The sequence below is a fragment of the Lytechinus variegatus genome, chromosome 11, assembly GCF_018143015.1.
Source record: "Lytechinus variegatus isolate NC3 chromosome 11, Lvar_3.0, whole genome shotgun sequence".
Taxonomy (NCBI): Eukaryota; Metazoa; Echinodermata; class Echinoidea; order Temnopleuroida; family Toxopneustidae; genus Lytechinus; species Lytechinus variegatus.
Window position 1 is genome coordinate 14,429,732 of NC_054750.1, and position 66,749 is coordinate 14,496,480.

At 36.2% G+C, this 66,749-nt stretch overlaps 1 protein-coding gene across 1 annotated transcript; it reads right to left on the bottom strand.

Annotated features, from left to right (window-relative positions):
- Window positions 1-9,839: 9,839 nt before the first annotated feature.
- Window positions 9,840-57,025, bottom strand: LOC121424226 (A disintegrin and metalloproteinase with thrombospondin motifs 6-like). The gene is made up of 21 exons (XM_041619834.1): window positions 56,959-57,025; window positions 55,296-55,525; window positions 51,022-51,105; window positions 50,405-50,556; window positions 32,620-32,663; window positions 30,583-30,688; window positions 29,929-30,063; window positions 23,569-23,710; window positions 20,430-20,540; window positions 19,774-19,919; window positions 19,119-19,182; window positions 18,423-18,671; window positions 17,390-17,594; window positions 16,515-16,678; window positions 15,567-15,705; window positions 14,894-15,020; window positions 14,256-14,460; window positions 13,537-13,713; window positions 12,613-12,718; window positions 12,377-12,430; window positions 9,840-11,220 (listed from the first exon to the last, which is right to left on the bottom strand). The coding sequence occupies exons 1-21, from the start codon at window positions 57,023-57,025 to the stop codon at window positions 11,114-11,116; spliced, it is 2,814 nt and encodes a 937-aa protein (XP_041475768.1). The 3' UTR covers window positions 9,840-11,113.
- Window positions 57,026-66,749: the final 9,724 nt, after the last annotated feature.

Here is a 66,749-nt window from a genome sequence, read left to right on the forward strand (position 1 = left end):
TTTCCAAAAATGTTGATAACAATTCGAAGAATTCGAAAACAATGATGATAATAATAATGACGAAAATAACAATAATGATAATAATATTTATAATAACAATTATCATATTAACGATAAAAATAACAATAAATAGTAATAATACTTGTATTATAATAATAATGATTAAAAAAATAAAAAATATTAATGAAAATAATTATAACATTCAAAGAATTCATTAATAGATGAAAAAATAAGCTGGCCTACACCAGCTGGTATCAAGGGTAGGCCTTCTTTTTTCCGCTCGATCGCTTTGTCGTTCTGCTATATCGATTAACCCCAATTACGAATAAAATTCATTAACCGTTATGCTCTACTCGCATGTCGGTAGTATAATTGACCTTTGACCTCGTCCCAATACTTGTAAAAATCCCTGACTTACGGACATCTGTCCCTCTTTGTGAACATTGTCATAAAACAAATCGATTTGATTTCCATACTACCTACACAGGGTTGGATGAAATGCAAATAAAATCAATAAGTACAACAGCCCATAAACGCGAAAACATTTGCACCAATCGATTTAAGATCAAAATAAAAAATGTGAGCGTGCCTGTGGGGTCGAATTTGGTGTGTTTGTGTTGGGGGATGTAACGTGGTTGTATTGTCACGCCCCATTGACACGTGCAAGAAAATATAATTACAAGTGGGATTACACGATTATTACATCGAAAGTTTGTATCTTGTATTTTATTTGACAGAGAACATCAGCTGAATGCTTGGATAGCAAGAAATGCAAGACAGACATACCACATCTATTAATCATAATCTCAGCAATTGTGATCAGTAAAAATATTCATTTGAATTATTAGATTACGATCATTATAAACGTTTTCCATGAGTGCATTATGTAAACAAATAATTCCAGTCGTCTGGAATTAGAAAGGTGTTTTTTCTAGGGTTCACAATAAAAATTGATGTAAAACTAAATAAATTGCTATTTTGGCGCCTTTTCAATCAGGAGAAATGTACGCTTCGGCCTAAAAATTCCAGCCCTTCTTTTTGCAATTACTTCACTTATGGAATACTTCTCCTACTAATACTCCTCCTCCGCCTCCTCCTTCTACTACTACTACTACTACTACTACTACTACTACTACTACTACTACTACTACTACTACTACTACTACTACTACTACTACTACTGCTGCTGTTACTACTACTATACTACCACTACTACTACTACTACTACTACTACTACTACTACTACTACTACTACTACTACTACTACTACTACTACTACTACTACTACTACTACTACTACTTCTACTACTACTACTACTACTTCTACTACTACTACTACTACTACTACTACTACTACTACTACTACTACTACTACTACTACTACTACTACTGCTGCTGCTGCTGCTGCTGCTACTACTACTACTACTACCACTACCACTACTACACTACTGCATATGTGGCAGCTTTGAAAAGAATATGTTGTTACAATCGTTCTTATCTACAGATCAAGGTTAATAAGAGTGATCCTAAATATGTTAATTTGTAATTAGAGATGGATTCCACGAAAATTAATTGATTATGTGCATCTATAAAATGTCTCCGGCTGATATTGTGTGTACACGGTAAAACGACTGTAGAGGTAGTCATTTCATCAGAGAATTCCATATTAGTATTCAAGGCCATTAGTCATCAGTATAATGGCCTGATGCATTAATTAGTGTGCCGAAGTTCACCCCACATCGTATCATCTTATTCCCAGTCACCTCAGTGATGTGTTTCGGAAGTAACATAAAACAGGTCCCCTCCCCCATGCAGCAGAGTGAGGAAAGAGTAAGCGCCGACGTGAACTATTTTACATTTGAGTGCCCTATGTGCGAGGGAGCGAAGAGACTGACCACTAGCTTTCAAGGAAAATGAACGAAGTACTACATATCCCCCCCTCCTTTTTACTTTGGGTGAAAACATGTAAGAGATTAAATTGAGGGAGAAAATGCTGAGGAGAGGGGGCCAGAGAGAGAGAGAGAGAGAGAAGGGGGAGGGCAGAGAAAGAGAAATATGAAGAGAAATGGGGAGGGGTTAATGTAATGTGTAGCGATTTTAAGGACCTCGAGATTATGTACAGTAAAATATCACGCATGTATTTTTTTTATCCACTTCTATGACGCATTACATTAACATTCAATTTATAAGTTCCTTAAAATCTAAATAAAAATGTAATATTATAAACGCCTATGAGTATGACATTCCCTGCATATACAATAAATTATGAATAAGCACAGAACCATGATTATCGAATAACAAAGAAATTAGCATCTGACATCTAATTAAGTCACTGCAATTGGATGTTCCGTATAACGTGGTACATAGAAACCTTTCGTTCAATGCCCCTTTTTCTGGTTTTGTTTTTATCGATATCGTTTAGATGTTTTACTCTCGGTCAGTGACACGATATTTCGATATCGATCGAAGGAGTAACCGTTTTGTACAAGTATAATTGTTTACAAAACAAATGCAGTTGTTGGGATATTGCCAAATAATTAGCAAGTAACTTCGTTAATTAGTGGTGGTCTGATTGGATAGATTTCAATTACAATGAAGTACTTAACATAGTGCCAAACTTTATGTACGCTACTAACAATTTTATATTTTGTGATGATTATTATTGCAATTGTTATTATTCTTATAACAGTTCAGTATTTAGGCCAATTATTGATTCCCTTTTTTTATCATGATAATTAGTATTTCCCTAACGTATGTTGATATGGTTGTTACGATCGTTCATTACTAAAACACGTTTAGTAACTTCTCTACATCCTGGCAAACACCATATTGTAATCCAGGGGAATCAAGCATGAAATTCGTAACACTCCATTATTGTGTTCGAGATTCAGGGAACGTGATCCTCACCACCTTTTAATATTAATTACAGATAGGCCTACAGATCGAAAGATCATGTTGGCCACTGTTATTTCACAAGAAACGGGGCAGGCCTTCATCGCCTGGAATTTTCCCTGTCCATTGTCCATCTGATCAGAACAAAAGAACCAACTTTCTTTTATCTCATGAATATAACGGTCAAGCGTCTTTTGTTCCTCCGTCTCGACTTGGAATGCAAGTTACCTCTTACGACTGGAAGGAACTTCCGAGTTTCGTTTTGATCGATATTTAGTGCTATCGACTACAAGAGCGTCGTCTGGCACGATGCCATCGGAATTGCGCACAAAGAACTCCCGCCAAAATTTTTGTGGTTTTTCCCCCACACCGAATATGCTCCCCGTCTGTTCTGTGGCTGAAGACCACACGGCGAGATAGCTGACAAAAATATCAACAATAAAGATGAAACTAAACTTGACATATTGCACTATATTTATGCATGATCATGTCCCAAGAAAATAATTATGATTTATTCATTAATTACTTGATATTAGAAAAAATACATTGGGGAAAACATACTTTTATTTTCCAATGCTAATGTCATTGGGGGGTAATCAAGCCATGTTAAGGGAAATTCAGTGCATTGGAGAATTACTTGCTTGAAATATTTTTCAAAATTTTGGAGGAAGTGTCTTATTAGCTAACAACTGACAATGCCTACCTGCTTGGTGTATTCATGCCGTAGTCTTGGGAAAATGCGAGTCAGCAGATGATTACAAACCAATCTATATTTAGGTACTTTTAATACTACATCTACCTGGCTGTCTGTGTACAAGAATCAAGTGTTTACATTCGTAATATGAATGAGGCACTACTGACGTCAATGCATGGAGAAATCCTGTCGTGAGCTGGCGCTAGATAACTAAATAAAGAGTCCGGCCAAACGCCAAACTCGATTGGAGAACTTACAAGACCGGGACAAGATTTAAAGCGAAGATTTAAAAATGTTTGATCGTTAGCAGTAAATATAACAGATAGAGATATACCTGGGGAATCAACATTTAAACAAAGGGGGTTGTGTCCATTCATAAAACAAAACATGTGATTAGAGAACTTTGAACCGACAAGGTTCATGACTGTATGGACCTACTGGAGCAAACATTGGTACCATGAACATCACGATCTTGACATTCCAGAGGATGATGATCCAGGGAGCCGTATTCATCTTCTTCTTCTTCTTCTTTTGATTCTTCTTTCTCCTTCTTCTTCTCCTTCTTCTTCTTCTTCTCCTCCTCCTCCTCCTTCTTCGTCTTCTTCTTCTTCGCTGATAAATTAACACAGTGTCACAGTGGCTATCTGTATAGTAAAACCACAACTTCAGAACAAAGTTTATTATTAAACCTGACTTCATAATACGAGTCATGAAGGTTTATGTACATTATGGAGCCTGTCTAGGACTATAGGGCCTATGTTATATTGTTAATATAGTTTTTTTCAGAATAATATATCTTGATGAACATGGAAAAGGGTGCAATATGTTAATCAAAATAAATTAAAAATATCTTCATGATGTATATTCCTCAGATTGTGATTACACAACCTATCACTATTTACACTTACCGACCATTGACGATGCCAATGGTTGACCAAAAAAATGGAGTGTTTAACTGTAAATATTTAAACACCCGAAGTTCTTTCCTCTTTTTGAGATAGCGACGTAAGGAGTAGGACAAACATGATCTTTTACCCCATAGGCCCTATTATTTGGTGACACACGGTGATAGCGTTTTCTTCTCTTTAAAAAAGGTCCTTAGTTTGCTTATTCATTTTTGTCTCTTTGTCCCTTTGTCTTCTATCTTTCTGCCCCTCTTTCTCTCTCCTTCCCTATTTTCGTCTTCCTGTCTGTGTTTCTCGCTCTCCCGCTCTTCCCATTTTTCATTCTCTTCTCCACTTATTAAAAGTAAGAACTACATAGAATTAGACTTCAGAGGGCGACCTTCTTCTTTTTTGGGAGTGGTATAATTGTGTGGTAGGGAGTGTGGGGTGCGTGAAAGATTTTATATATGTAATCTTCCTCCTCAAGGCTTGAAGAGTTTCATGAAAAAAAGTAGTTTATTTGATTTGACATAATTTTGATTTTAACATAGTATAAATATTGAAGTAATTTTATTCTATATTATGTACTTTTTTGGGAAAAGTTTTTTTTCACATAAAAAAAATGTTTCATTGTTATAGAAGAGAAATTTGGCTGTTTAATTTCATTTTCAATCATTTTGAAAATATGTGTAATCTCATTGATATTGATATATTTATTTGTTTGATTGTTTATTCATTGTATACATGCAAAGAATCTTTATTTTTATATGGATTATGATTGTCAACTTATTGATTTGAACATGTTGAAAGAGGAAGAAAATAAAATATTCAAAACAAAAAAGTTATGTTTACAACTGGTTCAGAATGTTACCATCACTATCATTATAGTCAACACCGTCGTTGTCATCACAATCAACTCTACATTAGGTTTGTTTACAACTAGGGTATGACAGATCCTCATTATGTCAATATTGCAATCATCATCATCACCATCATCATCATTGCTACCACCCGCATTATCATCATCATTATCACCACCACCATCGTAGTCATCATCATCACCATCATCATCACCACCATCGTCATCATCATCATCATCATCATCATTGCTACCACCCACATTATCATCATGATCAGAACCACCACCGTCATCATCATCATCATCGTCATCATCACCATCATCATCATCGCTACCACCATCGTCATCACCATCATCATCATCATCATCGCTACCACCCACATTATCATCATGATCATAACCACCACCAAAAAAAAATGCACTAGCTATTACGATGCAAATGAAAAAATTATCATGTGGCACAAGAAAGTCACTTACAAGATCTGTTTGATGCTCATTATATATCAGCCATAATCTGTAATGTGACAATCTCCATAATAAATAAACTTTATGATCATGATAATGATTGTCTTTGAATATTATGGTATTGACAATCATCCTCATCACTAATATTATGATTAAAAAACGTTGTAATGATCACCAATATTAAACATTATGATCATCATCATCATCATCATCATCATCACTACCACCACAATATCATCATCACCATCATCATCATCATCATCGCTACCATCACAATATCATCATCATCATCATCATCACTATCATCACTACCACCACAATATCATAATCATCATCATCGCTACCACGACAATATCATCATCATCATCATCATCACTACCACCACAATATCATCATCATCATCACCATCATCATCAAGATCATCACCATCATCACAACTACCATCACCAACCTTCATCATCAATATCATCCCTCATATCATGAACACTGTATCCCCACCATCATCATCACATTCATCTTTGTAACAGACATCTCCACCATCCCCATCATATTGTCCTCCATCTATTACATAACTTCCGATAAAGAATTCACTTAATCGTGTCTTGATGGTTGTACATACTATGTGAGTGACATTTAATTTTGATGCAAAACAAAAATAGTAGAAAAAAATTGACATGAAGAGAACAAACAAAAAAGAGAAATTTCACAAAACATTGCAGGGTGAAAAGTTTGCATAGAAAATACATAATGCGATAGAACACATCATTAGTAGATCCTCTCACCCCAATAAGGCCACAATAGGAGGAACATAACGCAGCACGAGACGTACAAAATGAAAAGACGATGTATACAAAACATTATCATCATTGACTTAGTGAACCTACATACCTTCCATAATATATAGCATCTACAAAATGCAGGTTACTTCACCTACAGCATATTGAAAAACTTACTTCACCACATAAAGTGAAGTGAAACTTTTTTTTTAGAATACAAGATCATTCAGCCGGAAAACTGATGAGAATTTAACAGATACGCCAGTAATGAAACCGATTGACTACACTGCTGATCAAACAATACACTGAAGACCCTAAACATGAATATATAGTAAGATTGAAGAATACAAGGCCAGATTTAAAAAAAAAATCATCATGTTGAGACATGACAAGAATACTGTTCAGAATTGTAACAGAAAACAAATAGAATATGAAATTCTCTGCAGCATTTTTAAAAAGAAGGCTGTTTTGATGAATAAAAAAGATATTACAAAAATTAATACGACGTTCTCAACTCTAAGAACTTGAAAATTTTGAAACTTGAAAATTTTGAAATAGCCCTACAGCAGTGAATACATTCCATGGGTATTTCAATATCAATATTTTTGAAATGATGTTGTGGATGTGTGCAACATAGGCACCAAAAAACAAAATAGTTGCAATCGGATGCAACCTGAAAAACCAATTGCAACTTGATTTTAAACCAACCACACGTGCAATTTTGAGACTTGCCCTTTACTTTTCAAGTTTCATTGAACAGTCTCTGTCTGCGGCGGGGCCTGGGCACTTATTTTCCTAATTTGTCAAATAATAAGACATACAATTTTTTTTAATCATTTCTACCTATTTTTTCTATGGGAAATTCCATAAAATAATCAACACTTTCCTATGCCGCCCCCCCCCCATTTCCTCTATTTTACTTCATTTCATAAACTGCTGTAGCCATGATAATTTGATGGCATTACAACTTCTCATATGAAATAGAAAACAGAAACAAACCATTTTAGAAAGATTACACAAATTATGGCTGTGTGAGGGTGTGTGTGTGTATAAGTACTTCAGAATCTTTAAATTCCCCAAACTCCCTTCATATTACGCGACGATATCTTAAACATGGAGAAACACACTGGCCCATATTCTGAAGTCCGCTTTGCCATGGTCTATAACGTCTGCGCTAAAATTATGGGAAGCCAAAAAATGTTAACACTGTGTTTACATTGTTCATATCTTATGTCTGTCGAGTTGATTCCTTGTACTACATTGATAAAGAAAACCATTTCATTCCCAGGCAGTCATTAATAGCTTGAGTGCCAAGTGAGCTGATGATTTGAATTTCTACTGTTTGATATTTGTGTCCCTATTGGCTATCCATAGTTACACCACAGCTTTCAGACCATAATATGAATCAAACCTGAGTTCAGAGTACAGGCAACTTATTTGTGATATTCCACAAAACTGTACAATGCAAAAAAAAGACCAAAGAACAAAAATATGCTTGGCATTTAAGCAGTACGAGATATAATACCTCAGATTGAAGATTCAGTGCAAAATACATGACAGGCTTAGACATTGTATCATTTAAAAATTCTTTTACTACTGACACAGTGAATGAATTGGCTCCTAATGCCCGAGCTGGGTCTCGATACAGTTTCTTAATAAAATGCTGAAATTATATTTTCCACAACAAGTATTGTAATGAGAGAGTATTTGGATAAAAGGACTATTTGTTTTCATTCTTGTTTAGAATCAGGTTTAAATTTTCCAAAAAGAGACCATGAGAAAAAAAAAAGGAAAGAAAAAAAAGGTGGGGAGAAAATAAACCATAAAATCAAAGCCATAACTTAGTATAACGACTGAATAGGTAACTACAGAATTCTTTTTTTTTTAAGATAATGGTTTGGCATCAAGATTTTGATCAAAGAGTTGAGATTAATTAGCTAAGAAAAAATGAAGGTACAAGATGAGGTGTTGAAAGTGATACAAATAAAACTCCTCTATTTCGCTGAACAAGGGATAAAACTTATAAACATAAAAACATATGACATACCTGGTAGTAATTAAACAAGATATACAACAGTCGAAAACATTTTAGCTTTACCACTCAGCAGCCATTATAGCACAAAATATTATCATCATCATGAAAAGCAAATTCTTTCTCATGTTTTGCATATTATCAATAAATAACATATAAAAACAGTTACTTCTTTTTCCCCCAGCATTAATCTGCGTTGAATGGAGGCCGCCTCCATCCACATTACCAATAGCTATATCACATATTATATATAGATAATTTTTTGTTATATATTTATATATTCATATATTTTTTTGTTTATTTGGATGTGTGTACAGATTGATGAAATATGCTGTTTTATACAAATATTATATACAAATTATATGTACAGCTTAGGTTGATAGTTGTCTGCTCACCACATACTCTCACTTCCAATAAATGGCTAATAAATTGATCTTAAAATGTAACTTTTATGAAATAAATCATCGAAGCAAAATATAAAATGTTTATTTTTCAGCAAGTATCCTATCACAATTTCGGCTGGTTGCTTCCTTAGTTTTATGATAGCTTAAGAATACTGAAGAATGATAATTTCAGACAACATTTGAACAAGTGATTCTCCGGAATTGTACTCCCTTACTGTAAAACAAGAAAAACAATTTAAAGACATAATGAAATCTTGAAATAAAGTATATTAGTGGTAGTAGAATACAATTAAAAATACCAAGTAGTACTCAAATTCAACATATATGTATGATTTCATGTAAGTTATACATTCAATATTGTGTGACATTGTCACTAAAATTCGAAGCAATATCTAGTTCTTAAGATGCTGGTAGCAAAGATTTTGGCGAGATGTCCTTTTCTTACTTAAATTTAAAACTAGAAAGCATTATTTTCAAGTATCCTCTTCAATTCACTGCTGAACATAACTATAACATTAATCTGTATACCATTCCTAAAACATTATAATGCAGTGCTCTAAAAGAATGATTTTTGAGCACCAAATTTAATACAATACTGAATAAAGAATTTCCTCAAGCCCTCACACACACCTTTCGGTATTTGAACAAGTAAATATAAAATGCAATCACTATCCCTATAGTAATCACTTATGTCCTCTCGGGGCCAGGGGAGTACATCTATGATAAGCTACCCAAATCCTTGCATTTCATTCGCTAAAATAAAAGCATATTCGCTAGAGGGTACCCTCTAGCGATTATTTCAATCCGCAATAATGAACCTATTTAGTATAAAAGCATATTTTTCAGTGAAAATCACTGACAAAATGTGTCATGAAACACTCCCCTGACATGTAAGTTAACATAAACATTAATGGACCTAAAGCAGTGCACTGTGGTACTCCCATATCATAATCTCCATTACTGAAGATGTGATGATCTCAAATCCAAGCAATATACCTGCTATAAAACATTTTAATCTTAATTTGAAAGGGTTTTCATTACTCGTAACAGATTCAACGAATAATAAATTTACACAGGAGTTATAACTATTACATCGTAAATTGAAATAATACACAAATGCTTATTCTTCTGCAAACCAAATCCATTCTGCTCTAGTAGAGTTGATATGAGTGACTTAAATTTCTAACAAAACTGTTTCTCTAATCTAGATCACACACAGCACAAACTTTCACATTAAGTACTTTTAAATAGTTTAATCTTCTTAAATTCAATATACAAACAAAGAAGTAAAAATAATCCATTTTACAAACGAAAATTATCTTTGTTACAATTAAAATAACATTTAAAAAAATTAGATGCTGTACACATGAAATTCATTTTGATGCTATCTGCACAGTAAGAGAAATATTTTCAAAAAAATATATATGTAAAATATTCTTAACATCATCTCTAGTGCGCAGCAAACAATTGGTAAAAATAAGCACCATGTTGAAGGAGAAATCAAAATGCACTGATTAATATCAATATCAAGAATATTTTTTTTTAAGGCTGACTCTCTTTTGGCAAAGGTGGGGTAATTCTTAAAGGCACCATCAATCCATATAGCTGGTAATTGCCCATAAATAAATTAAACCTCAATTAAATCATAAACAAGTTAATATTATTGAAGTATTGTATTGAGGATAATTCCCTTTATTTGCATTGTTTACAAAATGACAAAATATAAAAAAATACATATATAACAGTTGTGAGGTTGGTATCTGTAAGACAAGTTTGTCTTTTCTCAATGCAAAGAAACAGGTAGCATATTACACTGTATAGTTAAAATCACATTGAAACAATCTGTGGCACACTAATCATGTGACACTTGATCACATGACAAATAAAGAATCAGGTGACCATGATATATTATTACATATATAAAACAAAATGAAAGCCTAGTTGGTTACATACCTCCCCTCATACAAAACACATTTGACAATTAAAAAAAAAACAAGAATGCTGCATAGTGCTGGATGGAAGACAGTTGCATATAATTCATGGCAGTTCTTGCTGCATCCTATCACATGATCAGTCACATGACCTAACCACCTGACAGGACACCCTATCAGCTGGAGCAGGTTCTGCAGCACATTTTGCGGAAGTATTCGTTGTTGCAAAATCTGAATTTCTTGACAAGAGGGCAGTATGTGACAGAGCTGGCATCTTGACAACCTGGGCAATGAATGAAAGAAATTGAATTGAATTGAATTATTACCAAATAAAATTGTCAGGTACAATTACAAGGAATAGTACATCACATATAAACAAAACATTTGGTAATTGGAGCTAACATAATAGCAAGATGCTAATCGAGGTTAGCCCCAAATAATGTCATTATCATAGTTTAAACAATGAATTTAACTAAATCTCAATATTATATTGTACATCAAATTCAGTACTAATTCTACTTATTACTGTTGCAGAAAATTTCGATCTTTTTTACACTATTAACAAGAAAAAAATATCTTAATTATTCACAAAATCTTTACATAGAATTAATTGTTTCAGGCAGTATTTTACCATACCTAATTAATCATAATCTTCCAGTAGCACTAATTTTAACGATTTGCTAAATATCTTATGACTAGTGGTGTTTCTAATATCACTTGGTAGATGATTCCATAAAGTAGGACCAGAAAATTAAATTGATTGTTTTCCCAAATTGGTATTATTTTTGTCAAGATTAACATTTCGCTTTTCTCTGTTTCTTGTATTGGAAGGATGGTCTATAAATGAAAAATAATCAATAAAACTATGTATTATTCTGAGGAATGAAATGAATCTACATGTATGTGACAGGTAACTTAATGAGGGCCTTGGTTCAGTAAACTCTGTATCAATAAATAATGCTAAGATTCCGTCTGAAATTCATTCACAGCCAATCAATGGAACCACTTTGGTAGATCATACAAGCAGCTTGTGATTTACCAATGATGAAACAAGGAAATTATCTAAAATAAGTAAGCTGAGCTTCTTCAAGCTTTCTTGTGCTTATTATATAAAAAAAAAATTGATGATGAAGGATGCGCTGTATGATATTGAGTTTAAAACAACCCTTGCTATTCTCCTTTTAAGGTCATCTAGCCCCCCCCCCCGATCTTTTGAGAACTTATGGTCTAATGGAGCTGGTTTTGACATCTCATGCTTTACCAAATTAAGACTATATGTTAGAAAACTACTATGCAATGATCTCTTGATATTCATGGAATACACAACAAAAAAGTAAAGAATTAACATATGCATTAAAATCATATAAGTAGAGGGTAAAACTGTCATTCTACAGTAACCATTTCCCAGCCCCCCCCCTCCTGATCTATCAAGTACTTACTCTCTGGTGGTGCAGGTATTGCACCACATGGACTCTCACACTGTCTTTGTCTACTTGGTCTCTCTGAAGAAGAGCATTTGAATCTTGGCTTGAAAATAAACCTAAAGACCCTTGCAGTTCACCTGTTAAACCATGTAGCCCCCTCCTATACCCCTCCAGATCTGCATGTATCAAGTACTTACTCTCTGGTGGTGCAGGTATTGTACCACACGGACTCTCACACTGTCTTTGTCTACTTGGTCTCTCTGAAGCATGGCAGTTCTGATCTCGGAGTATGAGACCGTTCTGAGCCATACAGCTGACTGGCCGGTTCTGCTGACCCATACCACACCGAGTATTGCACTGGAGAAGGGATGGGAAAACCAAAAATGCATAAGCTATTATGATGCAAATGAAAAAATCATGTGGCACAAGAAAGTCACTTAACAGATCTGTTTGATGCTCATTACAATATCAGCCATAATCTTTAATAAATAAACTTTATGATCATGATAATGATTCTCTTTATTAATATTGACAATCATCCTCATCACTAATATTATGATTCAAAAACATTATAATGAACACCAATGATAAACATCATCATCATCATCATCATCATCATATCATCATCATCACTACCACCACAATATCATCATCATCATCATCATCACTATCATCACTGCCACCACAATATCATCATCATCATCATCATCACTACCACCACAATATCATCATCATCATCACTATCATCACTACCACCACAATATCATCATCATCAACATCATGATCATCATCATCACTACCACAACATCATCATTATCATCATCATCATCAACATCATCATCATCACTATCATCACTGCCACCACAATATCATCATCATCATCATCATCATCACTATCATCACTACCACCACAATATCATCATCATCATCATCATCACTATCATCACTACCACCACAATATCATCATCATCATCATCATCATCATCATCACTATCATCACTACCACCACAATATCGTCGTCATCATCATCATTATCATCATCATCATCATCACCATCATCATCATCATCATCACTACCACCACAATATCATCATCATCATCACCATCACCATCATCATCATCATCACTCCCATCACCACGACGACCATCAACGATCATCCAGGGAATTCCCTTACCTCACTCCAATCACCAGCAATCCACCTAGGTGGAGGGCAATCCCCTAGGTTGCACGGCATTCTGTAGACCGGCATGTCTGCTTTGTTACACATGATATGTGAATAGGTCTGCCTCCGGTCACTGCTCATGCACTGGACGTGACGCTGTTTGTGACCGGGTCCACACGATGGATAACACTGCAAAACAACAAACAATCAGAGTGAATATCGATTACCTATATTTCATATTAGTTATGCTATACTTGTTCCATGAAATTATTTAAACATGTAAGGAGTATCAATTTGATTAGATTGAATAAAACAATCATGAATATATGATGCAATGCTATCAAGAGTAGGAATGACCCACCAGATCACTCCCCCGGTACAATAGGCATACTGCTCGAGAGAGTCTGAGAAAGCAATATCTGTATACACAAAATCATATATTAGCTCACTAATGTCTGAAGTTTTTCTTCCTCCTTTATTTTTTCAATTTCCTCATTTTCCCCTCTTTCTCCCCTCCCCTCTACTCTTTCTCCTTTTCCTTTGGCTCCATCCTCCTTTCTCAACTCTTCCACTCTTCTCCGACTCCTCCCCTCCCTTTTCATCCTCCTTCTTTTCCTAATCATTTCCATTATTAATCCCTAAAACTTTTAGCTTTGTTTTCATCATATTAGGCAAATCACCACCACCGCTATCACCACGAATAGGAGCTACCTAGCGAGAATCCCACTCACCTGTGCCCAAGGTCCAGTGATCCATACAGGTGGACATTCCCTGTGACCGCACGTCATGATCTCCGCTGGTTTATGTTCCTCACATAACGCCTCGTCCACCACCTCATCTTCGTGTTGGGTCACCTTGGTTGTACATAGAACTGTCCTGGTCTTCTCTCCGTTACCACACGTCCTCGTACACTCAGACCATGCAGATATCTGCCATCTACAAGTCCAATACAAAAAGATCATCGATGCATATACCACCATATCCTTTGATAGCAGAAATTCTAGCTCAGATACATATTATTTGATTTATGATTTTGAAATCCTGATTTGTGATTGGTATTTCAATTTGGAAACTGTAATTCATCTATTTGTTGATTTTTATTTTAATCTTGCCAGGTATCAATTTCATGGAATGGAAACATGAGGGAGCAATGAAACAATGAGAAATAGAATGATGAGGGGATGAGAGTGAGAAAGATGGAGAGTAAAAGAGGAGGGGGGGACAAAGAATGAATATGAAGACAAAACCAAAGAACAGAGCAAAGAAGAACAAGAAAAGGAGAGATTGATAGACAGATAGTGTGAGGGAGTGAGTGAACAGGCAGGAACAAGAGAGCAAGAGAGAGAGCAAGCGAGAATATAATACTCACTCAGGTGGGCAAGCCTGTGTATTGCATGATACGGTCCTCCTCTCAGGTTTAGGATGATCACAGAATGTATCGCTAACAACGGTCTCATCATCTACTCTTACACACTGCATCTCAGATACCGATACACCTGCAAAAAACAACAATGTTTATTGATAAATATATCAAAAACCTATCAATCTTAATATCTATCTATCAATCTATCTAGGGGATAACCTAGATAAGTAATTTTACTTTTGTTATCCCCTCCACTGCATTATAATATGCTTACTTTGCACACTTTTATTTTGATTGTAGATATTCAATAAATTCAATTCAATTCAATCCTATCTATCTCCTCAATTAATCATTAATCTATGATTATGAAAATCACTGAATCCACTATCCATCTATTTATCAATCCACCCATCTATATATCAATCCATCCATCTGTCCGTCCATCCATTCAATCATTATTCAACATGTAAATTTTACCACATATTTCCTTTATGGCATTTTCTTTGTCAAAGTTCACCTATTCATTTTCTCTTTCTTTCTTCAACCGTACACTATTGTCTTTGTCACAATTCTATCCTTTTATTTTCTGTCTTGCAGTGTTTGAACATACTTGTAAATTACTGTTATGTCTTTGTAGTGTAGAAGGTGAATAAATCAATTCAAATCAAGTCATTCTCACCTCCTGCACAGGTAACAGAGCACTGTGACCATTCCCGTCTCTCCCATGTAAACGCCATCTGTCTATCGCCTTGGTTTGTTCTCGTTACCGGACGATTGAAAGAATATCTGATCCCCTGATTTTCTTCCTGAACCAGTAACTAGAAAAGAAACAAAAATCAACTCTAATCTCAAAATCTTTTCATTGTTGTTGATGTTCTTGCTTTTTAATTTAGGGGCTCACATTCCAAGAAGAATATATGCACCATTTCATTTATTATATCTTCCACTCAATTCATAACCAATCTATATCTATTTTATCAACCAGATAAAAATAAGATGTTGTTTGAAGGTTTGCATGGTGGCATGTACAATTGCTGATGTGGTTTACGGTACACCATGTGGAGTGTTATAGAAACAGTGGATAGAAGAGAAGAAGTGGATAGGCGACTCCTGAAGACGGACAGTCAACCTGTCCGAAACGTCGAGTCTCTCTACTACTCATCATCTCTACTCGCCGACTCAAGCCAGCATCTCCTCATCAGCTCTACTACTCAAGCTGTTCTCACTCAACATTCCTTCTGGTTTACAGTCCTTTTCATGACTATTTTCAAGAAAGAATACTCTATACTCTCAAATCTCCACTTTCTCGCCTATCCACTTCTTCTCTTCTTCTATCCACTATTTCTATAACACTCCACATGGTGTACCGTAAACCACATCAGCAACAGATAAAAATAACTTTAAAAATAGGTTCATTTGCAATATAAAAAACATTTGAGCAGATCATTATTCATATTCCTAAGAACAATCATTTCAAGTATTTGATTTATTACAAAATATTCTGCAATTGGTAACAATTTTCATTGTTTCTATGACTAAACGAAAATGTGTAGAAAATCAATAAACAGCTTAGTTGTCAACAACTTATATCTGAAAATATTTCACTGAAATTTGAAGAGGTAGTTACCATGACAACAAGTTCTTGATTGGTTGGTCCTAGTGCCCTGAGCATCTCTGGTGCATCATCAGGTCTCTCATAGATGAAAGTGGACCCTGCCACATCATAAGATTTTGGCCAATCTATCATCCACTCAGCATTAATGTAGTAATCATTATTCACCGACTTCAGCGCTAGAAGGAATAAAGACAGTATATATGATGAGCGTTGTGTGAATGTACATTGATGAAGTCTCCATTTTCATAAAATATAAATCACGAGGTTCTTTTCACAAATGCATACTTCTTCTTCATTAATGTAATTGATTATATATTCACATAAAATCATGTGCTAGTATGTTTTTTTTCAATCGTAACGATGACTCAGTCCTGTTTATAACATTAAGTTCATCCATTTCTTTTTATCTATTTCAGGTGCATATTATTGGATATCAAGTAAATTGAAATGAAAAGTGAAATTAAGTGTGGGGCAAATCAAAATCGTTCTGACTTATGACACAATTTGGAATCTTGCATGCAAAGATTAACTCATCAGTGCTTCTCATCCAATTAAATCAAAGAAAGTTGTTCAGGGCCCCATCTCACAAAGAGTTTGCGATTGATGCGATCGATCACAACTATGGAAAGCCAGTAAAGTCAACATATAAAATGTATGTTTGTTACAATTTTTTTCTAGATGTGAATGTACATCCATAAATTTATTGATTTCTTGACAATTTGGTGTGTTCTCCTTCATCTACACAGGACATTTTGCAAATTTCCTGCAGGAAAAATTATGACACTGATGGATTTCCAATCGCAACTCTTTGTAAGACGGGGCCCAGATCTAGAAACTTGTCAGAAACCAAATGTTGATGAAATGCTTCAGGATTGGCTATTGCTTACCTAAATAGTTTCTAGAAATGGCCATCTCTTGCAGACTGATGTGGACAGAACCTCTAGGAATGGTAAGGATTTCTTGGTAGTCTCCTGCAACCAGCTCCCCGTTGTATGTACCTACAACAGTCTCACATGAACTCCCATCTCCCCCGCACACACGACACTTGTCTTCCCTGGCTTCCGAGCCTAATATCTTATCACATCCTACAGCCTGTTTAATAAATATAGCAGAAACAAACATATAGCAACAAGTTGCATAGATCTACACTACAAATTTTCATTAATACAGCATGGTAAAAAAATGATATCCTGTAATTACACAAAAAGACAATGATAAAGTGTGTAGCTCAACATGTATATACAGTTCTTAACAATGTATTTAGATTTCAAAACTTCTCTGTGAATAACTTTTCTAATATCTTAATAGATACCTCCTAATTCTGCAAAGTCTTGAGTGTGTGATTTTTGTAAATATATGTAAAACACCCCAGGGTCCCATAACACAAATGTTAGCGATTAATCGTACGTTTGATTTTCACAATTGATTGTACATTGTAGTCAATGGAATCAGTCGTACAAAAATGTTCTACGATCATTGCTAAGTTTTGTGTTACGGGGCCCTGGTCTTTCTTCTCATTGATCTCATGTTCTAAAAGCACTCAGGTACATTACACCATAAACCAAGTGCTTAAATTAAATGAAGGTCATGACATTGGATGCCTCATAACTGGTCTTGATGCCTACGGAGATTCATTGTGCCATTTTTCATATCTTCCACTTGTGCTGCAATATAGAAATGAGCCCTGTGTAAAACCTGGGGCCTGTTGCTTAAAACTTTTTACCTGAGAAAACTATGGTAAAAACTGAAAACTAAGGTTTGTCTGATTTCTGCCATTGACTTTAACACAGGGCAAAAACTCTGGTAAAAACAACCTGAGTTTTCTCAGGTAAAAAGTTTTATGCAACGGGCCCCTGTTCTCGCCCTGTAAATTGTTAAAAGGCCCGCCAACTTAAGGTACAATCATTGATTCCAACTTACATGGCACTTCCCGTTGATGCATATATCAAGAGAATCCGGTTTGTGTCTCTTGGAGTAGCATCTCGTTCCATCGACCACCTTCGGTATCCTCCGAAGATGGTTTCCCCCGGAGGAAACACACGAAAGCTGGCAAGGTTCGGGGTTCGGACTCACGTACGGCTCCCACGTATAGAACTGACCGTGGTAGACCTCGTTGTTCAAGGCTGAACATTGGACGGAGAGAAAGTCTCGCGAGTTTTCGGGACAATCCTGGAATAGAATGAAAAGCACGATGAAGGCAAAATGAATTAGAATTCAAGAGGAACATGTAGCACAACCACCCCTATAACTACTACATTCTACAACATCCAGATCCAGAAGTAAATCATACGCTATGGTCGTATTCTGAAGTCAGGTTTAACTCAGACCACGGTCTAACTCTGTGCTAAAATTATGGTTGAATTATGAGTTGAATATTTCTTATGTTTACTATTTTGATTCCTTTTGCTTTCACAATGAAGAAAAATAGTTCAGTTATCATTCCCAGACAATTATGAACAATTTGGATGTCATATGAGTTAACAAATTGAAAGAGTACTGTTATGGATTTGTGCTCCACTTGGCCCTCCATACTTAAGCCACAACTCTAAACCACGGTTTAATTTAAACCCGAGTTCAGAATAGGGGCCTATGATTGGATCATACAAAGGTACTTACATTGGTATTACATGATCTATATCTACTTCTCTCTCCTGTGCAGTACTGGCCTCGATTTCTTGGCCTGGTAAATTAAGAAAAAAGAAAGAAAACATATTAATTTCATTATTTCACAAACTTAAAGATAATCATAATGTGCTCCTACCTTTATCTAGCTGTAAAAAATGCTTGAAAAAACACACACAAGAATTTCTATGTTTATTTAATAAGAATTTGGGTCAGCTTTTCATGAAATTCAATAACTTCTGAATGGAAATTCTAAAATATGAATTGGGCACAAATCTGGCTTATGTTTTAGCATCATCTGCCCATATTTGACTCAATCTGGCCAAGAGATCAACTTGTGTCAATGTTATTCTTCAACAGTGTGCCCCTATTCAAGAGGTATCAGGTGAAACAAGTATTAAATGTAGAATTTAGTAGTTACAGTCCGTTGCACATTGCACTTACAATTTTACAATTCATAGATTAATTTCAGCTGTAGAAAATCAGTTCATACACCTTGTTAAAAAAAACAGATCCAGTAATCAATAGTAAATTGGCAATTAATTGCATATGATTGATATGGGGAACCTCAATTTGCAATTGATAACTAGTTTCTTGCACATGCCTGAAAGACTTAGAGCAAAGGAATGAGAATGAAAGTCCAACTTACTCGGGATTATTGCACTGTCTCTCTGAGTTTGAGACACCCCCACCACAGGTCCTGGAACAGTCTGACCACGAGGACCAGGTCCCCCAGGAACCATCCACAGCTTGAGGTCTGGTCCCATACTCTACACAGTCGCCTAGATAGCACCACTGTGTTACAAGTAAACAACAAAAAAGTTTAGACTAGTCCCAGGGGGGGGCAGTCAAATATATTGCTGTACACACGCATGACCAAAAAATGTGTTAAAAGGGTTTTTTCTTCAGTTTTGGCCGCGGTCCGCGCATGCACTCGTTAAGGGTATCAAAAGCACAGATTTTCAAAAAAGGGGTAGTTTTGAATGACTGGTCAATGGTCAATGAAGACCAATGTTTTGTAATGCTCAGTTAATTGTCTATTGATCATACAATGATTCAACCATTCATTTTACTGCTAATTGCACACAATTATCTATGCAAAGCATCAAGGAAATCAGTCAAATAATTGTTTTATTTTGTGTTATGGGGGCACAGGACATCATTTCATGATGGCTGATCATGGACAGATAGTAGTTATTATTATAGTAATAGTGAGTGACAAATAATGCAGGACCAGCTGGAAAAAAAAATCTGTACCTCAAGTGGCTACCCTGGGTAAAATAAGGGGTCATTACTCTTACTTACTCCTTCTGATATAAGAGATGTTTGGCATCGCGTTCCTTCCGCAGCCGGTGTTCCTGTTCTCCAACATGCTCTTGTGTTTGGCTTCTGACAAGCTAGCTCCCGACATATATTCTACATGAGAGGGAAATATAAAGAAATATACACTTGCATTTAATATCGATGCACCGACATATATTTTACATATGGGGGCATATAAAGAAATATATCATTCAAATTATTGCAATGTGTTGACATAATAAAGAGGGATACATAAAGGAATATATAATTGCATTAATTTGAATGTGTTGACATATATTCTATAAGAAAGGGAAATAATAAAGAAATACAAAATGGATTTATTTCAATGTAATGACATATATTCTACAAGAGAGGGAATATGAAGAAATACACAGTTGCATTCATTTTGGGTGTATGATTATTTCCTGTAAAACATCAATGCATATCAAGCTCGCAAAGAATTTACTCGTCCAATTTAAGTATTCTTATAATTCCAGTTAGGATTTGTCCCCTTTCTCAATTCATACATTTGTCCCAAACTGCACAAATCAACAAAGATCATTATCTAGCTAAAATAAGAAACCAAGCAAATCATACACAAACAATATTTTCTTTCAGCTTATATGGAACTTTATCATTAAAATGATCAAAACATAATCACACATCGGAATGGCTGTGAGTAATTTATGTAATAAAGAACTCAGGAAGTATGTAATTAGAGAGTGGTTTGTATGCTACTGTTATTTAGTGCAATCCACAGATTAGAAAAAAAATACATTAACATGATTTATGGCAGCTGTAACTCTGCCCATAGCATGTATCACGATCATGCTAATATTGTATTTCAAAACAAAAGTAATTTACAAATCCTTTTCAATTTACACATTATCTGTAGGATGTTAAAAATAACCAAAATCCCAATTTGCACTGACTTGGATAGTATCAGCTTGCCAACTGGTGGAATTAACGTTTATTGGTGGAATTCAGAACTGTTTAGTATGATTCAATATTAATTGATGACAAGTATTACGCATGTTTGGATGTAACACCCAAATAAACCATTGAAATTCATATATAAATGTCTCCCAAACCACCCCAATTAGACTATACATGCAACACATACATATGCATAATATGGAAAACCAACTAAATGTTGAAAAATGTTATGGTAATGAACTCCCAAAATGTGCCAAGATTTCACGAACTACCCAAACAGCAAATCATTATTGCGTCATTTACAACTCGATAGCGTCATGTCAGATATTCAATGTAAACTAAAAAAGAAAAGCTTCCAATATAATTTTTATTTTGCATGACAAACCAACAAACTGTAGTGATGTTGCAAGTCTACAAAGAGCTAATGAAAAAAGAAACAATCTTTAGGGCATGAAACATCCATAATAATCACTTTTACATCATAATTACTCAGCTGCATCCATGCCTCATGGCATACACTTTTGTGGTAATGTTGTTCCCTATTTGTGAAATTGATATATCTAGCATGCAGGCAGAAATGCTGGGCCATGACTCAAGATTCAGCAAGGGTTACATTGTACTGACAGCCTTACTTTACTTTTTGGCGATAGGCAGCTATAGGCCTTTGACAGTTGTTACTGATGACTAGTTTAATAAAACACATCCCTAGATGGAATAGGGAAATCATAATGGAAACCTGGGCCCCGTCTTACAAAGAGTTACAATTGATCCAAACAATCGTAACTCTATGGAAATCCATCAGTATCATAATCTTTTCTACAGGAAATTTGTAAAATGTCCTTTGTATACAAAGGAGATCACACCAGATTGTCAAGAAATCAATGAATTTAGGGATATACGTTCATATCTAGATTTTTTTAGAATAAACATGCATTTTATATGTTGACTTTGCTGGCTTTCCATAATTGCGATTGATCGGATCGATCGCAACTCTTTGTATGATGGGCCCCAGGAGCAAATTTCTCCAGACTTTCATATCTGTTTGAAAGTTTGTTGACATCTCCCCCCCCAGAATCATACTTTGCTCCATGTGGGAAATTTTTCATTTTTTTTAAGTTTATGCTAAATTATTGTTTTGACAAATTTGCTGTGTTCGGAGGATGTCACAAAAGGTGGTTTCAAACCACCTCGATCACAAGAATCCCCGTTAAATTACGAGAACTTTTTAAGGCTACAAAATACCCGTTAATTATTTCTGCATTCACACCGCCCCGAAACACATCCTTCGGGATAAGTTCCCGAAGTTACGAGCATGCGCAGTATGGTCTGATAAGCAGGCAAGGCGCGAGATTCAAAATCACTAGCCCAGCAGCCACCCACGCCGCCGCGCCCAACGACACGCTGGGCTAAAAGTTCCCGTAATTTGCTTTCACATCGCCAAAATACCTGCGACCTTGGAAAAATCCCCACGAAAGTTCTCGTAATTTCGCCAAGTACCTACTATTTAGCGGGTATTTTCTTTTGGGGAAATTACGGGTAGTTTGCTTTCACATTACCAAAATACCTGGTATTTTCTGATCGGGGTAAATTTCCCGATCAGAGAATACCTGGAACTGGCAAACTTCGAGGCGGTCTTAAACCACCTAAAAGGTATTAGACATTATCCAACTACGGATGTCACCCCATTGTCACACTAGATGCCTTGTCACAGAACAAAACCCCTCTTCAGTCACCTGAGACTACCCAAAATGTTGCTTCTTGATGGACTTGTTTTAAATCTAAAATATGAATAAAATGGGAGGAGGGGGGTGCAATACATGATTAATTTTCCTACAAACCACCCTAGACCCCTTTCACAATGATAATGGTAATCCTGGCCTGTATTCAGCTTCAAGTCACAGCAGTTGTTTTATTCAGTGTGAAAGGGGAAAGACCCAGAAATAAGAAGTCAGAACAGAGCTAACTTGTCAAAGGTCAGTGCTATGTCTTGTTGGGGGGTCCTGTTCTAAAGGTGCTCTGGATCTTTTCATTGAGGCTTTTCCTCTTTCCCATTTTTTTTTAAATCTATGATGAAATGTGAAGAATTGTTATGAAAAGACACTTCCAGGATTGATACAGGGGCATGACATCTGATTTTTGTAAAAGTGCCAAAGTTCTTGAGTTTGAGCCCACATGCGGCATTCATCTCCTGGCTCTGGATACTCACATTGGTATTACAAGCCTTGGCACCCTGGCCGTACTGTAGCTGACACTGTTGGTTCCCATCTACTAGTTCACCTGGCATGGCAGTAGGTAACCAATAGTCTGCTAGCTGCGGAACATCGTCAAGGCATATCGCTTTACCTGACCTGTACAAAGAGTAGTGAATGGAAACAGACAGAGAGAGGTAGTTTATCAGAACTTCCAAGTTGATTATTCCAAACTGAACAGGTACCTTCAGTCGGCTCTTAAAACTTGTACTTCAGAATAAATATTCTCTTATAATGTTGACACAACATTGTATTCAGCAACATTTGCTCCGGTCTTAAAGGGGAAGTTCACCCTGACAAAAAGTTTATTGTAAAAATAACAGAAAAAATAATAAAAAATATTGCCGAAGGTTTGAGAAAAATTCATCAAATAATTAAAAAGTTATTAGAATTTCAATTATTTGATTTGTGACGTCATATGCGAGCAGCATTCCTACATAGCGAATGGTAAAACATCAATGAAATGTCATTTTCTCAGAAAATTGAAAATGGTTTTCACTGTAACTTTTGTATATCAATAGACAAATCATTTCATACCCGATCATGAAAAGAAAACAAACTTAAGTCATCAGGAACCATACAAAATTTGAAATTCATACATTTTATATTACATAACACATGGGGCAGCTGCTCGTTTATGACGTCACAAATCCCAAATTTTGAACTCTAATAACTTTCTTACTCTTTAACGGATTTTCCTCAAACCTTCAACAATATTTTTTACTATTTTTTCTGCTATTTTCACAACAAAGCTTTCTTCAGGGTGAACTTCCCCTTTAATATCTCAGAGGGCAATATTAGGATTGTAATAGAGTTTTTGGTTCAGAAAAAATAAGGATTAGGGTATATTTAGTAATGGAGTTAGGTTAGGTTTTATGTTTGGCTCAACATGCAGATTTCCATCAGAGCGATTGTCGCCAGAGCAAATGTCATAGAATCCCTGAAACTGCAATAGATTAGAGCCATACATCTTAATCGTCATGTTGCTAATTCAAAGGGAAACTATTTCAATGCGACACAATAGAAGAAAAAAAAGATACTTTCAAGTAAAAGTAGGGTTGAAGAGGATAAACAAAATCTAAATATGTGTCATATTTAGAGTTTGATCACACCAAAGTCTGCAGATGTTGATTATTGTTTGTGCAGGAATGCATTTTGCTACCTTGTGCTTGTGAGTGTGCAATCAGGAACATTTCCTCAAATTAATGTCTCATCAAGAACATTTCCTAACACTAAAGGCCCAATCAAGAGAACTTCCTCACACTAACATATTGAGTGACGGCTTCTAAATCTAACAAGGATTAGTAATACAAGAGAATTATCAGAAATCTGTCTCTTAACCCAGAGAGGCAAAGGGCCTCCTTTAGGAGATTGCATAAGGTAATCATTACGCAATCTAAATTGGCAACATGAAAACAACAACAACAAAATCATACACGTGTAGGTCTACTTAATTTCTTTGTGGTAGCGCAAATAACCTCTTTGGCCAAAGGATTAGATGCACAGGTCTTAATAATCTATATTTCAAGAGAATTCACAATCGTTCATACTGAATGATAGGCACACATCTTGTTCATCTTCTCTTAGATTGGTTGGCAGTGATTAACTTTTTTTTTCTGGTGGGTGGTCTGTTACTTTACAAAGATCTTCACAATATCACCTCCTTCACACTAACCAGTACAGGAGAGCATTTCACAAAACAACTAGCCAGTGATTGTCACCCACGATTCAATATAAGCTACTGAAATGCCGCCATTTGATTGGCTCAGATCGTATAAGTCAGTGAAGATCACTGACAATATGCTCCATGAAACACCCCTGTGATTTCAAAAGCTTAAACACGGCCATATTTTGTACCATACTTTAAACAGGATTTCAAATACAACCTTGATATATGCACACCGAGTCAACAAATAGAGCCATGATAGATTGGTTAGTGAATGGACAAGTCTTTCAATTATCGTTCATCCTTGTACTTAGGAAACTAATAAATCACAAAATTGACCCTACAAGACCCCTTTCAAGGATCTGGTTCCTGTATGATAAAATGAATCAAAGCTTGCCCTTTTTGAAAGCTTTAAAACGTCATAAAACTAAATGGTTTGTATCATGGACAGATTGAAGAGTAGTAAGTCTTTTGAAATGGACAGTAATTCATAAACTATTGGCTCTTGACTTTTCAACCCATGGGACAAATTTATTTTCTTTGAAATATAAGATGAATGATAACTTGAAATTTTTAAAGGAAATAGTGGTTTTGAAAAGAATTAGATGAAAACACAAAATAGCCAAGATAGAAAAGGTCAGAAACTACATTTCAGGGAAAAAACAAGAAAAAGAAGGGAGCAATTACTAAGTTTAAATATTTAAAAAGAAATTATAGTTAAAGGAATGATTAAAAAAATAAAAAAAAAAATGGAATCTTCCAAAAGTAACTACTCCCCGAGCCCCAATATACTTTGCAAAACTTGAAATGCAATGAAAAAAATATCCTTTTTGGGGCAATAATGGGAAATCAATGCACAAATTTAGGTGTTAATTATCCCTATTTCCAGTGTAGCTTTACAGGCCCTGTTAACATCAAAACATGATCAGGTGCAACCTAAATTTGGAAACAAGTTATATTTTTAGAAATAAACACCAACAATGCTCACTTTAGCATCATGTATGTGCCTAGAGTATATTTGTGGTTTACCAATAGGTAGCTTTTGTAACTTCTTGACCCAAACTCGCTACTCAAAATAGCATCACACAATCACTTTTAGCACAATATCTTAGATGGAATGCCGCAGGCCACAACAAAGTAGGAGCATCGATTTCTGAAAATCTATATTACCAAGACTCCCAAGTGTATGCCTATTCCCTCAAAAGGTAAAAATAGAAATGAACTTTCAATGATTTAATAGATGTTTCATACACATTATCAGTTGGATGTCAGTCCCACAAGGAGCAACTATCGTCATGAATTTCATAACTACCCATTGCAAGATGAAACATTAGTTTCAATTACAATATTTTATCAGTGATCAAAATTCAAGACAATCATAGGATTACCTGTCAGAGTTTTTCATTCTATTGAATATTCTTAAGGATTCATGAACAATTTGTAAACAATTCTAATCATTGGATATCCTCCAAAATGTATTTGCCTTCTCCTGAATCGGCCATTATATAAAACTCCTATTGTGATGACCAAAAATAACTATTTGAACACTGATCAATTCTATAGGATTATTAGAAGATTATTTGTTGAACATTGAAATTAAAGTCTAACAATATTTTTCAAGGAGAGAACGTGATTTACAAGTAATGTAGGCTGCTCGCTGCACTTTACTTAAACTGTCAAACAGGAAAGCTATGTTAAATGCACCCTTAGGCAAAAATTACAAGGATATGGACAACAAATTACAAGGTTACCAATGGAATTTTACACAAGTAGGTACTGAAATAAACAAGCAAAAAATGACTGGACATTTGTGTGAAATATTACTTTTCAGACTCCCTTCCCATATAAGCATGACTGAATTTCTTAACTCTACTGTACAATAAAAAAATCTTTTAACTGTTTTTACTTTTGTGTGTCTGATTGGGGTCATATTATCAAGTTCAACATCACAAAATGACAAGCAATACACACTTGACCAATAAAAAGTGACCAGAGAGGATACTTATTTACAGGCAAGCGGTCAGTTTGACCTCATCTATCTTGTAACATCTGACCTCCTCTCTTCTGTCATACAAGCCTTGCTGATATTTTGACATTTTTTCATCCACTTTTCATTGCCTTATGCCATTTATCCTTGCAAGGCTTCACATTCTGATCTGTCTGGTGTGTGTTCTCGTAATTCAATAATAATCTAATATTTTAAACTTGTACTGACTCAAAATCAAAAGGCCAAATATTCTGTTATAAAAGGTGTCACTGATGATATATTACATCAACAATTTATACAATATCTCAAAAGAAATCGGATAATGATCTCCAGTAAATGAGGTAAGATCATGAATTTGGGGAGTAACATGCTAAAAATCTTCTGTGAATGATAAAAAAATTGTGATTGAGTAAGATAATATTGCAGCTTCTTTTAGATACAAGTCATTACATCAAAATCAAAATTGCTGGTTTGAGAAAGTGTTCATAAATTTCTTTCACACTCCAAGAATACCTTTGACATTTGAAAAATCTCTCCAAAGGTTCTCATAAGTTTGGCCAGTACATACTGCTTATAAGGTATTTTCTTTCAGGAATATAACAAGAAATTTGCATTCACACTGCTAAAAATATCTCTTATTTTGTGATCAGGGAAGATCAGGGTAAGTTTCCCATACAGAGAATACCTGATATTTTCAAACTTTGAGTCAGTCTTAATAGACCTAATGATGAATTTATCCCAGTAGCTCGACAGCTGTTTTCTCAACCCACGCGGCACCCCATCTTTAAAGAGTCTCATGAAAGCTGCTCTCAATGGCATGATAGAAAAATATCATGGACAGAAAGAACGAGAGACAAACAAAGATGGATAAGTGAGAGAAAAAAATAGAGAAAACAATGTAAGCAGAGATGAAAATATTTGTTCACAAGTCTAGAACAAAATGCTCTCAAAGGCATAGTTAAGGGGTGAGAGATGAGGGTGTCACTGTTTATGTTTCAAAATTTTCAGCGCTGCTCTAGATTATATGACTTCTAGGAAAGTTGAAGGCATACCCTATATCTTTCCTTGACTTTGTGATGATGACAGTAAAACGCTATCAAACACTGTAGGTCTACAGTGCCACTACTGTAAACGCTGTTATTTTCGCGGGATTAATTTTTCGCGCTCGGGCGGCTTCAAACATATTCGCGGGTTTTTAAATTCGCGCTGCATACTCCATAATCCCATAATCACAAAGTCACTTCCTTCTTGCCATCCCTGAATGGTTTTGATTAAAATTTCAGCAACGAAATTGTATTTTTTTATCATAATTTTAGCTCTAGGGCCGCATAATTCAGCATTGTTTTGATCTAATCATGAGCTTTTGTGACATTTAGCACAACCTTTCTTTGCGGGGCGGACATCGGGAAAGGCAAAACGGAGGCGCTGCTAGGCTGCTGCTAGCTGATGGCCTGGGATAGACGGCCGAGCACCGGGTAAGGATCGGGGGGACTACGGCTATTAAAAGTGCATGGGATCAATCAACAAACACGGGCGATCGACCCAACGTCTTCTCAAAAAATTAAACAGATCTAAACACTCACCAATCAAATAGCAAAAGCAATTTATATTTCAACCAAAATCATATACCGATCTGTGACTGTTAAAAAAATGATCGCATTGTTTTTAAAACGAATTCTCGCGATGCACATGATATTGGAGCTCAAGCTTGCTTGCGTAAATGCCGCCCTCTTTAGATCAAATTATGCAATCTCTTAATTTGCCAAAACGATACACACAGTTGATAGATGCTCATAAATTCGCGTGTTTTTAAATTCGCGCTCGCCGATCTTTCCGCGAAATGCGCGAAAATTTCCACACCGCGAATATTTCCACTTTTACAGTAATCTGATATAACATTCAAATGCAAAAAATTGATATGCCATTTACAGACAGCATTCAACAGTTGAAAGGGAGGGGGGGCATAACCTGGGAAAACCCTTCTCCCATCTCAATTATTGCAGGTGTGTATTCTAGGAAAACTGATTTATTCATGGTTTTTCATGAAAACTGTTACAAGCTACTGAAATCCTTGCTTCTGATTGGCTAAGAGAGCAAATTCTGAGTTGAAAGAATACTGACAAGCTGACAAGATACTTCATGAAATGCTTTCTGGGCAGATCTTGTCATCACCTTTTCCTGTACGTTCTATCCACTTCTGGGTCAATGTGGCACAGGTAAATGCATACAGTGAGACGCATGGTGTGACCAGCAGGGAAGCCGAGAGAGGAGATAGAGAGGGCATGGATATGGGTCACTTGACCACCTGATCTCTCACCAAAAATGACCTCTGACCTACGTGAGACATGGGTCAATTGCTGCTGAATCAACTTTCACAGGCTCATTATAGCACCATTCAGTTGCTACCTCTCCACGATAACAACTAAATTACGTTGTATTTTGTATGCCTTCGTTCAGAAACATATGTACCTCAAATGCATTTAAAAGGCATGTAAAAATGTGCTTTTAAATGGATGAAAATAAAGTAAAAATTTATTTTTGGAGTTGGCTTTGACTTAATAACTCTTTCTCCAACAGCCCCTAAGTCATAAATCTGAAGTGGTTACCATACAGAAATCAGAAAATATCATCATAATCATTTTCATGATGTAAATATCGACTTACTCTATGTATGATGTGATGTAGTGAGCACTGCATTCAGACCATGAGTATGGGTCACTGTTTTCAGTAATCTGATCCGCCATGATACCCCCTCTTGATCCACAGGCATTACCATCGCCATCATGCTTCATACCAAAACTAGACAAGAAAAGGGATAAAAAACTTACTGTTACTTTTCTGCTAGAAATCATTAAAAAATTTCTACTTAACAAAATCGGTGCAAGAAATAAACAATAATATGACTTTTGAAAAATTACATGCTTCACACATTTTTCTAATCCAGTAAATCATGAAAAAATAAGAAGAAACTATTAGGCAGTTTTATCAAACCTGACAGGTTAACATACTTTAGAAACAAGAATTAAAGGGGAAGTTCACCCTGAAGAAAACTTTGTTGTAAAAATAGCAGAAAAAATAGTAAAAAATATTGGTGAAGGTTTGAGGAAAATCCGTTAAAGAGTAAAAAAGTTATTAGAGTTAAAAAATTTGGATTTGAGCAGCTGCCCCATGTGTTATGTAATATAAAATGTATGAATTTCAAATTTCTCTAGCTCTTCCTAATCTTTCTTTAACTTTGTCTAATTTAACATTCATTCCTTCTATATATCATCAGTCTAAATGTTATTACTTATTAATATCAATATTCTTAGTACTTACTTGTGGCCTATCTCATGTGCTATAGTAAATGCTGTTGCTAATCCTGTATCTTCATTTATATTACAGCTCTGATCTGGTCTACACATGACGCCAACAGGAGCAAGACCTAAAGTAGACAGAGAGTATATGAAAAATATATTCATTTGATTCCAGGTTTACAGGCAAATACATATTCAGATGCTTAAAAAAAGAACTTCAGAAAAGAATAGCTCACAAAGATGTAGGGTTCTGCTCAAGCCTTAGAAGTATTGAGAATAAGAAGTGTTACTAATAGCTTCCTTTTTAATCAATGTTTTATTAAAATTTACAATTTGGCTCCCTTGGAAGGCCTAAAGGGAGGGGGGGGGGGGGTCGTGCCAAGTAATTAGCACTGACTTAATTGTCAGTTCTGATAATTTCAAAGAAAACCTTGGTTACGATTGACTGTAAAGCCCTCGTCTCAAACTGTCACCATGGTAACTGCCAGAAAATGACAACTAGTCAGTGCTTACAAGCTTAAAAATAGTGCTCAGCTTTTGGTGATGAAATAATTCCATGACAGAGGAAGCATTCATGTATATCAAATATTATCTTGTATGAACCACATTCAAAATATGTAGATGATATCACTTATTAAAATTTGTATTGTAGCTAAAATTGTTATACTGGTATGACTAACATTTTTCTTCATCTGCTTGCAACATTATTATCACACATTATGTTTTATGAGGAATAAGAAGGCACTGACTTGGCACACCAAATAATAGCCTTACTAAACTCAATAGAGGAAAAGGTTCCCAATTGATCCCATAAAACTCTGAAATGGGAATTATTGGGGAGCATTGGTGTGTAATTTAATAGCGACCCTGTGTAAAAGGAGCCTAACAACAATCAGGAATAAATGTAATTTGAGTTTCCTCTATAATTCCCAGTGAGGTAATTTCTCATTACAGGTCTATTACATCAATTAGGTGGAGAGGTCACATTAAATGTGTGATGATGGAACACATAGTGTAATAGCCTACTCTGGGCGCAGTACACAAGACTTAGTGATCGATCCCAGGACTGATTTTTAGTGATTAATTGCATTGATCATCATATGCAATCAATTGTAAAAATCAACAATGTGATCGATCACCAACCTTTGGGTTAGAGTTCCCAAATAAGATAGGACTTTACATAATTTATAAAAAAGGGTTATTGTGTGATGGACGATTAGAGTAAAAGAGGTGTAGGTCCTAGACTAACAACATAACAACATAATTTGAAGGATTACAGATTTGGTATGCCTATTTCAGTTAATAATTGAGATAAACCCAACAAAAAAATGCATATTTATCCAATTATACTGTGTGACAAGGCAATAATATCCACATTCATTTACAGTTTTCCAAATTTTGGACATACATACATACATACAGGTTCTCCTGGTTTTAATCGAACCCAAATGTAATTACATCCTACAAAAATCTACATTTTAAATAGAAAATGCTGCTATGCAGAGGATCTGAGAAAAAAAAATAAAAACATCAAAACCAACTCCCTACATCCTGCATACATGTTTTGAAGGAGAAACTATAGCAAAGTTAGAGACCTTTAAATAGAGCAAGTTTAACCTAATTAATCTTCAATTTTCCGCAATCTGATAAACTTGGCATGAAGATGGAATAGACAAAAATAGTGGGATCTTGTTTTTTTCCAAACAGATACCACAGCGGATACCTGTTTCCATTAATTATCAAACATACACTTGTTTTCAACTAATAACAGGTTAACCATCTGTTTTGATATTAAATCATTTCAGCCATGCCTTGAATATCTCCAATGTTGGCATACTGTTTGAAAATACTTATGTTTTTTTTATTATTCAAAGGATACTTAATTTCTTTTTTTAGCTCTATTCTTTGAAGAAAGATGAAAAGTCTTCAAGCTTGTTGGAAGCAAAATAGACCATTTGTCATGACAAATCATAAGAAAATTACGATCTATGTTCCTGGAGTAGTAAATTAGGAGTGATGTATTAAAGGAATGTTGCTAAATTGAAGGGAAGTTGCTCACCGATTGTGCCGCAAGGTTGGTTGTATCTCATGCAAAGATCGTATCTGTGGAATGAAAGAAAGAGAAGACACAGGTTATTTAAATCACCAAGGATAGAAGAAACTTGATAAGAAGAGGAATTCATGCTTAATAAGCTGTGGTGAAAGAGAATAGAATAGTATGATTCAAATCCTGTACTAAAGCCTTTAAGTCATGAACTATCTAATTATAGTTCTTTCGTTATATAAGATGTGCAGTTTATAGCTGGGTCTGTAATCACCACGTAAATTCATTCACTTTGTTTTAATTTGTAGTGCTGCCAGACACTAATCTAATTTCAATGTTTACTTGGTTTTTATTAATGTGATTAGTCATTATTCTCTCTATTTAATTGCTTCTACTAAGTAAGCACTATTACAGATTTGCTTCTGAATGAGTTATTTGCATATGTACGTGTACCTCAAGTTAATAGATATTGTGTCATATCTAAAGTGCATTTAACATCTTTAGAACATCATCTGTTACAATGCATATTTGCAATAATTCGCTTAATAAAATTTTAACTTTTATCTGTCCCAAGACAATATATGAGGTTACCCCTACTTTCTCCTACCTCTCTCAATCTCTCTTTCCTTTCTATTTCTCTATCTGTCTTTTTTTTTCTCCCCCAACCCCTCCCCCTCTATCTCTCCAGCTATCAGACATATTTTGAACATCCATGTGGGTCGAGCTGTTAGTATGTGTATCACAAACCAATATTAAGAATCATCGAGAGAACATAGCCAGACACCAGCTGTGGCACACTTTTCACTGTCTACGCTCTAATTCAATGCTACACTGAGGAAATATTGTTTACAAGACCCCACACACATGAAACCATACAATGTAGTAACAAGAGAAGGAAAATATTACAATCGACTAGTCCAGTCTAGACAATCACAAAGTTTGAACATTCCGTGAAAAAAATGATTTAGTATAATAAAACAACAACAGCTTTCTAGACAATCATGGTGGAGATGGACACTTGGGAGAGATGATATGAGAGCTTGCCCTCTTTGCTATAAATGTAATGGCTTCATACCATTGTTTCAATTTCTATGTCGGAGTCCTACTATCCCATGATGACTTGCACATGTCCTTCGGCCCATTTGCTACTGGTTCCCATGGCAATGGAGCATGGAGAGTGCCCTCCTTACTTGTATAGAGATGCGCGACGGAGCAATAACAACGAGGTAGAGAGTTTGAGCTGTCAACTGATTGAACTTGTCCTATATTTACATTCAACGATACCCCCATCCCTCCTGATCAAGGGATACATGGTATCCCTACCACACCCCTCCCTACACAAGTCAAAGGTACTATCTACATGTACAATTGTACATCCATCCTCATCAAACTCGGTGCTCGCTCGATTCCTCTTAATGTTAATACGTATCCCATTTTCTCACAAAAAGTTTTGAGGTGCCAAAACCCTTGGATTTACAGAGACGATCCTTGCTATTATTGTTATTGCTCATTCTGCTACTGTTTTTGCACAGGTAAGAGCATGGACCTATTAGGTCCATGGTAAGAGGAGCCCATCAGGGGTTGTACTTTGTTGGCAAATGACAAAAATCAAATATGTTTACATCTACTATTCAAAGACGAGTTTTCCTGTTGTGTAAACACAATCATCAAATTTCTCTTGCCTATAAACAACAAGCATGTATATTTGGTATCAATCACAACTCTAAATCTAGACACTTTGTCAGGGATATCCTCCGAATATCCCCTGTCGTCTGAAAAACAGATTTCTGCTTCGTATCAGTTTCTATAAACTCCTACAGAAGCCTTCGTAAAGCTGGCATGACGGGGGATAGAGGGGGTTGGTAAAGTCTGAACAAACAGCTTGGCTTTAGGAGCCTGGATGTCAGGTTGACAAGTGGTTTCACTCTGATCCTGGTATACACCTGTATCCTAGAGATTAGTCATGGTATGTTCACACTTGAACTTGAGAGAGAGAGAGCAATCCTACACCTGTAACCCATAGAATAGGCAAAAACAGGGGGAATTTCTATTTAATGAACCTTATAAACAAGCCGACTTTCCCTTTTTTTAATTGAAATTTCTCCCCCCCCCCAACCTTTTTTTCTAAATAAAATAAAATGTGCAGTGTGACCCTAGGATTAATAATTTGTCCCCTTTTGAAAAATTCAAAGGTAAACTGGTGAATAAGGACATTTTCTAAACTAAGACCAGTAGACATTCACATCTGACAGACATTATATTAGATTTGTAAAAAAAAATACATTCCATGACAAACACAAGTATAGGCCTACTTTTACCATACCATTGTGATAAACATGTATGTGCAAACTGTGATATGCAAGTTCACAAGAACTTACTCTTGAAAGAACTATTATATACCTGAAAAGCTGTTAGAATCACCAGAGAGGTGTTCAGAGCTGGTAAATCCATTTTCTACAAACAAGAATGGGGGTAATTGCAGGTAAATGTGAACAAAAAATACCAACATATTTTCGGGATAATACTGGATGAATTTCAAATAGAAAATAAAGAACAAGATTTCTTCTTTGGATAACCCCTGCTGAAAGTTTTAGCTGCACAATAAATACAAAGTGATACCTTTCCTTGTAAACAGGAAATGCAAAACACTACCCTAAACTGAATTTGAAAAGTACTTATACCCTTTTTAGACAGGCTAAAATTTCCTTAACCCCGTACTATTGGTGGGGCTAAATGGCAATTTAGCCCCACCTATAGTACGGGGTTAAGCTTAGCCCACTTTCGTTTTACACAGCGTTTTTGCAAAGTGGGCTAACCCCACCTATAGTACGGGATTATTTGGCCCTGCAAAAAAGCAGGGTTATCCCACCAATTGCGGTGCTAAGAGCAATAGTACGGGGTTAAGATCGCATGTGTAAAACGAAAGTGGGCTAAGCTTAACCCCGTACTATAGGTGGGGCTAAATGGCAATTTGGCCCTACCTATAGTACGGGGTTAAGGAAATTGTAGCGTGTGTAAAAAGTGTACGAGTGAAGCACTTGTACTACGAATGATCGACAAAAACCAATAATCCGGGGTTAGCGAGTTTCGTGTGTAAAAAGCAAGCATTCCTTATCCGGGGTTAGCAATAACAATTTGGCATGTGTGAAAAGGAAAAAAAATAGTACGGGGTTGAGGATAGTACGGGATTAGCGATAGTCCGGGGTTAAGAAAATCCTGTGTAAAAAGGGCATTAGATGCCAAAGCGATGGTCTTTTATTAGAAATAACAGGTGAACAGGGGGAATAATTTAGGAATAAGGGGGCAAGAGGGGGTAGTAACATCGCTGAGTCTAGGCAACATGTCATAGTAGGTTTACGAGATGGGTAACAAATGTGTATGTGCAAGGCCTTAGAATAAGAAATTCTATTTCCCCTTTATTTTAGTTGAGTAACTTGAAACAATTTCTTATCAGGTACATGGGTATGGATAAAAAGTATTTTGCCTGTGGCAAAACAAGTCAGTACTTGGTAGAGACAGAGTTCAGTTACATTTTGAACTTTTTGAACTTCAAGATATATGCAACAATCATCTACTCCTACTGAAAAAAAAGCTATTATTTGTGGGGTTTCTTTAAAGAAACTTGCCGGCAGTTTCATCAGAGCAAACCTATTGTTTTTTTTTTTGTTTTTTTTTTTGGGGGGGAGCTCTGTGTCTCCCCCATCAACTTTGATAGCACAATATCACATATCCATATAAAATGTCATATTTCATTCTAATTTGTTCATCAAATTGTTCAACAAGCACCAACAAAATAAAAAATTAAAGATAAAACCGGTTAATCAACCTCAATCAAATTGCTAATCAAAAATTCAAAATAAGATTTTTTAAAGTAAAAGTTTAATTTTTTCTTTTTCAAAATTTGCATGATTCAAAAGATTTCACTTGATCACTCTGTGCCACATTATATTATCATAATGGTACATTAAATTGACATAGGAAATAAGATATGAATAGGTGTAAGGGAAACATTAAATGTGGAGGGACTTACACAGGATAACAAGAATAAGGTGATGACATGAATTTCTTACTTCATAATGAGAAGACCATTCTCACTGAATGAGAATATGAAAAAATTGTTTGTGAGTTCGAAGACCTGACCTAAGATGACATTAACTGGATCGATTATTATTACTGAATAACTCCTGAGCAAAATTCAAATATAAAAGCTAATCCTTCTACAAGTCCAGTGCCATGCACATTCATTTATCCTTTCCCCCCGATGGGATGCACATGAAAGGGGCGGGGTTCTAAAATAGCCTCCATGTGGGCAAGGAAACAGGAAGGGGGGTAAAAACCACAGAGATGGGGGTGAAAAGTTTCTAGTAGGGGGAAGCCACAAAGTGATTGGTTTGCACTGATCTACTGGTGTATGCTCAGTGGCTTTCACTACACTTGCATTTAACATCCATGCTTCGATCCAAAATGATGTCAACAAGTGTAACAAGTTGGATTGACAACATCCAGCTATGTGGATATACAATCATAACCATATGCAAACCTGAACATGTGTGTATTATTACGCATGCTTGGGTCACATTCCTAAGTGGAATTTGTGAAAACTATTTTTTGAAATACTCACGAACATTTGTGATACTACAAATAGGTAAAAGACGTACCTCAGGGATTCAATACTACCTGCAATACCATGCACACGCATGACGTAAATCGAATAACCATATCCAGGTTTTTTTTCAAAAATCGAATAACCATATCAAGGTTTTTTTTTTAAAGGAGCCCCGCAATAATGTCTTGGGAACACACAACTTTGGTATCCTACAGAACCAATATACCATTGCTTTATGCCTAGCTGAAAATGGGCTTAATTATGGACAATTTGTAAGACAATAAAACTTTTGGAGTCGAACCCTTTGACAGTCTAGAGTGGGAGTAACTACTTAGATTTAAACAAAAATTGTATAAATATTGTATCATTGGATGGTAGTTACTGTAGTCCCCTAAAGACAATGACAACCCATCACTGCCAACAAATGCACTCCAGCTCATGAAGCAAAACTGACAGCGTCCAACAAAACTTGGCCAAGAAGCAAGACAGACAGGCTAGAATCTCTACGACGGTATCCTTTCTTCTATGAAAGTAGAAGCCTGGTTTAACTGTTTACTTAGAATGACACAAGATACGGAAAGTATACGTCCCCATGTTGCATTTCCATTATAACCACCCCTATCCCCGGTGATAAGGTTTTGGCTAAAAATCTAGTAATAAAAGGTGAAAGGGGCAATCACTCTCGTTGACTAATCGTTCATTTTTTTGTGAGTCAGCGCTTAGGGTACTGTCTAATTACCTCTTTCACTAACGGGGGAGCATTTTATGAAACAAGAAGTCAGTAATTTGCAGTATTTGTTAAAAGCCACGACAATCCTTGCATCTGATTGGATGAGAGCAATGAAAATTACTGACAACCTGTTTTATGAAATGCTCTCCTGATTATCAAACAAAAAAAGTACTTTGATTGTCCTATCAAAAACTTATAGCATCCATATTGTGAGCATTAAGTAATCCTTCTCATAATGGATTGTATGTCCTTCATGAATTTCAACATGATTTAAAGACAACTGGGAGCAATTCATTAACCTGTCAGGTGACTTTTCACTGTTGTTACAAGCTACTGAAAACTTGCATCTGATTGGCTCAGAGCAAACTAGAAACCACTGACAAGTTTTGATGAAACACTCCTACAGTCATCTTTACCAGGTGCTAGCAAGTGCAAGCCTTATCCACCACACCTATGTAATAAAAAACTCTCGTCAGAAGATGGGGAATAAATTGAAGTGGACAAGGTATGTTACGGGGTGATCAGTTAATCACAACTCAATCCCGTACCAGACGCCTGGTACTGCTCCGCAGAGAGAAAGACCCATGATGAATCAAATTGAACATATCATAAACCAGCTATTCCCCTGTCCACATTTCAAGTAAGAACACCCACGGCATACATAATGTGCGAAAGCACTCTTGTAAAACACAGAGATTCATGTATTTTAACCAATATATCGATGTGTAAATTCGCCTGTAAAAGAAATTTGATGTATTTTTTTTATAAGGCATCTCGAAAACCATTTTTTTCTTAATCCAGTCATCTAAAAAATCTTATAGAATGTGCATATTCCCAGGTACCCCAACTGGTCTGGTACTGTGCGAATTGAAAGGTACCACTTTAGATAACCTTGAATTTAGCTAATTCCCAGGTTCCTGTTTTGATACCATGGATTTATGCAAATTTCCAGGTACCTGTTTTGAAAACCTGGAATTGTGCAAATTCCCAGGTACCTGCTTTGATACCCTGTAATTGTGTGAATTCCTAGGTACCTCTATTGATACCCTGGTTTTTGTGCAAATCCCCAGGTACTTCTATTGATACCCTGACATAGTGCATATTCCCAGGTACCTCTTTTGATACCCTGGGATTGTGCAAACTCCCAGGTAACAAAAAATTCCTATGCACAGGATGCATAAACCCAGAAACCTGTGCAGCTGCAAATGTACATGATTTCCAGTAATTTATTTCAGAATAATTCAAATAACCATTGAAATGATTAACAAATTTCACCTGCTTTTCCATTCCCTCAGATCTTTTGATGTTTCAAGCTGCAGATCTTAAAATCGCAGATGGACTTATTTCTCTGAATTCAGAATAATTGAGCATTTACATAGCTGTAAAGAGGGGCTTTTTTTCATGGAAGAATGCTAAAGTGGTATGTTATGGCCTGCTGGCCGGGAAGAGTGATCCTATAAGAGAGAAGACTTGAAGCGATTGATAAGTTTGAATCCCTCCCAAGATGAATCTGAAGGGTGGGTGGGGACAAGAAGCTGATTCACCTTCCAATCACCTTCTGTGGCTGGTTCAACCAAAGGTGACATTCAGTCACTAGTAACTCTTAAATAAAAACCATAAATCTGTTTGACTTCAGAGAAAGAGAGGTATGGAGCATGTTTTGCATATACTAAAAATCTGTACCACATAAGACAACAGGATTGAAAGGGGTCCCAATCCAGTAAGTTCATATCTTAGGCTGCAAGCCTTACATTGCATTATCCCCCTGCTGTTTCTAAACGTAACTGAAGTTGAATTGAGCTCAATAACTTGATACTATTCAATGACTGAGAATTGGTACAAGCTTAATTTACAGATTTCAACAGGCATATCTTAATCTCTTCACAGATTATTTCCTGGACAATGGAAAACAAAAGACCAAATCAAAAGGAGATCTTTTGCATTCTGAAATTCATGATATCTACAAATAAATGAAGCCAAAAAAGAAAAGAGTGGACAACTTAAAGGACTCTAAGGATCATAAGGATAATGCTTTTAAGTATTGCCAAGTCAATGAAATTCATGATATCTACAAATAAATGAAGCCAAAAAAGAAAAGAGTGGACAACTTAAAGGACTCTAAGGATCATAAGGATAATGCTTTTAAGTATTGCCAAGTCAATGAAATTCATGATATCTACAAATAAATGAAGCCAAAAAAGAAAAGAGTGGACAACTTAAAGGACTCTAAGGATCATAAGGAAAATGCTTTTAAGTATTGCCTGTAGTTCCCTGGAGGCAATCACGACACACAAAGAAAGTGCAGATGCCTCCGTCCAGATGAAAAACTTCCTCTTGCTGACAATAATATGATAACATAATGTTTGATAAACAAGGAAGCTCAAACCCTTATAAATATGAGAAAACCTGGCAAGGCCAGTAGCTGCATGGGCTTGTTTTGCCATCAACCGCACCACGAAAGCCAGACGCCCCAGTGCGAGCTCAAGAGTTCCACCAAGTCAGTGGTCCCACTGAGTGACGTTAACGTACGGGAGTACTACCAATGGGTTGCCCGCTGAGTTCCGGTGACTGTGGAATGTAATTGGCCATTTATCCTCTTTGGAGGTGAGATTATTGCTTCTGACAAGTTGAATACATAAGAGACAAGGGGAGATTAAGGATGGGTGCACAAGTTCAGTCTCTGGTGCATCTGGATCTCTCTATGGGGCTTGAATCATTCATAAATCCGGCCAAACATTGAATGCACTTTCATGCAGATGCGTACGCAGTAGACTTTCTTAGCTCCGTTGGTCACGCTTAGCAGGTCATTATGGTATCGCCCAGGTCTCATGACCATTCCAAATATGCCATTTACCCCTGTTATGAATTATTAGAGAAATATGATTCTGTAAATTCATAAAAAAATCTGCAGATTCACTTATAAAGTGTTTTTCTAATCCTTCATCAAAGCAAAAAGGAAATCAGAACCACAGAATGACCAAAAACAAACAAATAAAATACTATTGTCTTCCTGCCTTTATGAGTAAGGAAGTTGGATAGTGTTGTGAAGAGAAAAGGTGCAAATGAATATTTAAAGTATCAAAAATTTGTACACCACATCGAAGTTTAGAAACGATTTAATTCATGAAGACAATATCACATTTGAAGATTTACCTACACTTTGTAAGACCACGTTTAAAGAGATGGCCTTTCAGAGGAATCAGCTAGACATGGCTACCTGCCAATACAAACCGTACAAGTACTACATACATCGCCAAACAGAATTAATTTAAGACTAACATCATTTGCTGAGAACCAAAAGGGTACTAACAAAATGAACTTCAAGATAATTAGTACCTTCTTGCTCTTTCCAAACAAATGAAAGGTAAATGAACACGAGTATCTGCGGATCACATTCCATTTTGGAAGTACGACAGGACACTGTACTACTAGCGATTGACATGATTTCTTAGAAAACGGCAGGATACATGACGTAAGAAACGCCTTAAGAGACGCACATTCTACAATCAGTCTTCAAATCGTGTGTCTGGAACACAGAAAATAGCTCGACCCTATAGACCTGAGAAAATTTGTTTTGTGTTTTGAAAACAAAGAGGAAAGTGGGTCATGGAAGCAAGGAGTGAACTTTTAGAGGAAGGTGAACTGGTGCCGGTGTGTTTGGGTTGGCACCCTGATAAAAACATCATCATCGTCTTGCGCTTCTTTGCGCCCTTACTCTACCATCCTCCCCGGCTGTTTGTCGATGTTTAGAGGGAGCTTGGTCGGTGCTATGATGCCCTTAGTAATTGACATTCAAGATTTAAGAGATGGGCTAAGACAACACTGTGATGTGTCTAAGGGTCTCAACCCTGAACTTTCCAAGTGAGCTTTGACGTCAAAGAGTCACTGACATTCAGCCTCGGCGCTTAAGCTCCTTATCGTTTCAGCATGGGTCCTCTCCAGAAAAGTACAAGGGAGGATGGAGGAAACCTTCAATAATGATTTTAAAGTCTGCCTGGTGACCAAGACTGGACTTTGCTTAACAATTTCAATGATTGGTGATTGATGGGGTCCCACCTACTTCTACGCTCTCGTGATAATCATGAAAACATATTTACCAATCTCTTAAATTTTGTTTTATATCTTTATTCCTGATTATATCAGGATTTCCTGTCAAACTTCCTCACCGGGCCTGAAAGGAATCTAGAACATGTAAAACTCCCTTATATGCTGCATAACGTCAAGCCTAAAATAGGTTGTCCAGGGTCTGAAATTAGGTAAAAGGATGAAGAATGACATTTTTTCCATAAAAACTACATTTGGCTTTGTCTAAACACTGATGAATATGAGATATTCTTTAGTGTTTTAAATAGAATAAATGAGTGATTTGAAATTCTCACTGGGACATCAACACCTTATTAAGCACGAGACCAAAAGCTTCAGTCTCCGTACTTTAGTTGTTCCGCTGAACCACGTTGGCTCCACTCACCAATACATAGAGTGAAGAGTTGTTGGCCCGTACCTATAGACAGTGGTATACTGAACTAACGATTTATAGGTCGCGATATAAAACTGTTTTTTATGCGAAATTTACAGTTTCATGGTTTCCATTGCCAGGGAAATATGAATAACTTAAGTACTTGCTTACCTTGGACCGGAGTTATTGAAACAAAATCCTTTGGATGATTGAGAAATCTTTCATCTAAGACATTTTCAATAAGCTGACGGTTTTTCTTGCAAGTTGCCATCTTGAATGAGGTCATTATCCTTATTAACTTTTCAATGTCTCGATATATCGAATGTCGTCTGCTACCTGTGATCGTAGCAGTTTAGCTCGCATATGTAGCAGATCGTATAATATCAAAAGCAATATTGATATCACATTCATAAATTGTTGACGCCCTCTCCGTTCGTTGGTAAATATTTCATATTTTGGCTGCCATTTTGGGGTGATTCTCAAGACCAAGACAAGTAAACGTCGGTAAAGTACTATTTTCACACGCTTTGATCTCTTTTTTTTTCATATTTCTTGATTTTTTATATATTCAAGACATCATTTAGGTAGTTTCTAATCCTTAGACTACAAATTTGATTTTAAAAAAATATTGAAGTCTGGACAGTACTAATCGCCCGAATTGGTGGACATGATATCACATGCGAGCTCACACTAATGAACTACCGTCGGTGAATGGGGATTATAGTGAAATGTCAGAATCGTTCAGGAAATCTCCAGAAACGATGCTTATTCCTGTCTAATTAAGCACATAAACCTTTTAAGTACTGACAAACATGACAAATATTCAGATTGGACTTCACACACATGTTCTACCCTGCCATGTCATACGATGATGAACAAGGAGAACATTTGTGCCTGGTCTTGCACGCAATGTTGTTCCTTCCTAAACATAGCAACTAATGATGGATGCACACGACATTCAAACGTGACTTGATACCAAATGACATACTTTCTGGTTACGTCACACTACAAAAAGGTTCTCACACCAACGAAACCAACTCCAGACCTGCCAAAGCTATCATATTATTTCCAATCACGTATACTTGGTCGGCCTGAGTCAGTTTTCTTGATGAGACTGTAGCCTCATAATAATGCAACTTCAAGCATTCCAAAATGTTAAGAAATAATTCAGCAAATGTGGAGAGAAAAAAATATTTGATAAGAGAAAAAAATCTTGAAAATAATTATTATGTTTTGTAAAGTTTCACGTCAGAGTATCTGGAATACATGTCTGACAATTTTCCACAAAGTTATATTTGACAACGCTGGTGGCAAGGGTTGGCATGGGAAATAATAATATGGGATACATCCCACTCAACACATGTGTAACCTGGTAAACATTTATGAATGGGATGGGTGACATATAAACCTTGATTCCTCCCCAGCCAGCATCTTTCCTCTCGTTCTGACTCCTCCTGACGAGACATGACACCAATTATGCACAGAATGCCAGCCTGTGGGGGCAGTATTTGTTTTCCCACAGACGAAGTACAAACGAATGGCATGCAATCATGTTTGACTTGCGAGTCTAATGATTCCGTGGAATGAAGCCGACCGCAATAATGCAAAGTCGCTTTAAAGATGCACTGCCAATTATGAGATAGTGATCACACATAATACCCCATGACATTATAGTACACCAAGAATTTTGTCATCTATTGTAGAAAGAGGTGAGGGGCTTACGTCATGATTGGATTCTGGGTTTGTTTTGCAGTGTGCTAAAGATTTAGACCTGGTATGGTGGAAAAGATTTAGAGTACTCCCATTACATAAAAAATTAGTTAATGGATTGAATCTTGATCGAGTAATACCCAAGACTTCAAAATGTGACTTTCTGTCTCTTTAATTAGCATGATAGAGAAGGTGGTTCAGTGGTAGGGGGCTCCCATTACAGACGGAAAGACTTGGGTTCGAATCCTAGTCGAGACATACCCAGGAATTAACAATGCTACCTTTCCTTCATAATGGAAGACCCCAACCCCTGAGCGACCATTCCAGATGGGTGTTTCATAAAGATGTTTGTAAGTTACAAGTGACTTTGCAAACGACCGGTGATGCTTTCTTTTGATTAGTGAAACATACCAGGCTTTCACTGGAATTGATATAGTTTTGAAGAAAGGATCACCAGTCACAGCTTTACGAAATACCCACCTGGTGGGTGTTTCATAAAGCTGTTCGTAAGTTAAGAGCAACTTTAAGAATGACTGGTGATCTTTTCTTATGATATTCATTAGGTGGTTTCAAACCGCCTCGATCACAAGAATCCCCGTTAAATTACGAGAACTTTTTAAGGCTAAAAAATACCTGTTAATTATTCCTGCATTCACACCGCCCCGAAACACATCCTTCGGGATAAGTTCCCGGAGTTACGAGCATGCGCAGTGTGGTCTGATAAGCAGGCAAGGCGGGAGATTCAAAATCACTAGCCCAGCAGCCACCCACGCCGCCGCGCCCAACGACACGCTGGGATAAAAGTTCCTGTAATTTGCTTTCACATCGCCAAAATACCTGCGACCTTGGAAAAATCCCCACGAAAGTTCTCGTAATTTCGCCAAGTACCTACTATTTAGCGGGTATTTTCTTTCGGGAAATTACGCGTAGTTTGCTTTCACATTACCAAAATACCTGGTATTTTCTGATCGGGGTAAATTTCCCGATCAGAGAATACCTGGAACTGGCGAACTTCGAGGCGGTCTGAAACCGCCTATTGGCGATGGTTTAGCACCAGTCGTTCTTCAGGTCGCTCTTATCTTACGAACAGTTTTTATGAAATGGCCCCTCGTCTAAAATTCAAACTCCTTAGCCTTCTTGCTTGGCAAGGAGGGAAACAATTGTGTATGTTGTCAAGGGATCACTGGAAGGGACAACATTGAAATGGCTGCCCTGGGCAAGCAAGAGTAACTAGTTTAAGGTTAACAACTGACCTAATCTCAAGATACAAACAACACATCCCCCAAATGAAAATATTGAATGTAAAACAGATATTTTGCGACAAAATATTCTGGTAAGCAGATCGATGCCCGTATATAAAATCAAACATTCTGGATAATGGAAGATATACTGTGCAGGATACATTTTATATAAAAAAAATCAAATTGATTGCTTGAAAAGCAAAATGATTTCAGAAAGTCATTTACAAATCCTTAAATTTTGAGCAAAATCTATGTAATGTGGTGTGGGTTGAAAATGTGCTGGCAGCTTCATACTGTTACTAAATCGTTTTATGTTGGTGTTGTTTGCATGGTCGTAATTTAATGTACCTATTAAAACACACCTACCAGACTGTAATAAGGCAATATATCCTAGGCCAGCTAGACATTTACCTATAGGTAAAAGTATACGGAACCACTTCTTGCAATTGTCAAAAATACCATCATAAAACTAATTCATGCATTACGTGCTAGTATTGTCTACCCTGTCCGAGAAGTATACAAAATCTATTTTAAGTTGAAAAACAGTTCTTAGAAAGCAACAACCTTATCTCACTCCAAGAGGCAGAAGATGTAAAATGACTTTTTACAGTCTGCAAGAGGCAATAAAAGCACTGCCTTCAAATCTTCCTTTGTGTGGAAAGAGAGGGGGACACTTTCACAAGGTGTTTGTAACACCCTGTGCAAGCTCTGCATCACTGCCCATGCAGAAATAAATTACTTTTGAAGACACGATCCCTTCCATTTGAAAAATATTTCAGTCTACTGGAAGGAGACGCATGGGCCTGGTTTCACAACACCTGTTTTAACTGGATGAGACATGATTTTTTTTTACTATGACATAAAACAAATTATCTCTTACTTCTTGTAGGGAAGACTCAGGTCATGTTGCACAAACCAATCACGAAATCATTTTGTTTAAAAGATACCAAAATTTGGATATGTGATTGGCTAATGGCAATTTTCCACCTCAAGTTGAAAGATGACCCTGTACCATGATATATACTTTTAATTTATAGTCATTCCATGACAACTTCACTCTCGACCAATCAATTGTCAAGATTAAACTATTGTTTTATGAAACAAGAAAATATGCTGTCTCACTTATGAATGATAACATGGACTATTTATATAGTACAGCTCTACTGCAATTAAGATTTGGTATCATTATAACCCCGGCTGTAGCCGAGCAGCCATATAGTCACTGAAGCATTTGAGGAGCTTCTAACTACCGGGTACCTGCAATTGTACTTATCTCACCTGGGTTGAGTGCAGCACAATGTGGGTAAATTTCTTGCTGAAGGAAAACACACCATGGTTTAGAATTGAACTCAAGTCCCTTCAGATTGAAATACAATTGAGTCATAACCACAAGACCACGTTGCTCCCACAAAATCAATCAAAAGATAAAGCCAACAAGTGAAATTTGATTTCTACTTCATATGTTGCTCTGCATGTATGAGTAATGTTAATAAACACTTAATAAATATGTATGCATATTTGTTACAGGGTTTGAAGCAGATTGTGATTCTTGTGTCAGGAAGGTTTCAGTTGACTCTTTGTATGCAGTTAAAGCATGTTGGGTTATGCAGTTCATATCTTACAGAAAGTTACTGAATAACTTTAAATCTTAAACTTAGCCCATTCGGTGATGGGTGACTGCCTTGCTGGTGGAACGCATCATTCCCATCCCAGCAAGCGTGTCATCTCACATAGCGACAGTCTGACGAGGAAGATGGACCGGAATGCTAATGTGGATCCCAGTCGTGTTTAGGGGGTTCACATTAGCGCCCCTATCATTCAATCACCTTCTTCCACTCACACACCAGTACTCCCTCTACATTCTCAAAACAGATTACCTTACACATTCCCAACAGGTCATGCAAAGGTAAACTACCGAATGCATGGAAATTATGTTGTAGAATGAAGATAGTGTATATGATTTGCGTACCCATTCCTGTCTCCTAATGCCGGATGCACTGTGGAGTTTAAAGGTGAATGGCATTCTATTAGTGAACCCTATCCCCTCTCCCCTCCCCCAGCCCCTGCACTATCACTGCCAACACCTCAAGAAAACATCACTCCCTTTTTGTGTAGGTTAACACATTTTCCAAAACTAAATTCAACCTTGCACACTGTATTTTCCCTACTTCATTTTCCCTCTATCTGTGTTCTATCTGTCTTTGCTCCATTTTGTTGATAACCTTCCTGGCACATTGCTAATTAAAGAATAAAAGTATTCATTTATCATGATAAATAGATTTGGAGATCGTTCCAACATATCTACATCTAAAGTAGATCTCATCCAAGGCCTGTTGCATAGAAGGTACTTTTATGGTAACTAAACAATGCCCAGCAGTCAATGAAAAACAAGGATTTCTTGGAAGTTACAACTGAAAAACAAAATTACTATAATAATAACTTTAATACAAGCTCAGGGGGTATTTCATAAAGATTTAAGTGTGAAAAAAAAGTCATACTTTTTAACTCCCAATTGCATGTACATCGCACATGCACTATGTAACTTATTAGTATGTGACACATCACTGCATTGCTCATATCATCCAGATGGGATGCATACTGACGTATCAATGAGATTACACATTATTACATTTGCGCCTAAGCATGACTTTAAGAGATATTTAAGCCTTCACCAAACACCATCCTAAAGTAACATTGATTTATAACTTTTAATCATGCATCAGTTTCAAAATTTGTTTACTTTATCACTTTCATTGGCCATGATAGCCCCCAATCAACAGAATAAACACAAACAGGTTCTCCTAATTGGAAATAAAATGAACATATGTGGTTTATATTTTTTTCATGGCAAAAAAAGCTCATCTAAGGAAGCTGACTCATAAATTCATTTTATTTTTCATCATTCATAGACGGTTAGTCAGTCTCGTCCGTTGGGTTTTACTGTGTATTTAGAGGTACTTCTGATATATACTTCTACATCCATTCATGCCCTCCGTGTCCACTAATCTAGTAGTATAAATCCCTTTATGAATGCCCTCGGATCAAATCAAATGAGCTATTCCCGGGCGGCTTGCTGTTTGTACCCCAACCGAGACAATACCTTTAAAGCCTGTGTATTCATGTAAGGTCCGTCAAGCCTTGCAAACAGGAAGCGTCTACTTAATAATCTTACTCCTCTTTCTGTCATTCCTGTCATATTCAATATCAATCCTGCAACTACCCCTCGGGCTCTAGCAGGCAAGGCCCCCTACATGCCTCCTTCTTGAAAACTTTCTATCGCCAGTCTTCATCTTCTGCTCTCTATCATGCCTTACCATGTCACATACCCTACCCTTGAAAGGCCTGAATATAAACTGCCTTTCCGTTCCATCCTCAAAGGTTACCTATTGTTGTTTATTTTGTCATTAAAGAAGTAATCTATGAATCATCTATAATTATCTATGAATTTAAAAAAGGCAAGTTATTCCCTTTAAAATGATGAACCCTACCAAGATATTTCATATTTCATTATGTTGTAGTCCCATTCAACATAAAACATGTTACCAATTGCATACATGTACTTGTATGTATATATTTACAATTTTTGGCCAGGAATGTGTACATCATGCTGTCATTCAGCCAGGGTTTTAATTGGGAACAGACAGCTTCTTTCACTATGAAACAGGTGGATATCTACATTGCTAACCTTTTCATATGCTGGCAAGTAAAAGGCCGCTAGTTCTCTATCCTAGCACACATGGCTTATGGCTAGCATCCTTTTGGCTCTAAACGAACAAATGGGCTCTAGCAAAGCAAAGAACCCCTTCCAGAGGATCCCCATAGGATAGGATATCCTATTCAATAAAAAGTGCATATCCATGTGATATCATAGAGAAACAGAATGCCCTTACCCATTCTGGCATGGGAATTGGGTTTAACCCACTAGAAAATGTTTGATCATGCTTTCACATAGGATTCCCATCATGCCTGCTCATTCTCCACTGTGTTAAGCAAATTGATAGGTTCATGATATTTGACTTGGCAAGACAGTCCGAACGATATACTCAAAGAAAAAATAATCTGAAACTACTTTTTTCCCTTATTATTCATCGCTTTATTTACCAAGGGTACTATCTTCAGTATGAAAGAAAGTTGTGCAAGTCACATGGCAGAAATTGTATAGAACATCCTGCAGTTGACAGTTTGCACTGCAGAAAATGATTAAAACTAACAAAACTGTAATTTGTCAAGCATTTCATCCAAGAGAGTCACATGGAAAGTGAATTATATAAACAAAGGGTTTACTGACCCTTGAGCCTATTCTGATCAAATATGCTCAGATAATAACACAAGAATAAGAAGGAAAAAAACGGAATTTGGAACAAAATCACCAAATGCAAATAAGCATTGATACTCGATCATTTAAAATAAAAGGTGCTACCCTTGAGGAGAAAGTGAAATATTATAGTGAATGGGAACATAAGCAGTAAAACTTAGTTGTGAGGTTAGATACAGAGATTCCAAGTTCAAAGACCAGTGAGGCATGAACTCGGGCAGGTGATGAACAGACATTGTGTATACTATAGGCTGAGATACAGGTGTGAGAAAGAGTCTGGAGAAGAGGAGTCCAGGGGACTTACAAAGAGTTCCAATTGATCCAATCAATGGCAACTATGGAAAGCCAGCAAGGTCAACATATAAAATGCATGTTTGTTCAACAAAATTTCTGGATATAAATGTCTATCCATAAAATCATTGATTTCTTGACAAGTTGGTATGTTCTCCGTTGTTTACAAAGGACTTTTTTCAAAATTTCCTGTAGAAAAAATTATACATGGATGGATTTCCATAAAGTTACGATTGATTGGATCAATCTTCACTCTTTGTAAGACGGGGCCCAGGAAAAGCAAGACTCTAAGGCGTAAGTATTGGCATGTCTGTAATTATAAGACTTTTGTTTCAGGTCTGAAGTTTATGATTGCTTAATTTAAAATGAAATAGGCTCTGTATAATCTGTAAGATAACAAATGGCTATTCTTGGCACAGAAGGAGAAGCAAATCAGTGAAAAGGCACATACCTTGTTATCAGCACAGCATTATCATGGTTAGGAAACACCAGCATGTCGTTGGAGATGTTCATGTTGTGATTAGGTGTTGGATTCATGGCATGCTGCCACTCGCAGAAGCTTTGTAACGATTTACCAGCAAGATGACTCAAGCTGAGGTTTCTCTGCAATGAAACGTGGAATCATCGCTGTAAACAATATTTTGATGTCCTTGTCATTGTGATGGACTATACCGTTAGGTACAAAGTCATAACACAATACATCATAATTATGTTTAACAGTTGATCCAACCAAGACCACAAAATAATAATTGCAAAGCATATTTGTTGCTGTTTATTTTGAACATTTGTCAAGGGATTTCATTTATTATTGATTTAAATATTGTAATTTGGAAATTATTTTAAAGATTGTATTGAATGGTTTTAAAAAAGAAGGGAATATCAGTACCAGGGCAGAATTAGTTTGCTGTACATGTAAAATCAATTAAAAGTGATACAACAGTACAAATATACAATGATTCAGGACTTCTGAGAACAGCTTCACTGGGCGTTGGCATAAATTCATAATTGGCAATATTCAAACTTGATCTTTGCTAGCTACATAGTCCCTCAAATTGGCAACCACCTTACCTGATCTTGTGTAAGGAGTAGCATCCTGGTGACCACAACATTGATAGCATTCTCTATACTCCCATCATGGTAAAGATTCGCCACCTGACCTCAACAAAAACATACAATAATACAATTATAAAATTATGATCCTAGTCCAATGATTGGCTGAAACCTATCACATGACCAGTAATTTATTTAAGCTAACAAGAATATCTGTTAGTGACTGGTTTATCAGAGAACAATAATAAACATCATCATCTTTTTAAACATATAAAGCATTGCTCTGGCATTTAGAATAATAACACACACTTGTAACATGTACATTACCTTTGCCCTTGGCTATGCCTCATGCATTTTAGAACAGTTCCAAAGGTACGCATATAATTATCACTACATGCCCTTGATGATGTGTATTATCATATATAGCTAGATCATTATTTCAATCCCGAAATACTTTAAGTTCTTATCCAGTTATCCTAAAAATAGATTCTAAAGCATAATCAATACTTAACTTGCACTTTCTTGGAATATTCATTTCTTTCATCTTGAAAGCACAATTGCATTTCCTATCCATCAACATCACGCAAACAATATTTGGAGGAATAATGTACAGATCTAAGAAGATCCAAAATGATCTTCCTCCTAACATTGTGTGGAGGAATGCTAAAACATTATTTCATCTGTGAAAAGTCAACCTAGATTTATGACAGCTTGCCAAGCAGACATGTTAATGATCTCTGGTTGATAGAAGATCTCCAGGCAGACTCCTTAATCTCCACAAAGTTTATCCTGGACTCCATCCAGATGTCATACACTCTCTCCGCTTCAAAGGTTTCCAAGCCGCCCCGAAAACCTATCCACAATAATGGGATACATTACTCCAGCATGGTTGGTCGGTACCGTATGTTTGATAGGGAATAGACATCTTAATATTCATCATGTTACCTTTCTGGCCTCTCACTATACATTTCAAGTGTTTCGAATGTTGCAAACAAATCATCTAGGCCGAAGCAATTTAACATTTGTTTTTCCACATATCATAGCCATTCTTAGCCATGTGGAGCGTTGTGGCCCAGTGGATTAGTGTTCTGACTTTGAAACAGAGGGTCGTGGGTTCGAATCCCAGCCATGGCGTAATTTCCTTCAGCAAGAAACTCATCCACATAGTGCTGCACTCAACCCAGGTGAGGTGAATGGGTACCCGGCAGGAAGAAATTCCTTGAATGCTTGAGCACCTAGGAAGCTCAGCTAAAGCTGGGGTAATAATAATAGCTGGGCCCGCTGGTAGAACAGTTCTCAAAACTGAAGTGGCTACCCTGGGTAAATATGCCTATATTATTACTATCATTATTCTTCTATCTGTTTCATTGAAATCTTGATCCCTCCTCATGTATTTCTCTTTCTCCTGAGTCCTGTCCTTTTCTTCCTATCTCTCTTCGTCTCTGTCTATCTTCCCCCCCTCTCTTGCTCATTCCCACCCTTTGTTTTCCTGCCCACCCCAAGTTCCCCCTGATCTATCTCCCTGGCCCTTCGCCACCCCTCTCACCCTTTTCTTCCTCTCCCTTCTCCCTATTTCCCATCTTGCCCCTTTAATACAATCTCCGCCCTTTGCTACCTCCTCCCTTTCTACCCCCTTAATGTCACATCTCGCCCATCTACTTGTCCTATTGGAGTACCCATCGGCCAGAGCAGAGGCCTGTGATTGACCCACTAGGAGTTAAATTGTAACGCAGATGAAATGAAGTGATGACACTGACATATATCTAGGATAATTGAAGTAGGCATGAGGTATGATGTGACAGGTTCACTTACACTATCAAAACCCCTTCCAAACTTATACCAGATTTCTTAAATGCAGTAAACATGCAATATTCTGAATGGAAACTGCACCATGTGATAGAAGTTCTGAGCAATTTCAAGGGTGGAAAACAATATCAACCAATAAGAAATATAAAATGGGAATTATGTTAAGGTGACAGATGATATACCTACTGGGCATTTAATAATAATAATAATAATAATCCGCTTTTATTTGGCACTTAATCCATCGGCACCACGTTTCTAAGCGCTTTACAGATATATTATTACCCCGGTCATCGGATTCAATCAGTCATTCCCGCACACAATGTGTGCACATCCTCCACTCCCTGGGGAGTATTCCAGTCAGTCGCCTGTGGGGCGCACACAATACTGGACAAGCTACAATGACTTTCACATTTAAAGGGTTATAAATTACTGAAATTATTTTCAAATGGTCAGTTTGAGAAAACCAGGCTGAAACCAAAAAAACGAAATGATTATTAATCTGAAATAAGGGTATTTTCCTATAAATTGGAGTAAACCATTGTTCTACAATATATGCTTTTATTGGGGGCATCTTGAAATATGTTTAGGAGATCAAAACTGAAAAATAAAACATATGGAAATACATAAGGATATGAATTCAACCAATCAATAACATTATTAGGGGTAATTTAGAAATTTTGTGGACCTTCATGTGTACGGCAACATAATCAATATCTCCTTCCATAACCAAAACTGAACCTCTTTCTACTTGTGTTTTGATTGCATTTTATGTATTTCATTTCCAAGACATACTGCTGACTGTTGACGCAGGTAAACTTTCTCTGCCCTGGTTTGTCCCTCAGATTTCCCCCACCCACTCCCCTTCCTCTCACTCCTTCCTTTGCTCAAAAAATAACCTAAGACAAATAGCAACTTGCTGCATACTTAAAGCAGCTGTACTGAGAGTGCCTGACTAAAATTAGACATGAATGTACCAAATAGGAATAACTCACGCTTGTAACCTCCCCCCCAAAAAAAAAAAACGATAATAATAATTTAAAAAAAATAATAAAACGATTCAGTTTAATATTTGATTATGAACTGCTCATATTCATCAATTTACATGTTTCATCCTATTGTCTCTCCATTTCTTCTTCGTTTCCTTTTTACTGATCATACTCGACTTGGCTTGTTCACAATTTACAACAAACAGCAATTCCATGTGAAGTGTTATGAGAATTCTGATGCTGTAATTATGTAGGCCTACAACTTCCCTAATATATCGTTACAGATTTTCCATCCAGCTCAAGTGAAATGGCTGTAGCAAAGTCATTAATGGACTTACAAATATTTGTTGGTGATCTTGATAGTGTAGACTAACAATTAGAAATAACTATTTGTTTGAAATGCCAGTAAATCCAAATATCAGTGTAACAAATGTGAAAATAGGTTTATTCAAAACCGCTTTTTAGATGTCATATATTCACAAGTGAGTCATTGGTCTTTTAGTTGATGCCCACAATCAAAGAATAGATTATTATTTTAATGGGGTTGTAATTTATTGTACAAAAAAGGGCTCCAAATAGTACCCAGGTTCAGTATATCTGTTTGATAGTGTCTTCCCGGTTAATTAAAAAGACCTTGCAAATCAAGCTCAATAAGATCCATCCATCCTTATCAATCCCAAACCCATCAACACCTTCCACAGATCTAGGTGTCAAAATGAATAAGTGGGACTATAGTATGACCTCCACTCTATCACATGTCATACACCCTATCCTCCTCAAGCCCGAATCCCCAACTCAACATGGCAGTAATGTCTTCCTCTCATTTCAACAGCATCTCAAAGTCGGCAATCACTGCCACAAACAGGAGGGAAGGGGCATGATTTTACCTTCCTGGTAAGTCTTAATCTCTTCTTTGTCTATCTGGGTCCTAATAACGTAAAGCTTAGAAATTAGTTGTAGGGCTGATTGCTATGATTAATCACACTGATTATTGCGTATGATCAATCATAAAGATCGTCTGCACAATCAGTTGCTAAGCTTTATGTTACAAGGTCCCTGATGTCTTCTACATTTGTTTCATCCTCATATCAGCGTGGGTCATCAAAATTACTGTCTTTCTGCAATCCTGGGGTTTATTATGCCAAACTAGACTATTCATTAGGGAATTTAAAAACAAAGATAGTAGAGCAAGTGAGAGAGAAAGAAATACCACAGTCCTGTACCACCTGAACGAGCAGTTGGCAGAAGCATTGAAGTCTATGAATGAGAAAATATAATTTGGTACCCCTCCCGATTTCATGAATTATCGTGTCATAAAAGTTGGAAACCTTATACAAGCCCAGGGCCTTGTAACATAAAGGTTAGCAATGGAATGCAAATATAAAAGAACAATTTGAATTGTTCCTTCCTGGTATTCAAAATAAATGCACATGCAACAATTATTTGAATTGGCCTGCCAATTAGCAATTCATTGCAAGCCTTTGTGACGTGGTGACTTACAATGTTCATGAGAGTGAGGAGGTAGGATTCGATGCTGGTCTCCCCATGGTAACCCATCATCATCTTGTCGGCGACCACCAGGGTTTCTACGTTTCTTTCGGTGCTCAGACTGCTCACCCGTTTCCTCCGGTAGTGGGCAAGATATTCGGGATCCTGAAGCTTCTTCTCAACATCTTTCGCTAGAGAGAAGTCACTGACGGATTCCCACCACTCCTGCTTCTCCTCACGTTCTGGAAGATAAAAGAAAATATTATCCAAATATAATTACTTGAGTGCATAAGAGTCAATGACATAAAGGGTAAAAGATAAACTACCGTGGGTAACTTCTTAGAGAACTTAAGAGAAATTAAACGTTGACAAAGTACCTTTTGCATAATCCTGTCTCTCAAAAGATTGCTTTGACTTTAAATACTTGACTTATGGAAGGTTCACTCCTGCAAGTTTACCTACAATCAAACATGCTCATATATTTTGCAATTTACATAATATAGTGCCCTTCCACTGTAACTTGACCTAAAGCACCTAATAATGGAAAACGAGAAAGAGCAAATATGCTACAATATTGAATGATTGGATCTGCTCCTCCCCAGCATGTAATGCAACATTTGATAAAGTGTTTATAAAGAATTACAGTACGATTTGTTCCAATAATAGCTAAACTGTTTTATTATTCACATCAATTCAAAAAATTATTTATTATGCGTTCCACCAAATTGACCGGGCAAGTTAGGAGTGTTTGAAACAATTAATGCTTACATAAATAAAAGCAGCTGAAGTCCTACTTAACCATTTTTTTTGGTAATATTCTTGACCAATTTTGAAAACGCCTAAAAGCTCCTAAAAGAAACATAATATCATAAATCCACTTTCATAAATTTAGTCTCCATGGCTAAGTTTATTTTACCTTTGTATACATGTTGCCTAAGAGTTCATACAAGTCAATTCCATATTTTTCGCTTCACTTAACATTGAAGGAAAAAGGAGCAATCTGAAGACTTCCCTATAAAAATGAATGAAGACACACACACATGTGGAGAGAAATCATACCATGTTAATAGGTTCCTAGTGTATAGAACCCGCTATTTCCTATCAATTAAGTTGGCTACTTTGCAATTTACAGACACACATCTTCACATCACTCCCTTAATGAGATAGAGGAACAGGTGAGGAGGAATCTACATCCCCGGAAACGAATTACATTAACCATGGACCTATGCAGGAACCTAATCCATGATAGCATGCATTGAGGAACCCGCATGGAGGAACTAGCCTGGAGGAATAGAGGGCATCAGACTCTACATCAAACTAGAGCATTTGCCTCTTCCAACAATATCCTTCCATATTTTGATTTGTTTCTCTCTTCTCTTACCTTCCAAATCAATTTTTTTAAAGAATTGTCCAACCTCACTATATATCAATCTACTGAAGATGAGAAGAAATTAATCTGTGCTTTTTTCACTTAACCTAAGCGAAACTTTTTACCCTCTTCTATTCTCACTCTATACGTGTCAATGATGTCATTCCACCTATCTCTTCTTATGCATTATAATTTTTTTTTCTTTCTCTCTCCCTTCTCTTTAAAAATATTTCATATGTCTTTCATTCATCATATTATCTTGCCTGCGGTATCAAGGTTTCTCAGTCTTATCTACATGTATCTAACCACTACAAGGTCTAGTTTCATAAGGCATGTTACTCAAGATAGTGCTTATATCAAATTGGTCACCCATGTTGTGAAATAGTCATTTGTCATTTCCATAGGCTTTGTATAGAGACCATCCGTTTTCAGTCGTCAACCGGTTAAGATCATGAAGGGGGGGGGGGAGGGAGAGATTTGCATTCACAAAAGCATATTTAAAAAAAAGGGTTTACATAGTAGTATTCTCCAAACGTGTAAAGTGGCAGCGAAGTTCTCCATACTCACAAGGCATAGATTCCATTCAGACAAGGCGGGTTATGAATGAGCGGAATGTTTTCATATCTACATATCAGTTCAACAGCTGCAATAACTATCCAATGTCAATGCTTCCTAACCCCTATATCCTACCATGGCCCCAGAACCACAAAGCTTAGCAATTGATCATTTTGCTGATTTTCTATGATTGGTCATACAGATTCACCAAAGCAATCAGTCCCATAATCAATCACTAAGCTTTTTACAGGGCCTGGGCTGCCCAGTAGCTTCATTCAGGTTGGCTACATACCATCCTATCTGATGACAATCACAGATATATCCAAGCAATATATAAATTATCATAAATATAATTCTAAAAGTGGTATTTTGCAGCATCCTTCGTGTCCTTGATCATGTTCAAAATTGGATTTCTGTCTAATTAATGCTTTCTGACTGGACCTTACTGATTGACATGGTATTGATGATCTTGATGATCTAGATAATATTAACTAACAGGAATACATCTACTTGACACATTTAATTATCATCAATTGAAATTTTAGTTCAGTATACACCATCAAGCAAAATTGCTAAATCAGAATGACCCATTTCATCTTGCAATGAATAGAAAGCAATAAAATATTTCCACCTTTCAAATCAGATTGATTAATTGAATACGACTGTCAGATATCAATGATTACTCTCTGGGTTTGTCACACCTGAATGGCACAGACACTTCAAACCAAATTGCCCAGACGTTACAAAAACATGGAAAGAATGTGACAAGACACTGGGGAAAACTCAAGCATTCAAGAAAGATCACTTCCCCATGGGCTATCGCTGTCAAGACTTCATCAGCAGAAGAAACAAGAGAAATATCAAAGATTGTTGTTTGGTCGCCGACAATGATGTCAGGTGAACGTCAAAGCCGAGGTCATGCAGGGAAGGGGAAGCTGAAACAGAGGTGGAAATGATGTATTAAAGATGATTCCCTAACTACTCACAAGTGTATCCTCTTAGTTTGTCTATTCTTCCTTGAGGGAATAATTGGGATAGGAGTCTCCTTTTGTCATCCATGGTCAAATTAATTTCAGTGCTTTTGTGATCTGATCATAAAGATCAATCCTTAAATAAATCATGAAATAAAAGTATTATAAATACCCTTTCAATATGCTACTTGCTTTTTAGTGCTAAGAGAAAAATGTGAAGATTTATAAGTAAGACAAAAGAGATTATTTTAGATTTTGACCACTTTGTTTTCATTTTAAGACATAGACCTACTTTCAATGCATTAGTAGGGTTTTGAGTATTTAAAAAAAAAACTGATTCAGAGTTAATTTATCACTGAGAATCATTATTTCTTTTCGAGAACCATCCCACATAACAACCTCTTGATTAAAATAGGGCTCATTCTAGATGTCTAACATGTCCAATATGTAATAGATTCATTAGGCCTACAGTATATCTCATTTGTGTGTAGGCCTATCATGTAGAACTAGCATTTTGCCTCTTGATTTTTATTTTATGAGAACCTAGTCTAGACTAGGAGTAAATAAACAGAAAGTTGTAGTTGGCACAGGTCAATATGTCATAAGAAATTCCAGTATAATCTTGAAAAGGTTCTCACAGCTTCTTTGACAGAGATCTGGGTGAGCAAATTTCTGCCCTATTAATCTAAAAGTCCCCCAAGTCAACATATAGCATTAATTCAACATGAACAGCAGTTCTGCTTCTTAATAGGTAAAGTTCAACTCATATCTCTTATGTGCGGCAAAATGTAAGGTTGCTCTTCGTGATATTGAAAGTTCTTTGCCTGGCAGGAGAAAAAATAAACCTGACCCCCTCCCCCTCAAGTCTCTAAACATTCCGGAGTTAGTCCCCTTTTCAGCTTGTAAAAATATTTGGCAAAGCCATACACAATCTGCCTATTCAGCAGCAAAGAATATCACATGTTAGAAAAGTTGTAGTACTAAAAATTGTCTTACATTTTTAAAAGAGAAGAGAACACTACTTCATCAGTGGTTTTCCACATTTTTAACAACTGTTCCTGTTATTCTATTAAAAAAATTCAAGTTCATATTGCTATCTGTCTAAGAGTGGTGGGTGGTTCAAGTGTGTGGGAGGGGTGAAGATAAGGAATGCTCAATTCCAAATTTAGGCTCAAGCTTATCATCAATACTGGGATATCAAATCTGTTTAGACAAATGCTTTTAATGTATAGAGTGAAAAAAATTCTTTGTTTTGGCACTTGGTAGATATAAATAAGGTTTTCTTATCAATCTGATTTTTTTTTGCAAAACTATAGGCTCCCTCTATTTATTAAAGGTTTAATTCATGTTTTAGATCTTCATGTGTAAAGTATTGCTCAAAAACCTGTCACGACAAAACATGAACCTTTGTTACTCCCTCACCGGACTTTGAAACAGAGGATCGTGGGTTCAAATTCCTGTCACGGCATAGTTTCCTTCAGCAAGGAATTCATCCAGAGTGAGCTGCACTCGACCCAGGTGAGGTAAATGGGTACCAGCATGAAGTAATTCCTCAAAAAGCTGTGTGTACCTGAATAGGTAGCCTAGCTTAGCCAGGATAATAAAAAAAGCAGGGCCCACTGGGAGAACAGTTTTCGGTACTGAAGTGGCTACCCTGGGTAAATATACCATTATTATTATTATTATCATTACATCAGTAGGTCAATGGTAATACCAACAACAATTTTTTTTTCATCATTCTTTGGTCTGATTAAGTTTCACGAATGTCATTACTTTTGTTATTTTGACCATATTTACTATTGTACTAAGCTTTTAAAGAGATTTGATATAAATTAAAATTCAAGTTAAAAATGGTTAGAAACAAATTCTTTTTCTCATTTTTGTCTGGTGTCCGTCTTAAAATGAAAAAAAAAACCGGATGCTGGACTCACTACAAAACATTATTTTCAATAACAATTCCATCAGTAGGGTTACAATTAATACAAGTAACTTTCATTGGTGTGAGTGGGGCTGTTCCTTTCTGATGACCATAAGATTGACCCACAGCAATCAACATCAACTTACCAATCAATTAATATCACTTAAACTTGTGCTTGTAACAGGTGCATGGAGCCATTCCCATTCCCACCGGTCAATCCGACTAATTTGAACCATGCCTCCTATTGATTTAAGCTTCCGTCTGATAGGGGCGCAGCGTACCAGAAAATAAGTGTCTCGACTCTTGAGGTACATGTAGATCTTACTTAATTTTCGGAAGCAAAATGAGCACTTTGAAATGCTCATGAATTATTCTTTTATTAATTGCTGTTCATGGGTGTTCATAGTTAAAAAGAAAAAAAAAATCCCAGCAAATTTCATGGAAGGAGTTGAGAAAGCTGAAATTGTGTGAAATATTGTCACATTGAGTGAATATTTTCCATAACACACAATTGAAGAAGAAACTGACACATTCTAAATGAGTATGTTATCAAGTTTGAAATGATCAAATGAAAATTCATATTGCACTTCATTTGAGTGCAAAATGAACATGACTTAATAATCACTCACTGTGTATATGCTACTCCATATATTTCACAATTTTGGTAGAAGATCAGAGCTTCATAAACTTATGGCATATTTTCTTTCTTCTTTTTTTTACCTAGGGCCTACTCTATATAGCTATACTGTTGCTCTGAGCTATCAGGAAGTATAGGAAACATTTTGCTATAGTTTTGTCACAAACTTTTCAGCCAGAGCAATATGATCTCCAACTGAATGTTGATATCACACTCAATCTCTGTGGGAGAGCTGAGAATATTTTCATTCATCTGTCTAAATAATAAATATTTCATTTGGATACATCAACATCTTCCCAAGATCAACAAAATACATACTCAAATGAATGAGGGTTTTCCCATGGTTTGGACTTGGAAGAATTCCATACCATCATATGTTTATTCTTCCATATATACCCAATATTATTATCATTTTTCATCAGAGGGGTATTTCCTCATACATATACATACAGACATATATAAGAACATAAAAGCTGATAAATTTTACTTTACAAGAAATTTATCTGTGCAATGTGCTCCAAATATATATTTTTTCCAAATTATTCTTGCACAATTTCATGACTTACTATTAATCCGCAATTACAGTGATGATTCTATACATATGCAGTACTCACAGACGAGCAGCCAGCATCTAATTTTTTATCATTTCATATAAAGTCTGTCATTATTTTTGATGATTTTTCTCAACACTGTCATTTATGCTTCTCTCATTTTCCCCCTTGTTGATTTTATAAAAAAAAAACAATTCAGTTGACACCTGGGTAGAAATTCCTATGGTCTTTCCTCCTTAAAGGTCAAGTCCACCCGAGAAAAATGTTCAATAATGTTCAAAAATTTCAATAAATAAAGAAAATCAAACTAGCATAATGCTGAAAATTTCATCAAAATCGGATGTGAATCAATATGTTAATGAGACAGTCGATGATGTCCCTCGCTCACTATTTCTTTTGTTTTTTATTGTTTGAATTAAATAATATTCCATTTTTCAAAGATTTGACAAGGACCAACTTGACAGAACAATATATAAACACAATGCTAATTCCACATATTCAGGGAGGAATAAATTGTTTCACTTGACAATGAGGAGAAAATTAGAATATTTCATATTTCATGTAATAAAATACAAATAGAAATAGTTAGTGGATGATGCCATCAGTCTCCTCATTTGCATAATGACCAGGATGTGCATATAACTGTTTTGTGAAATTAAGCGAAACTTTGAAATATCATAACTTTCTCATTCTACATCCGATTTTGGTGAAATTTTCAGTGTTTTGCTTGTTGGTTTTATCTCATTTTCTTCAAATCAACTTTTTGTTGGGGTGGACTTGTCCTTTAACAAATGTAATAGTGTAGGGGAACACATCACACATTTCACTTCAGCTCTATCTTGACACCTATGAAACAACCTTTTCTGTCATAAACTCCCATTTTAATACAGAAACTTTACATGAAAGGGGGTATACATTACAGAACTGAACAGCACTGAGTTTACAAAGCAACTAAACATCAAGGCTGAATCCTTGGATAATATTACTTGGTGAGTAAAGCCCAAGAACTTGGTCTTGAAATCCAGCATGAGTGACCTGCATGTCAAAGGTCATGATCCTGTTATCCAAGGCTTAGCATGAACACCTGCGGAATTCAATTTCCAAAGAACAAATATTCATGTTCTATTTCTTGCTCCCGTTGTTTTTGAAGAACTACTGCACATGTTTGAGATCTATCAAGTTTTTGTCATTAATTGCATAAAATAAATAGGCCTACCCTTTACACAAACAATACAATTAATATGTTCTGATTGGATTTTCCAAAAAAGAGGTATATTTTTGCTAAATATTATTTACACTGCTATTTTCAATACAATTGTAGTTTCTTTCCCTTTTCTAAAAAAAGTCTAGGAAATGCAAAAAACAAAGTGATATGCCTATAATAATAACCTTGTAACCACTATCAGTAGACCTGAAATGTTCTTTCTTACAGCTTAGAGAAAATATGATTCTCTTTACCTTCTCCAAGCAGAATCCTCAAAAATGACTATCAACAAAGATAATTTTTTTTATCAACCTCGCAAAAAATGGAAACTATATCAATATTTGTCAAGCTGAAAGTATTATAGCACACAATAACTTGTCTGCTGAGGTTGAAAAGAACATTCATTATAATCCTTTAACAACTTTAACAAGATTATGGTATTCAACAGAGGAAACCTATGAAAAAGAACTTGTAAATAAACTGTGCACTCATACACCACAAACTATTGTACATGTATAACATAACAATTCATGACTTTCCTGATAACAATTTTTGCATTGCTCATCAGGAGTGTGTAATGCTGATTGTCAAGCTTTTGCATTTCTTTTTGTTAAGAAATGTTTAAAAATAGTTTGAGGTACCACAATATGAAGAATATTATCAAACAACAAAATAGAACAAAATTTACAATAAAAGCACAGGTCTACAGGAGCTAGATGGTGAGAATCTGTTAAACCAAATGCATTCTACAAAAAAAAAGTTTTCTGGTCTGCCTGCTATGTTGTTTTTGAGCCAATATATATTTCTTGACTATACTACCATTATCTGTAATCTTAAAATCCTTATATTTATATGACAATAGTGATTCATTTGCACATATACTGTTCATTTTTTAACTGTATCATGGTTTATCTCTCTACCCTTCTCTGAAATAGACTAGGAATGAAAAGGCTATGAAACATCAATGAATACACATGGGGATATTGAAATGCATTGGGCTATCTGTTCCAAGAATATGAAGAAAGTGCTGGAATAAAAGTGCAATCTACCTTTTTTCATTGGTACATTATGCATAAAGGACTAAAATATATATGTCTACTGTCTTGTGGCTGATAACATAACAGTATTTTGGCCAAGGGAATCTGCCTAGAAGTGAAAAATGAAAATGAAACAAATAGATCCAAGTCGGATTACTGATACACTTTACTGCAATAAATGAACAGAGTGCACACTAGCATCATAAATGATAATTGGGATTTCTGACTGCACTGCAAATTACCGATTTGGGAGGTTGAAAGGGGGCATCATGGGGGGGGGGCCTGTTTTATGGTTAAATAGAAATTGTAAAAAATAGGTGGTTTCAGACCGCCTCGAAGTTCGCCAGTTCCAGGTATTCTCTGATCGGGAAATTTACCCCGATCAGAAAATACCAGGTATTTTGGTAATGTGAAAGCAAACTACGCGTAATTTCCCCGAAAGAAAATACCCGCTAAATAGTAGGTACTTGGCGAAATTACGAGAACTTTTGTGGGGATTTTTCCAAGGTCGCAGGTATTTTGGCGATGTGAAAGCAAATTACGGGAACTTTTAGCCCAGCGTGTCGTTGGGCGCGGCGGCGTGGGTGGCTGCTGGGCTAGTGATTTTGAATCTCGCGCCTTGCCTGCTTATCAGACCATACTGCGCATGCTCGTAACTTCGGGAACTTATCCCGAAGGATGTGTTTCGGGGCGGTGTGAATGCAGGAATAATTAACGGGTATTTTGTAGCCTTAAAAAGTTCTCGTAATTTAACAGGGATTCTTGTGATCGAGGCGGTTTGAAACCACCTAAAACATCAGCATACTGTATATGGCAGAAGTGATGTCATGAAATCATGTAATGTACATTACTGCATCACATAGGCTAAACAAAACATACTGTATAAAAAAATCTTCATCAAATTACAATGGACAATTAGGGCTTTCTAGTCCTTGTAATCAAGTGCTTTGTTATAACTGACTGAGTTTACCATGAAATAATAAGTGAACAGAGCTACTTAGGGAAATGTAAGATTGTCTGGTTATCTTAAGATAACCTATAAAACCATTTACTGTCTGCCAGTGGTACTATTTAAGTAACTGGTTCTAAGAAAACTCTGAAACCACAATAAGTGATGGTTGACCATGCATGTCTTTTCTTCACCCCTGAATGTAAATCCATGTGTATCTGAAAGGCACCCCTATTAATTGATAAATCATTCACATTAAAATAGCTAGAAGGAATGGATTTGGGCTTTCAGCATGAATCAGGTGCCGCCCACTTGAGCATATCACTTCAACATGGTACTTTCTTTCTGCTTTCTACGAAGAAACAAAGAAGGCATAACTCAGAAAGACTGCAGCAGGGGCAAGTGCTGAACTTTTCTGAAATCCAACTCCAGATTTACCTTGCACTACTTCCATTGTTAATAATCATTCAAAAACTTCTGCGTATTTAGGCTTAACCCTGTGTCACTGGTACATGGACCATCTATGTTCCAATCATTGACATTCTTAAAAAAACTTCTGATACTCTGTCTGTCATCCCGCTTCTTCCATTCTCTATCTCTCTTTCATTCCCCCTCTCTCATACTCTCCCCCTCTCCAGATATCCCTTGTCTTCCCTTCTCCTTCACTTCTCTCCCTCCTCCAAAAAAAATCTAGAAACTTTACACCAATGATAAAACCTGATAGCAATAGCTAGAAATACACTTGACTTTCCAACCCTGTGACATTCAGCCAACCCAATTCTCTTGGGATGCTGATTAAACTTCATCATCCTATGTTGTACTGTTCTCGTTGGTAAACATTAAATCCTTAAAGTGCTCATGTCATGTTCTGTAACTCTACCCTTAAATGATACATCTGACATGATTGATGCATAAACCAAAAATGCATAATTTAGGAGACACGCCAGTTCTCAAGAAGTCCTTTATAACTGAAGTAAGAAAAATGAAGTTTATTATCATTATATTGCAGGACAAGTGGAGAGTGTTGGGTCTATCAAGTTGTAACTCATCTTATTTAAGATGAAATTAATTCAATGCCGCACATTACAACAGGATATAGCCTTTTTTCTAATTCCAAGCCAAATATATGAGTTTACTATTTTCACCTAGTAACCTGTTAAATTTTGTTGAAATCCAGCAGGAGTGATTGCATCCTACCACCAGAGAGTGATGAATGGCTTTCCAGATGAAAGATTGGTTTACCAATTGGTAAACTTGACAGCCCAAGGACCTGACAATATACTGATCTCATGATTATACTTTTAATTTCTTCTTTTCTTGGAAAGCACTCACCGCACTCACTCCATCTCCTGCAATGCAAGAGGGACATTCATCCTTGACTGGGTTGTAGGTGTGAAGGGCTCCTTTGAACAATTTCAACTGATTTATTTCAGTAGAACCCATTGCCAAGACATGAGCAATGTGATTTCAGGATAAAGGAAATTGCGAATGATAAACAAATAATACAAGCAAAAAAAGATGTAAACACTTTTGGACAAAATCTTGACATCTCTCCAACCACCAGTCACTGGCACAATGGAATTTCAATTTCCTTGAAAGTTAATTCAAACCAGAAAAACCTAACAAACAAAACTACAAAATTCAAGGAATAATTTCTACATTCATTCTCAAACATATTCAAGAAATCTGTATAGTGCATCCCACAAAAAACAAAAACCGAGATTTATCAATGATTTATCATAACTTAATCACAAATACAATAGACATATGATCTCCTCTTTCATCTGAAATTACTTAAGATTTATATTTCCTTAAACAAAATGAATTAATAATATCCCTTTGAAATCTCCCAAGTAAATTATTCAACAATTGAAGAATGTCCACAGACTGATGCAATAAACAGCCCTTTTGACCAATCATGCCCTCTGTAACTCAAACTGAATAAACTCCTTGCACTTAAAAAAAAATCTTCATCAAAACATTTGAAAAGATGGGCCTACTTCTGAAATTCTCAAAGTTTTTGAAGATGGAAATCTCAGCAAATCCCCCCCATCATAATTTATAATGGACTGTATGTTGGTGTTTGAATTAATTAACCCCTAAGCCTCTTGCTCATGGAAGAAGCATACACATGCATAGGCCTACTTTAGTATTTAGAGTGATACGTTCCACATTGGTGAAATGACTACTTTGAAACACTATAGAACACAAAACTGATTCACATCTGGAAAGAGTAAAACCAATGGATCAGCTTTTGAAATGCAATCTGGCTTTC

What these genes read in the sequence shown, in the direction of transcription:
- LOC121424226 (XM_041619834.1), bottom strand. Translation starts at nt 57,025, where the DNA reads ATGGGTGACCAATTTGATATAAGCACTATCTTGAGTAACATGCCTTAT. An exon ending in TGAAACTAGACCTTGTAGTG is followed by an intron (nt 55,526 to 56,958) that starts GTTAGATACATG and finishes TTTATCTTCCAG; the next exon opens with AACGTGAGGAGAAGCAGGAG. An exon ending in ACACAGGCTTGCCCACCTGA is followed by an intron (nt 14,461 to 14,893) that starts GTGAGTATTATA and finishes TTGGACTTGTAG; the next exon opens with ATGGCAGATATCTGCATGGT.